General features: G+C 37.7%; 1 protein-coding gene and 1 pseudogene across 2 annotated transcripts; one reads left to right on the top strand and one right to left on the bottom strand.

Moving 5' to 3' along the window:
• Positions 1-18,312: 18,312 nt before the first annotated feature.
• RAB18 (RAB18, member RAS oncogene family) lies at positions 18,313-49,519 on the top strand. 2 transcript variants are annotated; one of them, XM_028505824.2, is made up of 7 exons: positions 18,313-18,535; positions 22,846-22,901; positions 34,499-34,560; positions 43,484-43,556; positions 45,588-45,706; positions 45,780-45,846; positions 47,588-49,519. In XM_028505824.2, the coding sequence occupies exons 1-7, from the start codon at positions 18,468-18,470 to the stop codon at positions 47,761-47,763; spliced, it is 621 nt and encodes a 206-aa protein (XP_028361625.1). In that variant the 5' UTR covers positions 18,313-18,467; the 3' UTR covers positions 47,764-49,519. The 2 variants fall into 2 exon arrangements, with proteins under 2 accessions (XP_028361625.1, XP_028361626.1); XM_028505825.2 differs by lacking the exon at positions 45,780-45,846 and having other exon boundaries at positions 18,328-18,535.
• Positions 44,445-45,202, bottom strand: LOC114491411 (annotated as a pseudogene).
• Positions 49,520-72,089: the final 22,570 nt, after the last annotated feature.

The following is a 72,089-nucleotide window of genomic DNA, read 5'->3' as shown; positions in this document are numbered from 1 at the left end:
AGGATCTGGAGAGCATTATGCTAAGTGAAATAAGCCAGGTGGTGAAAGACAAATACCATATGCTCTCACCTATAAGTGGAACCTGATCAACAAAACAAACAAGCAAGCAAAATATAAACAGGAGACCTAGAAATAAAGAACAGACTGACAGGTAATCAGAGGGGAGGGGGGAGGGGATAACGAGGGAAAGAAGGAGAAAGGTAGTCAAGGAACGCTTATAAAGGACCCATGGACAAGGCCCAAGGGGGGTAGGATTGAGGGTAAGAGGTGGGAGGTGTGGGGGAGGGGATGGGGGAAAAGGGAGACGACTGTACTTGGAAAACAATTTTTTAAAAAGGAAATTCATTATTTGTAGATGTAAAACAGAAAGTTAATGAAGGAAATAAATATAGGCATTCAGGTCATGACATTGCTAATTTGGAACAAGCTGTCTTCAAATATTTAAAATAATCATCCTGAAGAAAAGCACATTAAGTCACAGTAATATGGTTAAATTAGAGTAATGGTGTAAAATTAAGCAAGAACTAAGTTATTTATTATCTTCTTTAAAGGCGAATTTTGAAAAACCCTTCCAGCATGATTGACTATGGTCAGAAAATGACATTTTAGGAAATTAATAATTTTCTGAAAAATGTTTATGTGGTTGGTTCTTTCTAGTTTAGAGAATGACTGTTAGTTAAAATCTCTTTGTTATACTGAAGAATTTCTGCCCCTTCTCTGGAGCCTGCAGACTTGTTTCATGGGGCCAGCGTCTCCAGTTCTCCAACTCCAGTTCTCCTGTGCACTCCTGCAGCTAAGACAAGCGAAGCAGATCAAGAGAACTCAAAGGAAAGGACCCAAAGGTAAGCTTCATGTTTTTGTTCCTTTAGTGTGCAGAACTCTTGGTGAAGAGATGGGAGATATGGATCCTAGACACTGAATAATTTAGAGCAAGACACTCAAATTTCATAGATCTGTTTTGGTTGTTTTTTTTTTTCCATCTATAAGCTAGGAAAATATCACAAAAATGACAAAACTGAAGCTATCCTACTTTGGACACATCATGAGAAGGCAGGGTTCTTTGGAAAAGGCAATAATGGTGGGAAAAACAGAAGGTTGCAGGAAAAGAGGAAAATCAACTATGGGGTGGATTGACTCCGTAAAAGAAGCCACAGGCATGAGTTTACAGGAGGTGAGCAGGGCTGTTGAGGGCAGGACCTGGTAGAATCACTCATTCAAAGGATTGTCGGGAGTTGGAGCTGACTCAATGGCATGTAACTGACACAAAAGCTAGTGATAAAATTACTTATCTTGCTTACTCATTGAGTTATTAAAAGGATCAAATAATGTGTTCTGAAAATACAAAGTAAATTATAGGATCATTGTTACTGTGCTCTAGAACAACTTCATGAGGCTTGTTCCACCCCTACATTCCCAGAGTCCTTTGTTCCTGACTCAGTCATGATCTTGCTGATGAATTTCCAGGCCCTATCGTGGAGACAGCAGTAGGATGGCAATGGTAGTGAGGTGGACAATGGGAGGTGAAGAAGCTGAACAGCAGTACCAATAGCTCAGTTGTTCCAGATTACCAGCTACACCCTCAGTTAAGTTCATAGCTAGGAAGTAACTTTCTGACAATTATTATGCAATAACAGCAGAATTTCTGAACAATTTTTTCTAGCTCTGAGTTATGTTATTCTGATCTCTAAAATTAAGATTTAGGATTGGTATGAAGGAGGGTTCTTACTCTGAAACAGTCACCTCTACTGGGAAGATCTCATCCACATTGTTGAATTATGAAATGAGTTAAGTACAGTGGAATTTCAATGACCAAGTATGGCTTAAGATAAGCAGGACTCTACAGGTTTCACAATGGAATCATTGTATAAAATATACATCTTTTAATGGAAAAGACTGTGTAGTGACAGTGTTTTCTAAACTTTTCTGGGGCTGAACACAGCTTCATATTACTACTACAGGTGCATGATTTATATAGGCCTGAATATATAATCACTTTAGAATGAAAATTTCCCACTTTTAAGAGAGTTCACAGGCTAAGAAAGGAACACTTTGAGATTAAGGAATGTTAATATGTGTGGAGGCACCAACAAAGTTGTAAACCAAGACTAACCAGACTAAATTGTCTTACTACCAGTTTCTCAACAACAGTGCCATTGGCATTTGAACTGGATACTTCTTTACTGTAGGAGACTGTTCTGTGCATCGTGTGATATTTAGCAGCATCTGTGGCTTCTACTCACTAGACGCCAGTAACATTCTCCCATTTGCCAAATGTCCCCTGGAGGGCAAAATCAATCCCAGTCAAAAAATCACTGCACTAAAATCATTAATTTAATTTGCAGCACAAAAATATTTCTTCCGCTACCTGAAATTTGCTCTGATAAAGGACATGCTTTTCAAATAATCAACAAATTTCAATTCACACTAATTTTACAAACAATTATTTTGTGGCTTTGCAATTTACAAAATACTTCTACATGCAATATTATGTGAGAAAAGGAAAGGTGTCAATATTTATTTTTCACTATCTGCTGTCTTCTAAAGGGCATACTTCAAACAGGCCTTCTAGTTAAGTCTCAGCATATCTCTCCTTGGGAGATGTCTCCATTTTATAGATGAAAAAGCAAACTTAGAGATGTTAATGATCTTTCCCAAGAAATGTGGATAATCTTCAGACTTTACTCTTCTTTGTCCCACATCACCACTGTTAGTGAGACACTGATCATTTCTACTTGAAGATGAAAATAGCAATTATAATCTATGTGTCAGAATTAAGCTATCAGGTCAGTCTTTATGCTTTTCCATTTTACAATTTGAGAGACTGGCCCCAAATCACCAGGTTGCAGGCATGTATCATCATTAAAAGAAAATCCAATTCAGTGTCCTGTAACAAGCCAGTTAAAATGCCCAAATCAATCCATGCTCTCTCCAGGTTATTGAGTTCCATTACTCTTTCATCTGGCTGATTGCTAATATATAGCAGCTGGGTAGCAGAGTAGTGCGAGTAGCAGGTGTTACTGGGGATTTGGAGCAATGGAGCAGGTCTTCACTGCAGCCACCTTGGAATTAAATATTTGGAATTAAATATTAAATACCCCTTTGGAATTGAATATTAGATACCCCTTTTCATATAAGTCCTTCCACCATTGCGTCTCCAGAATGCACCCCATTTTTTCCAGGCCCCAACCTCCCATCACACAGCTTAACCACTCCTCCTCCTTAGGTATCCCCTCTTATTCCCTGATTCTCTAGATCCCTTCACCTTTAGCTCTTCTGGGAATTTAATTACCTGTATTTACAGGGCAAAGCAATTAGTTCTCCACTCCCTCCTCAAGTTGAGGTTCACCTCTGCATATTTGAAAATACATTTGTCACTTTGCTAAACAAAAGGTACCTTCTCAGGAGCTCAGCCCTGTGCAATGCTGAAGAACTGGCAGACTTTGCAATTTCTGTTTTTCTCTGGTCCCTACCCCACCTTTATTGTCCTCCTCCCAGCTCCATAAGTGGAAGACTTCAACACTGACATTTATTTTCCCATTGATAAGAATTATCTAGCCACACCTCATGCACATCTTGAAAGGAAGCAGTGGTTAGTCAGTTTTCATTTTCTTAAATAGTTTGTACTGAAATATAAAACACAGACTGAAAAGTGCAAATTGATAAGTGTACATCTCTGTGAACTTTTATAGACTGAACACACCTGTGTAACCAGTATCCAGAACAAGAAAGAACATTACAAGCCTTCCAGAAGCCTCTTTGTTCCCTCTACCAATCACTGTAATACTTTCTAATGACAGAGTTTGCTCTCACAAGAGCAATCCGGTGAGTAACTTTTTATTACTGCGTTGCATTCAATCACAAGGCACACACAATTGTTTATATTACTTGTACACATACCATTGAACATGTAGTGATTATGTTAATGTTGCAGTTTATGGATTTGAAAGGGGAGAGAAAACCTTCCAGATCCTGCTTCTGGAACTCCTCAGAGTCCCATCAGTCTTTCCTAGGTGGGGTTCTCTCCTAGTCACCAAGAGTGACGAAGTGATTACAACTCTCCCAGCAGAGCTCACATTAAGTGCATGTAAAGCTCTGGCTCCCAGAATCATCGACACTACCACTTTATACTGTGACTGTCTCAACATGCATGAGACACCAGACTGGTGTCACTGGGAGAATTCTCTATCCCAGTGAATCTTATTCCTGGCAGCACATGTCAACTCTCTGTAAAATTACAATAAAGAAAGCTCATGCCCACCCTAAACCAATGACCTCAGATTCTCTTGAAGGTCATCCAGCATTGATAGTTTTAAAGTTTTAGGTATTTCTAAAGGGTTGAAGAGCATTGCAGCTTTCAACTTTTTCTTGGAGCTCCCTTCCATTTCTACTGTCAGCATATCAAGCAACTCTAATGACATTCTCAAGGTGACTGAAAATTTGGCCCCAACCTTTATTGCCTCATTACCTTTTAGACATAGGGTAGGGCATTGGGTTTTTGTTTTTTTTCCCCCCAGTGAAGGGACTATCCTTCAGTTGTCATGGACTGGCAAAAAACCTCTATGTTCTCCCAATTTCCCTCCATTGAGCACTGGGCAGTAACAGTGAGATCACCCGAGAGCCCTGTGATGAAGGTATGATCACTAGAGTTCACTGCCAGTGGAAGCCACATCTTCCTCAGCACTGAAGTATGCCTTCACCCAGCTGCACTCGTTTCAGGACACGTGGGCTACCTAAAGAGAGCCGCATACACAAGCGCTCTGTCTCTGAAGTCAGTTTTATTGTCAGCAACCATCCATCAGTCACCAGCTATGTTTTGGTAGCTTGTGAGTTGCAGCTGTGATATGAAGGGGAGAGTGAGGTAAGAAGCCTGGGGCTGCTCAAGGTGGCTGGCAGGGGAAGAGGTATCCCAGAAGTTAGGTCCGGAAGGAGCCTGAAGAGAGGTGGAGGTATTGGCTGGTCTGTGGAGGACTTTTTTTTATGATAAAAATCAGTCCCTGTTTCCTTGCATGTTATCATATGCCCTTTTCTCTGGATTTTTCCACCATTAGGAAGTATTGTATTCCAAGAGATCTTCCTGGGACGTGCTTCCTGCCTTCAGCACCAGAATGATGTGGTACCCAAAGGATGGGCAGTAACTTGAGAAGGCACCCTGGAGGCGACATGTCACCTGGCCTGAGCCTCCTGCCCAGATATGAAATTAGCTCCAAATATATCTGACGCCTGTCATACCCTTCCCACAATTTTCAAATAAAGTAATGGGACATCCCACCTTTTCTTCCTGCCCCTTCTCTTCATGTTATTGTACTTTGAACACCCCCTGACCCCCCAGTCCCCTGCTGCCTCCTTTCAGTTTTTCTTCAAGTTCCTTTTAACCTAATACTTTTCTGTTTTAAAGGCTAGGAGAATGGATGTGAGACTAAATGATTTTCTTCCAAGAGATGCCTTTGCTAGGAAAAAAAGTAACCCCCTGATAAACTTTTCTTAAGTCCCAACTTTGAAACCAGGCCAAAGGCAAACCATTCTCAAGGCATCTTTCCATAGTAAAATCCCTGGGGAATCAACAACATTGATGGCAGTCCTGACTGATGGGATAAGCTGAATTAATAACAACAATAGCCTTCATCATTGAGGAACAGCTGTTCAACAGACACTGTATATTCATCATATTGTATAATATAATTGACCTTTAAAGGCAGGTATTGCTCATCTCATTTTGCAAATGAAGCAGTCAAGGCTCAGAACCTCAAATGGCTTGCCAAGGGTTACAAAAACAGTAAATGAGTGAAGCTTTGAACCAGATCTGTCTGCCTACACCCTGCCTCTCATAAACAAAGTTCATCTAATGCTTCTCAGGTGCCTGGTGCTCTTAGGCCAATACTGGGTTCCTAGAATCTCCCTCATTACAAGCTAGCTCAGGCCAGTTCTCCTTTAAGGTCTTGGATGAAGAAAGGTACCTATTGCCCTCCTCCCAGGGCCCTGTCCCTTTTTAGGAGATAGCTACCCAAAGGATGTGATGAGTCCATCTTTGGCTCTTCCTGAATAATACCTTTGCTCTGTGAGAGACGTCTGAAAGCAATGCCTTACCTAAGACCAACACTGATGGTTGGGATTATAGGCATCTTGAAGAGAGGAAGATACAGATGCTCTTAGAGGTTTCCTGAATGGGTCAACCAGGAGCCTTTGCTCAGCAAGCAAGGGAAACTCAAACTCAACCTGGTTTCAGGGAAAAGAAGATACACTAGTAAAACTGAAACTTTAGAGGCGGAATGATGAATACAAAGCTTTGTTGAAGTTGAATACAGCACTTTAAATGAACTACAGCTATCTCTCACAACATAGTTAAATCTCCAAAACATCACACCGAATAAAAATGTCAAGTTGCAGAAGTGTCTGTGCATTTTGATAAGATTATAAAGTTTAAAAATCAGTAAAAGAAGTTTAAGGATACATAAATAGTAAAAAATACAATGTCAGGTATGGGCATGGTAAATACTGAATTTGACAGTGACCATCTCTGGGGCGAGAGGAGGGGTCAGGCAGGAGCACACAGGTGTCTCAGACCTGTCTTTAATGCTTACTGCTTTATGTTAAAGACACCTAAGGTATGATGTTTAACATATTTGACAAAACTGAGTGTTCATCATATTATTCTCTACTCTGATCTGTATGTTTAAAATATTTCATGGTGCTTTTTCAAAAGAGAATTTATGGGCTCATGGAACATAAAGATCTGAAAGTATGGCCCTACCCAGAGGATCAGTTTGTCAGGAGCCCTTTTTCTCCATATCTTGGCTTGGCTTTCTTCCCTCGGGGTTCTGTTCTTGATCAGGTTTGTATTTATGATGGCCAGAGGGCTCCCAGTAGCTCTAGGCCCATGTGCTAACCTTTCAGCCTCTCTTACAACAAGCACTTCTCCTGACAGTTTTAGTAAGAGCCCTATAGTTTCATCCCATTGAGTAATGTGTGCACCCGTGAATTAAATCATTTTAATGGAGGGAGGGAGCTAATAGATACACCATGGTTATGTGCCATCTCCAGAATTGGTGTGATGAGGTATCAGTTTTTCCTAAATGACATTAAGGAAGGTGTTTCCCAAGGAAATTAGGAGAGTGATAAGAAGAAGAGGAAATACATTTGGAGTCATTAGAAAAAACAGATATCTACCATAATGAGCCTTTCCATACACACAAAAAAATTACCTGTATGCTTTGTCTATGATTATCTTACAGGAAAATACAAATCAATCTCACTTAAGAATATATTTATATATGCAAACTCATAAGTGAAATGCCAGAAAATATAACTGAATAGTATATAAAGGAATATTTTACTGAAATCAATCAAGATGTTTTATAGCTTAGAATATTAGAACAAATGTATTAGCATAATGTTTTGTATTTTTTTAATATATTTTATTGATTATGCTATTACATTTGTCCCATTTCCCCCTTCACTCCCCTCAACACTGTACCCCCTCTCCCACCCACATTCCCCCCTTTAGTCCATGTCCATGTGTCATACTTAGGAGTTCTTTAGCTTCTACATTTCCCATACTATTCTTGCCCTCCCCCTATCTATTTTCAACCTACATTCTATGCTACTTATTCTCTATACCTTTTCCTCCTCTCTCCTCCTCCCCCCCCCACTGCTAGTCCCCCATGTGCCCTCCATTTCTGTGGTTCTGTTCCTATTCTAGTTGTTTACTTAGTTTCTTTTGGTTTTGCTTTAGGTGTGGTTGTTAATAATTGTGAGTTTGCTGTCCTTTTACTATACATGTCTTTTCTTTATCTTCTTTTCTTAGATAAGTCCCTTTAGCATTTCATAAAGTAAGGGCTTGGTGATGATGAACTCCTTTAATTTGACCTTATCTGAAAAGCACTTTATCTTCTCTTCCATTCTAAATGAGAGCTTTGCTGGATAGAGCAATCTGGGATGTAGGTCCTTGTCTTTCATGACTTGGAATATTTCTTTCCAGCCCCTTCTTGTCTGTAAGGTCTCTTTTGAGAAATCAGCTGACAGTCTGATGGGAACTCCTTTGTAGGTGACTGTCCCCTTATCTCTTGCTGCTTCTAGGATTCTCTCCTTCATTTTTACCTTGGCTAATGTAATTATGATGTGCCTTGGTGTGTTTCTTCTTGGGTCCAACTTCTTTGGGGCTCTCTGTGCTCCTTGGATTTCTTGGAAGACTGTTCCCTTTGCCAGTTTGGGGAAGTTCTCCTTTATTATTTGTTCAAATAACTTTTCCACTTGTTGGTCCTCCCCTTCTGGTTCCCCTATAATTCGGATGTTGGAACGTTTAAAGGTGTCCTCGATGGTCTTAAGCTTTTCTTCGATTTTTTTGAATTCTTATTTCATCATGCTTTCCTGCTTGGTTGATTCTATCTTCCTTCTGGTCCACTGTATTGTTTTGAGACTCAGATTCCTTCCTTTCACTATTGGCTCTCCTCCGTATATCTTCCTGCATCTCTTTTATGGTAATCTGCATTTTTTCATGTAATTTGCATCCAAAATCAACCAGTTCCATGAGCTTCCTGATCACCAGTGTTTTGAACTGTGCATCTGATAGATTGGCTATTTCTTGGTCACTCAAAAGGATGAGTCCTGGGGGACTGATCTGTTCTGCTGGAAACATGTCTTATGTCTTTCCCTGTCTCTCCTATTATTTTATTTATTTATTTATTTTTTTCTCCGGTCTGGTCGCTCTTGTTACGGTGGGGGGCGGAGCCTTAGGTGTTCACCGGGGCTGGGCGCCCCAGTCGCTAGATTGTGACATTATATGTGGGGGCAGGGGCGGGAGCAGGGACAGGAGGGATCAATGGCGACAGTTCCGTTCTCCTGGAGTCAGACACTTCCCTGGGCTTCTGGGCTGCGAGCTCTGCCCTGGTCCACAATCGCTGCCCCACTGATTCCCCCAGCCGCTGCTTGCGTACTCAGGGATCACCGCTGCACCGCTGCGCTCTTGCGCCCCGGATTCCTGTCACGCCGATTTTGCGCCAAATTTCCCCCCCAACCTACGCTTGCCGACGACCCGCGCCAGCCCCGCGCCTGCTCGGCTCGTCGTCCCCTACCAGTCTGGATGTACAGATCTACTTCAACTTCTTGGCTGTCCGACTTCCATTTAGATAAATCCTCTGACAGTTCTGGTATTATGACTGCAAATCATTGTTGTAAATTATTGTTGTTCTGTTCTTGGTTGTGCAAGGAGATACGGTGCGTCCACCTATTCCTCCATCTTGCCGGATGTTTTGTATTAATAAGTTATGAGAAATAACAAATAATAGGTAAAGGTATAGCTAGTCCCATTAAAATTAAGAACTAGAAAAAGTGATGCTGATTATTATCATTATTAGTTAATTTTAAAATGCTAGTTAATGCATTAAGGAAGAAAGCAGATATTAAAAGTATCATAAATAGAAAGTGGGAGAATTGTTCTACCAACAGGAGACCAAACCTAGCAAAAGTGGACAGATTCAATATAGTTTATCAACAAGCAGAATCTGTTCTGAAGGACAAGGACACAAACTTGCTTTGGAACAGGGACAGTGGGGGTGTTAGTTACAAAGCCAGGTTGTTCTAAGAATCATCTCAGAATCAGAGGAAAAGAAGAACAGGACCCAGCCCACAGGAAGAGACACTGGTAGGAGTGGAACTGGAAGCATGTTCCAGCCAGCTGGCTTGCTATACTCATAGGACACTGAGTCCTCAAGTGCTCTGGGTAGAAGAGAAACAGGTAGGAGCTCAGACTTGCCATGTATTGTATTTGTCAGCACCTGTTGGTACTGGAACTGTAGACACACCTAAAGTAAGCACACTTAGGTGAGAGCTGCAGGGCAAGAGATTTTGATGTAATGTTGGGCTGGCTGATCATTGGTTCAGGAGTGGGAGAGAGCAGGAAGCTTATTCCTAAATGGATACTTGTTTGACAATACACCTGGGTTGAGAATGGTATGAGACAAACCTTGACAATTCCCTCCATGTATACTGAGGGTTGTGAATGGTATACCATAAAATAAATCACTGTGTTTTAAATACATTAATGAAAGGTATTCTATTGAAGTTTGAATTATTGATATGGTAGATGATCCTTTGTTACTCAATAGATCTAGCTTTGGAAGTAAACTAGAGGGCCAGAAATCCCAATATTTAAAAGCCACTGGTCAAAGGGTCCAGTTCAGGTAAGAGAGAACAAGCATGGTCCACCCCTACTCTCCCACCAAATGAAGCTGTAAAGCCTGGAAAGAATGTATGGAGCAGCAGCTATTTGAAGACTCTGAAAAGTACACAGTAGCATGTGACTTGGGGAAGAAGGCCAGGATTTGAAATACCACAAAGCCCGCAGTGAGTTTACCACTTTCCTCCCATCTCTCCTGGCCTAAGCTCAATGCGCTGGAAGTGGGCAGTGGAGCACAAAAAGACAGCTCTAGAATTCCTCTGGTGGTGACTTGGAGATTGAAAAAGATGTAACATCAAAGTTCAAAGAGAGTTTGGAAATTTAGGTCCCTCTTTTTCTTTTCTTTGTTCTTTTATGCCCCAGCCTCCAAACAATCCTGTGGCAGCCAAAGCAGCCACTGGCAATAGCAGGTAAAACATAGGGAGAAAAGCCTTCCTCTCTGTTTAGTGAAGATAGCAACACATCAGGGCCAACTAACATTGCTTTGTTTTCTCCCTTGGTTCTACCACCATTTGACAACAGACATGAATCAGTTATGAAAGGGCACAGTATACCAGGTTAACTAGAACCCTAACTTTCTGGATGGAGGACTGAGAAGAAGATCTGTGGGGAATCAGGAAGTATTAGGCAGGTTACCAAGAGGAAGGAGCTCAGAGAAACGGCACCATGCATCTGTTTATAAATTTCTGGGCTAACCCCCAGGCTCACATGGTTGGGCCTGATCCTATTCAGCAAACCAACAAGTCTAAGAAATGGACAAAGAGATACATCACTGCCTGTGTACTACATTGGCCACTGAGTGGTATATACACCAGATAGGTCCGAAAAGCTCTTCAAAAGCTCTGAAAACTGAACTTAGATATAAGAACCACAGTTGACAGAAAGTGAGTTGGAAATTTTTCCTGAACCTAGTCAAATAGTCTGCTTGCTAAAACAAAATATCAACATTCTTCATAGGTTTTAAATAAGACTCAATGTCTAATAACATACTATTCAGTATGTCTATAATATAATTCAAAATTATTAAGTTTACAAAGAATCAAGAAAATTTCAACTCAGAAAGTCAATGAAGAGATTCCAATGCTGAGATGACATAGACCCTGAAATTATTTGACAAAGATGTTAAAGCAGTTACTTTAAAATATAATAACAAACACGCTTGTCTGGGAAGCAGACAATATCAGAAAAAAATAATATAAAGAAGCAGACAGAAATTTTAGAACCAAAAAAAAACCACAAGAACAGAAATAAAAAAAACTCACTGGATGGGATTAATAGCAGAATAGATATGTCAGGGGATCAATAGAAATTATGGAATCTGAACAACAGAGAGCAAAAAGATAGAGCATAGCATAGCATAGACTGGGAACAGTAGTGAAATTCTAACACTCATTAGAACCTATCAGGCAATAGTCTAACACGTCATCAAAATCTCAAAAGGAAAGAAGAAAAAGAGGTGTGAAAAAACTACTTGAAAAAATGGCTAAAAATTCTGAAATATGGCAAAAGATGTAAACCTACAGGTTTAAGAAAATCAGCAAACCCTTAGCAACAGGATAAACCCATTTCTAAATATGTTATAACTTGAAAACTTCCATTGCTGTTCATTACCTATAAAGGGACAATGGATTCAAGTGGCTATGAATTGTTTATCAGAAACCAGGGAGCCCAGAGAGAAGTCAGTCAGTTTACAAGTGCTGAAAGAAAAGAACTGTCAAACAAAAATGGTGTATCTGGTTTAAAAAATATATGCAATACATAAATAATATATAAAAATATATTATATATATTTCATATATATGTATATATCCTTCAGGAATAAAGGTGAAAGAAATATAACCTTAGATTAGGAAAACTAAGAGTATTCATTTCCAGGAGACTCGATATGAAGGAATTGCTAAAGGAAGTTTTTCAGACAGAAGAGAAATAGTGTTGTAAGAATACTTGGAATACTATTAAATAAGGAAGAGCAACAGAAAAGATAAATACCTGGGTAAATACAGTAAGTTATTATTTTCTTCTGGAGTTCTTTAAAATATAATGTTTGATTGCAAAAGTTTTAACTATGTCTGATGGGGGCTTCAGTGTGTGCAGATGTGATACATAAGATAAATAGAATATAAGAGGGAGAAATAACAAGGGCCTATACATTTTTAAGGTTTCTACATTTTTCAATGAAGGGGGAAAATACTTATTTCAAGTGCCCTGTGAAAAGTTAAGTATGTATATTGTACCCTTAGAACAACCATTACAAAACTGTGCAACAATATACAGTTTTAAAAATAGGTAAATTAAAATGGCATACTAAAAAGGTTCAATAACACAGAACAAATCAGGAAAGAGGGAACAGAGAAATAAAAACAGAAATTTTAAAAAAACTAACTAATAAAATTGTAGACCTAAATTCAAATATATCAATTTCAATCACCTAAATACACAAATTAAAAAACAGTTTGTCAGCAAGAATTTAAAAATATCTTGAACTAACTCTATGCTGTTTACAATAAACTCACTTTAAATATAATGCTATGTTAAAAAGCACCCTTTAAAAGAGAGCTGGAATAGCTATGAAACTGGAAAAGTCAGTGTTCATTCTGCCTGTCACTGCTAAAACCAATAAGAAGCAACAAGGATTGAATCTTTATAGGCACTTTATTCAGATGCCAGAGATCTGAGAAGACAGCGGGTTCTGTACCCTCAAAAACTCTCTTAACATCTCATCTCAAGCCAACCTTTTTATAAGGAGAGGAAAGGGTAGGTAAGGGGTTTGGGAGAAAGGTTAATTGACAAGAGTTGCAGTCCAGAGGCAATTTTCCTAGTATTTTTTTATCTGTTGATCAGCCAGTCCCTTCCTCCCTTCCTCCCTTCCTCCCTCCCTCCCTCCCTTCTTCCCTTCCTCCCTCCCTTCTTTGCTTTTTAGAGAAAAGGGAAGGGAGAGAGAAAAAGAGGGAGAGAAACATCAAAGTGTGGTTGCCTCTCATACACCCTCAACTGGGGACCTGGCCCACAACCCAGGCATGTGCCCTGACTGGGAATGGAGCTGGTAACCTTTTGATTCACAGACTGGCACTCAATCCACTGAGCCACACCTGCCAAGGCTAACATCTTGAGTTCCCCTGTCAGTTGTAGTTTATCAAAGTAGACTTCAAAGGAAACAAAAGTACCAGGGGTAAACAGAAATAATCTATAACAATAAAAGGGCCAACTCATCTAGAAGACTAAATAGTTTTAAATGATTATGTATCCGTTAACCTAAAAATAAAAGGCTTTTCAAAGTGAGAGGCAACTCTATTTATTTGAGGTCAAAAAGAAGATCTATTCAGGAAGCATTGATTCAGGCAGAAGCCTAATATCCTGATTGGGGAGCAAAGAGAAGGGGTACTTATGAGAAATAGCAGGGGAACAATCATCAATAGATAGAAACATTTCTATAAATGCAGATAACAGTAAACTGAGCCTGCCTTAGGCCATTGCAGTCTATCAGACCAGTTCCTAGTGGGTGGTGAGTGTAGTGATAACACCTATGAAGTCCAAGGGCAGTCAGGAGTTCATTACCACATTACTTTTGTGCAAAATAAATTCTATGTTAGAAAATGAAATTGTATGGGTTATAATGGGTCTGGTCAAATGAAGAATAACAGTACAATTGCCCTTTTCCCAGTCTGAGCTAAAGAGTCCTATTGGCCCTAAAGACAGCACTGCTTGTCTCCAAAACCTCATCAGTCTCTAGACCCTGACCTGCCTCATCCTAGGGCTGAAATCCCACCCCAAGGCCCAAAACAGCACAGGAGTTACCTCTTCCAAGGATTCATCTCTCACCACATCTTCCAAGTCCTCGGAGCTTTATCAAAACAACTAAACAGTGAAGTGAACTCCTCCTTGACAAGCAAAGATCAACAGAGGCAAGGAGAAAGCTGGAAGTTAGGGTGTGGTTTTGGAACCTCTGCTAGAGATGGGTAGGAGGTGCAGAGGAATGCCATAGGATTCTTCCCACCAGTAGCACCTGAACTCCAGCCACAAAGGACTATTATACTTGGACACAGTAGCCCTATACAAACCATGAGTCACAATGCTTATGTTGGTACCTGTTCAGAGCATGTGAGTTCTACAAGCAACATTTCTCTTCTTTACCATTGATGCTGAGAAGAACAGCAGAAAGATGCAGAAAAGTCCATGGATCAGATATGAACTTTTTTCTCCCCTGTAGTCTCTTTTCTGGGACTGTTGCTGTGGGCATGTTGTGAATAACCCCGACTCGGGAGGCTTTCCCTGTCGCAGCTCCATGTGCTTGTTAATTACAACCTCTTCTTCTGTTCTGGGATTGCTCATAGGTCATCCCAAACTTTAGGGTTTCAGAATCTTGGCTTAGATACCCCCTAATTATCTGATAATATCTTTGAATGTCGCAGAAAGAGTTAATACAAGAAGATAGGTACATGTTTCTAAAAACAGGACAATAAGTTATGTCTTAGCCTAAGAAGAGATGACTCCTTTCCCCCCCCGAGGGGTTTAAGAATAATAATGTGTATGGGGAGCAGGGCACCTAGGTCAAATCATTGGTTAGGTATGACTTCTTCCTGATTTTTTCTGTTTTTGTGTCTTGCTGTGTGCCCTGAATTTTAGAACCACTGCTCTAAAAGAGTTCTGAAAAATTTTGCCTCCAAGACCTACCTTCACATAAAATTCAACGTGGTTAAAACCTAACTCATTTTCTTTCCTGTTTCTGTCATGAGTTTTCTTTTGTATCTGTGGCACTGAGTCTTAGAGAAATGCTTGATATTTTCTCTCCCTTTTCTTCTTCTTGTCCTTCACTGGGACAGTTGTATCCTGTGCCTTTTCATAGTCCCTCCATTCTCCAGCTCCCACTGTCGCCACCACATCCAGGTCTTCCTCTAGTTTCCTGTGAGGTCTGTATGCCTGGACTCCTACCCTCTCCCTAATTAAGAGCTATTAAGGGCTTTCTCACCCTAATGTTCAATCTAGAGATTCAATAGACATCCTAATCTATATAAAACACAAATGAACAAGCAGATTACTGTTCCAAACCCCTGAGGTTGACTTAGGGTATTTTAATAATTTCAAGCAACTACTTGAGATTAGGCATCATACTAAATGCTGGAGGCAGAACAATGAACAGGGCATTAATTAATTCCCCTTTCAAAAAAACACACATTCTGGTAGGGGAACATACATACATTTATAATACTGTGGAGTACATACTAAAATAGATACATAGGCCACTATCAGAACACACCACTGGAACATGTAATGTTGACCTGGGAGGCCAGGGAAGTCATCCCAGAGAAAGGATCCAAAAGCTAAATCATGGAGGATGAATAGGAGTTGCCCAAGAAAAAGTGTGTGAGTTTGTGCATGGATTGCGTGGGGGATGGGGTACAGAAGAGTGCATCAGGCAGAAGGAACAACATATGCAAGGTCCTGAAAACAAGCAAAACATGGTTTCTTGAAGGAGTTTAATTTGGCCAGAACACAGAATGCAAGGCATGGGATATAAAGAGATGAGGCTGGAGGGATAATGGTAAAGACTTGTAAGGGCAGTGATCAGCATGGGGAAGGTGTAACCAGGTTTGCATCTTAAGAATACCACTTTTTCTGCTGAGCACTCTGAAGGGGGAGAAAAATGGAGGCAGGAAGGCCAGTTGGGCAGGTGATGTGATAGGTGATCCTACTATAAAAGATGGTGGTGATGACCTGATCATAGCAGTGGAGATAGAGATGGGGAAAAGTGCATAAATGTCAGGGATGCTTAAGTAGTAGAACAGTGAAGACTAAATGGTTTGGGTGTGGTAAGTGAAGGAGAGCAAGTTAAATGGGTGTTAGTCAATCCTTAGAAACAAAGTTGGCAACCCCACCACCACACACCTAGTGTACAGGGGGAAATAATGAGTTCAGTGTCAGTCAAGTTTCACTTGGCATTCTCCACCAGGGCATACCCACCTGGAGATGGCTTGGCAGTTCTATGCTGGCCTGGATGAACATCAGGAGAGAAACCTCCACCAGAAATGTAACTTTGGGATTCCTCAAAGTACATGGGATGAGGAAGCCATAAGTCAAAAAGACAAAGGAGTGTGTGCAAAGTAAGGAAATAAAGCCAAGCTAAAACCCAGAGAACAAAAATGTTTAGAAGAGGATCTCACAAAAAACTGAGAAGTGGCAAAGAAGTAGGAGAAAAATCTAAGAGAATATAGTGTTGCCAAAGTAGTTCGACGATGTTCCATGCGTCATCGATGAATCCAGGCCTGGTTTTTTAAATACAATTTTTATTTTTTAATCTTGTTGTGATTAGTACCAGGCAACAGTTCTCAAACTTTCTGGTTATACAAGTTATTGTACACTCTTACAAATTATTGAGGACTCAAAAAAGCTGAATATGTGGCTACAGCTATTAATATTTACTAGGAAATTAAAATTGAGTTAAATTTAAATATATGTATTGATTCATTTTAAAAATATCCCTATTACTAGTTAATTTATGTGTTTAGGAAAATTATTTCAAAACAAAAAATTAGTGAGAAGAGTAGCATTATTTTATATTTTTGCAAATCTCATGAAGGGTTAATAAAAGTCTCATATCTGGATCTGCCTTCAATTTGTCTTGTTGTCATGATTTGTGGAAAATTCCACTGTAACAGCAGAGAACAAGAGTGAAAAAAGTAAACAGCAATTTGAATAATTACAAAAATAGTTTGTTCATGGAGACACCATGAAAGGGAGTTCTACAAGTCTAGTGACTACACTTTTAGAATTACTGCCCTAGAGTGGAACAACAAGGTGATACCGTGAACCTCATGAGTATGCTCTTGATACTGTAGCCTGGATAGACTTCACGGACATTTCAAGAGCTATTTTATGAGAGGTTGAGGTTGTCTGGTGGACATGACCTTCCAAATTTAGGAACAGACTGCAGAACATTTATTCAGTTAATTCCCTCACAAATATTTATTCAGAACATATTATATGCCAGGAACTACTTTAGACACAGAGGCCATGACAAACAAAAGGGACAAAATTCCTTGATTTCATGAAGCTTCCCTTCTCTTTGGGGAACATAAAACAATGAACAAATAAAGTAGTAAAATATCTAGTATATTGGAGGGTGGTGAGTGCTACGCAGGAAAATAATGTGAAGAGGACTTGCAGATTTCAGTAGTATGGACAGGGAAATACTCATTAAGAAGGCAACATTTGAGCAAAGACCTGGAGGAGGAGAAGGAGCCACTTGGACTTCTGGTGAAAGAACTTTCTCAGGTATTGAAAAAATTAATTTCTTAATTTATTCTAATTCTTATTAATATATATTCTTTCATCAAATATCTATTGTGTCTGCGAGTATAAGAAGATAAAAACCAAGAACAAGTTTTTTATTTAGTGTCTGTCATTTTGCAGGCATTTTGCTAGGTATTATGTATGAGGTTTAGGTACCTTCAGAAGATTTACAACCTAGTGAAGGAGACAAAGCATATACATACAATTCCTGCAGTTGTGGTGTAGTGGTTCTTAGAAGGAGTAATCGTTTGGAAGTTGCACTACCAGAGGTTTGCATGCATCTGATCTATCTGAAGTTTACATCTCCCTTTCGAGATGAACTTAAGTATGACAGGTACTCTTCAATCTAACAGGGTATAAACCACGAAGAGAATAATATCCAATCATACCCTCTATGGAGCGCTTAAGTTTACAGAGTGCTTTCAACGAATTAACTTATTTAATCTTCATAACAATTCTGAGAAGCCGGTATTATTATAAGAGGTATTATTATTGCGTTGACTGAGAGGAAACAAGCTGAGAAGACTAGGTAATATAAAGCTGTTATACGGTGGATTTGGGACCTAAATTTAAAATAGTCTGCCTTTAACCACAAAGCTTTTCCTACTGCAACTTTTCCTATTGCAACTGTTAGGAGCAGGTGCTGAAATTTTAAATAGAGCGTTATACTCTCCCAACTCAGCGCTTTCCCAAGTGCACCACAGAGGCGGGGTTAGGTTAGAGATGGGAAGGTGTAAGAGCCAGTGGGTGAGTCTCACACACGGTGCCCCCGCCTTCCCCCACCCCCCCCCCCCCCCACATCTGCGCTTGCTCAGGAGAGGAAAGACGCCTAGGGTACTACATTTGCGCAGACGCAGAACTACCTCAAGGCGGAAATAGGGCTCCAGCCATCCACCCAAAAAGAAGGTGGCGGCGGCGGAGGAGCAGTGCGCATGCACGGGCAGCTCTTCTTGGTGAGGGTTTGAGAGCGAGACCGTGGAGGCTGCGCTCGGGGCGGACAAGGGTCAGGATGGACGAGGACGTACTGACCACCCTGAAGATCCTCATCATTGGCGAGAGCGGCGTGGGCAAGTCTAGGTGAGGGGGTCTGCGGGCCGCGACGGGGGCGGCGGGGCCTTTTCCGCCTCCGTGGCCGCTGTGTGCTGTGCCGTGACACGAAAGGTAACCGGCGGCGGCCGGGCGCGGGCCGGGGCGGGGCAGGCTTCGCTCGCGCCCTGTGGAGCCTCAGGGCCGCCGAGGCCTTGAGGTCTTTGCGCCCCGCGCTGGCCGGGTTCGGGGCCTCGGCCAGGCCCGAGTTCTCTGGGACGCTTTGCCTCCTGTCGTACCAAGAAACAAATAGGGGAACCGCTTCTCGTCTGGCCGGTTTGCTGCCGAGGAGCACAGGGCGTGGCGGGCTGGTTTAGGCCGGAGTCTGGCCCAGCTGAGGCCTCGTCTAGGCCCCTGGGGTTCGGGCTGCCTGTCACCCCGCGAGCTAAGAGTTGTAACTTTATCACTTAGGCATTTCTGTGGGGCTTTATCTAAATACGTGATGTTCTTCGCAGGAAGTTTCGTGACGCCGTAGGTCACATTCCTGACCTGTTTTGGTGCACCCCATTGCAGCTTCTCTTCTGTTTCTTTTCTGAGTCAGCTGTGAAAGAACTCACTGGCCAATTGCCTTTGGGTTGAGTTGATAAGAGTTTAAGCTGTGGACCACCTTTGAAAATAAAGGGTAATTGTTAGTTTTCATTTTGCCACATTATATAGGGGTAGGAGAACAAATTAGTGCTGTGCTTTTTTTTCTTGACACTTTCTTGGGCAAATAATATTGACAGTTGTTGACGTGGAGGTGGGAAGGTGTTGCAAGAGGGTAGTGATTTCATCTGGGTCTTAGAACAAGTTCTCTGGGTGAACTTGTCCTTGCCAGCTGATTATGAGTAGGTGGTAGTCTAGGGTGCCTTGTACTTTAAACAATTTTCGAGTTCCAGGAGCTGTAAATAGTTTTACATTTTAACTGCACCTCCTTGATAAACGTATTTTTCGAATCGCATTTAAAGTCTTAGTTTTTTAGATACAAAAAGACTTGAAATCTTATTTTGTAATACATTCTGAAGTTGTATATATTTTTAAAATATGACAACACATTTCGTAGTTTTTCCTCATTTAATGTGTACATAGGAGTAAGGGATTTCTACACAAGGAATAAATTAGTGAAACAATATGGGCTAGCCAGATACTGTGATTTTTCTGAATAAAATAATTTTTATAGTCATCATTTGTTTGAAGGTTAAAAAGTTAGTAAATCTATTGAACATTTTCTTAATAGGAACTCCATAGCATTGTGACCTTTCTTTTCTTGAGGTGTGATTCTCATTTAAGTTAAGGCCTTTGAAATTGCTGATTTTCAAGTCAGTAAAGGTCGAATGTCATGTGGTTCAACCCAGTACATGGTTGGTTGGCATTTCTTCTAAATCTATTGGATGGGTAACTAGTTAAGCTATGTTAAAATTTTCTGGAAGGTTAACAGTGTTTACGCAATTGTGGTTCTTTCTCTAGAGAAAAATGTATTGAGTGTAATTACTGGCTTTCTTCGTTCTTATTTTTCCATACAAAAACTTACTTGGATCTAATCTACTCCAAAATTTTTCTTAGTATTTCATGGTGAGTTATGAATTGCTTACTGCAAAATTTTAACACTTTTAACTATCTCTTTAATGGAAAAATTGCATTTAGGGAGAAAGTTGTCTTATTTTTCTAGCTAAATATACATATTATGTATATAATATGTTATGGAAAACAACACCTTTCTGGATAAGATGAGAATAAATGACTCTACTGAAAAAATAGAAGCCTATGCTTTTTAAGGTGAGTTAGTTCAAAAACATATGTCATGGACATGATCCTAAAGGGTTGTTCTAACCAATAATTCATTTCTATTTCTTCTAGAGTTAGTGGAAGTGAGATACCACTGTTATTGAGAAATCATTGCACAACAAAGGATGTCTTAACTCACTGAAATTAGTGGGTTATTTTTCTAGTTTATTTCGGACTCTTAGAGTGTAGTGAGCATGTATGTTAGCAGTCAGGATATCAGGAGTATGAAACTAGTGCTCCCACTTGATGTGATCTTGTATCTGACATTTGAACACTCTAGACTTTCTTTATTTGAAAAATGAGGTTGGAATCGAAATCTCTCAAACCCTATTTCATGTTAAATATATAAGATTCTTTGATTCTATGGCTGGCCAGACAGAAATAAAGAAGTTGCAGAGTGTATTAGAAACTGGAAGTGATTCTAGGGATCTTCTTTTATCTAAGCTGCTGTCCCCACTGTGCCCCTTGTATCTCCATCCTTTATAGCTAATTTCATTTGTTTAAGAGGTGCAAATTAGTTATAAATCACACTGTTTATTATAAATTTGGTCTCCTCTTAGTGGAATGAATGGTGGTAGTTACTTCTTCCATCTTTAGCTCTACATGGAGAGTATTTTCCTCCTCTAACTTTAAAAATATGAAAGCTTAAACACATGTCCATTAGAGCAATGCTGCTTAATCATTTTCAGCTTATGGGTTCCTTTCAAAATCTAATAGAGAAATGGACTCTATGCCTAGAAGAATGCATGCATGCTTAGGTTTTTGGATGCATTTTGAGCTGCCCATGTATCCCTGGCTAAAAGTGGCTGACTTATACCCAAAGCTTGTATTAAAATTTGTTGCTTCGCACCACACCAATTCCCTGCCTTTCCTGACAAAGTGTCACTGGTGACAATAGTTGTAAGCATTAGCAATTCTGTAAGAAAAACCCCTGCCCCAACGCCTGGCACATTATCTATGTTCAATAAACAATAGCCAACACTATTGTTACTATTTATATTATTTAACTTGTTACTATTACTACTACTACTGCTTTATAAGGTTATGCTAACCTATGTTTTTGTAATGTTTTCTGTAGTGACCAAGCATGGATACATACTTTTTCTATTCTTAAATTGTGATGACTGAAATTTTTTGTGAAATTTTCACTTCTTTAATTTAAAGTTTAATGTTGCAGAGGGAAAAATTTTTTGCGAGAGTCTTTTAATATTTTTAATTACTGCTCTCACCTAGCTCATGTTGAAAGTAAGTAAAAATAGTTACAGTCAAGCAGGTTCAATGTTAAGCAGAAAAATCTACAAATTGACTCTTCTGTTTGACTTTGTGGTGCTGGTTTTATGGTAGACACAAGAAGGCAAAACCAGGAAAGGAACTGTTAATCCTTCAAATACAGTCAGTGCTACTGGGTTTGGAAATTCTCAGGAAGCCACTATATTTTGCAGTATGCTCTGTGGCCTCCCAATCCCCCACCCCAAATCTCTAACATCAATAATGACATCCTATAGAAATATTTATCCACAACTCAGACATCTGATATTTATTGCCTTAATTTTATTAGTGCAAACAGGTCAATAGAACAGTTTTGTCCTACTGCAGGAGATAATGTGTGGGAAGATTGATTAATTGATTGGGGCTTTAACAAAAGCTTAGGTTTTATTTTTGGAGAGCTTCTAATAACTGATACTTCTGCTTCATATTAAATACAATAATCCTAGGAGATATAAAATCTTAGAATATTCTTCTACTTTGGTATCTTTTTACTTTCATGTCACCCCTCCCTTTTTAGTTTCTTTACTGTTTTTTAGGTTTAATCCTTTGTTAATCTCTCAATACACCAAACCCTGGCAGTTGTCTTCTGTTGATTTTCCTACTTTTTTTTTTTTGCTAACATAACTTTTCAAAATGTAGAGCAGTTCATGCCATCCCTTTTTCAAAACTGTACAGTAGCTCCCTATTGTGTACATGATTTCATACACCTTGCATATCATTTGCCAGAGTATATGTACTCTGTACATCATGTGATCTGTTTGTCCTCACTATTTATTAGTAAATCTTTTTATCCCACATAGGGAGTACTCATACTGTGTATTACAAAGTATAGATATTCACATCTTTCTGTTTTTAGTTGAATTCACAGTGAATTACACATCAAGTATTTTTTAAGAAAATTAACTTGCTACATTCCAAGAGACTTATTTTTCCCCCTTTGTCCATGTTAGTTAAAGCATGACATGATGTTATACCACTTTCTTGGAAGGACATACCAGTAGAGTTAAAATGAATAAACAAACCTTTTCACACTTGGGGAATTTGTGTAGGGAAGCATGGGGAATATGTTTTCTAGAATACACTACTTTGCTCTTCTTTAATTGCCTTTCAGTAATTTAATTTGTCCTTATATACCTGCACTGAAGCAATATTTGGGGAGGCATATTCTTAGATGCATGTAATTGGTGAGAAAATATAACATCATGAACACATCAAATGATTAGCAGAAAAATCAAATTTCTAATCTGTCTTTTTTACATCTCTTCTAGCCTGCTCTTGAGGTTCACAGATGATACTTTTGATCCAGAACTTGCAGCAACAATAGGTAAGCCTATGTTTAAAAATCCAGTAGACATGCTAAATGTTTTCTTGCCTTCAGGATGTTTTATCTACTCCCCACTCCCCATTTGTCTTTCAGAGCTTAACTTTGTTGTCATTAATTTTCTGAAGGCTTTGTAGATCTCACGAAGCAAAAATAACTTCCTAATCTATTATATCATGGCACTTTAGCACTGTAGATATTATGATTACCTGAAACAGAGTTTCTTTTGTGTACTGTGGATTATCTTTTATTCAGCAGCATCCAATTATCTGAATATTTATTGTATACCAGGCACTGTCCTAAGAGGTGGGGTTATAATGATGAATAATACAGACTTGGTCTCTATCAACATGGACCTAATAGTGTCGCCTTAGTAGCATATGTTAATTTTGTGTTTTTAGCATTTGCTACAGTATCTGGCATGAATTTTGCACTCAATATATTTATCAGTATGTTATTAAACATTTTTAGGAGCAGTGATACCTAAATTCCTTTTTAAAATGAAATTTAGATTACCTGAGAATGGTTTGCCATGCTAGCTTTTTAGAATATATGAGAAGATAGAACTAAATATTTTGGTATCATATGTTTAGGGAGTACACGACAATATTAAGATATCAAGAGATAGCTTGTCAGAGTTCAGAGAGCTGAGTGAGAGCAAGATAGTCTGGGCTGTGCCTTGAACTAGTTGTGATCTTGGGCAAGGCATTTAACTTCATTGCCTTCAACTATAAATTGAGAAGTTTTGCTAATAGAGAGTACATTTCTTCCAGCTCTGACATTTTATAATCTGATGAATAGAATGTAGTAAAGATGATCCTAGCACTGTTGTTGGGGAAAATGGTTTCTTTTACTCTTAATTGGCTTCATTTGTTTTCACTTATTGTGGGTTTGTTTATTTTTGTTTTTAAATAGTTTTATACCTAGAGAAAAGTTGTGAAAATATTTCAAAGAATTCCTCTATATCTTACTCAAATTCCCCAAATGTTAGTATTAATCACATTTGGTTTATCCTTCTCTCTCTGCATTCAAACAGTGGTCTTGTGTTTTTCCCAGTTGTTTGAGAGAAAATTGCCAATCTAATGCCTTTAACTTCTAAATACTTTATTGTGTATTTCCTAAGTTAACATGGATAAAATTCCACTGTATACAGTCAGATTTTATCAATTTTCTTAGTATTGTCTTCTATAGGAAAAGTAAAAGAATTGTTTCTGGTCCAGGATTCAGTGCAAGATCACACATTGAACTTAGTTGTCATTTCTCTTTAATATCTTTTAATCCAGACAGTCTTCAGTCTTTCTTTGTGTTTCATGGTCTTGACATTTTTTAAAAAATAATTTTTTATTTTTCAATTACAGTTGGTATACAATAATTTATTCATTTCAGGTGTACAGCCCAGTAATTAGACATTTATATAGATCATGAAGCGATGACCCCATTAAACCTAGTGCTCACCTGACATCATACATAATTAAGACAATATTATTGACTATATTCCCGATGCTGTACTTTACATCCCAGTTACTATTCCTTAACTACGGATTTGCCCTTCTTAATCCCTTCAGTTTTTCTACCCATACGCCCTACCCTTTTCCTCTCTGGCAACCTTCAAATTGTTCTCTGTATCTATGAACCTGTTTCCATTTGCTTGTTCATTTATTTTGTTTTTTAGATTTCACATTTAAGTGAAATCATATGACATTTGTCTTAACCTGTCTCACTTATTTCACTCAGAACAATATGCTTTTTAGGCCCATCCATGTTGTTGCAGATGGAGAGATTTCATTCATTCTTTTTTATTTATTTCTTAAATGACTTAAGCCATATTCCATTGTATATATGCACTACTTCGTCTTTATTCATCTATTGATGGACACTTAGGTTGCTTCCATATGTTGGCTCTTGTAAATAATGCTGCAGTGAACATATGGCTGTATATCTTTACAATTTAGTGTTTTGGGTTACTTTGGTTATATATCCAGATGTGGAATTGCTGGGTTCTTCTTGGTCTCTTGTTATAGCCTTTGTTTTAAAGTCTATTTTGTCTGTTACAAGTATTGCTTTCCAAGTTAATTTGTTTTGTAATGAAATATATTTTCCATCCCTTTACTTTCAGTGTGTGTGTCTTTTCATCTGAGGTGAGTCTCTTGTACATAGCATGTGTTTGGGTCTTGTTATCTCTTCAGCCACTGTGTATCGTTTGGAACATTTAATCCATTTGAATTTATAGTAGTTGTTGATAAGTATATATTTATTGCCATTTTATTATCCGTAGTTCTATCTTTTTTTCTTCCTAGAGAAGATCCTTTAACATTTCTTGTAATACTGGTTTGGTGATGATGAACTCCTTTAGCTTTTTCTTGTTTTGGAAGCTCTTTATCTATCCTTTGATTCTAAGTGATAGCCTTACTGGGTAGAGTAGTCTTGGTTTCATGTCCTTATTTTTCATCACTTTAAATACTTCTTGCCAGTCCCTTCTGGCCTGAAGTGTTTCTGTTGAGAAATCAGCTGGCATTCTTATGGGAACTCCCTTGCAGGTTAACAACTTCTTTTCTCTTGCTGATTTTAAGATTGTCCCCTTGTCTTTAACCTTTGGCATTTTAATTATGATGTGTCTTGGGGTGGGCCTTGTTGGGTTTATCTTGATTGGGACTCTGTGCTTCCTGGGCTTGTATGTCTATTTCCTTCACGAGGTTAGGGAAGTTTTCCATCATTTTTTTTTTCCACGTAGGTTTTCCATTCCTTGCTGTTTCTCTTCTGGTACCCGCATGATGTGAATGTCTGTGTGTTTGAAGTTGTGCCAGGAGGCTCCTTAAATTATCCTCATTGTTTTTGGTTTATTTTTTTTTTCTTTTTGCTATTCTGTTTGGATGTTTTCTGCTTTCCTATATTCTAAATTACTGATTTGTGTCTGCTTCATCTACTCTACTGTTGATTCCCTGTAATGTGTTCTTTGTTTCAGTTAATGTGTTCATCATTTCTGACTGGTTCTTTTCTATATTTTCTGTCTCCATTTTTATGTTTCTGTAACTTTGTTGAAGTTCTAACAAGTTAATTTACTCTTCCCCTAAGTTTATTGAGTATCCTTATAACCAGTGTTTTGAACTCTGTATCTGAGAGATGTTACAGTTTTGTTTTTGGAGTTTTGTTCTGTTCTTTCACTTGGGACTGTTTCTTTGTTTCCTCTTTTTGGCTGCCTCTCTATGCTTGTTTCTGTGTATTGTGTAGAGCTGCCATATCTTCTGGGCTTGGTAAAGTGGTCTTATACGTAGTAGGTGTCCTGTGTAGCCCAGTGGTGTGGCCTCCCCTGTCACCCAAGTTGGGTGTTCAGGTACATCCCATCACCCCATCCCTCCGTGTGTAGGCTGTGTACACAGTCATATTATAGTTGAGCCTTGATCACTGTTGGGCACCTCAGTAGGAGAGATTGACTGCCCCCAGCCAGTTGGCTATGAGGACCAGCCATGACTATGTCGGATTGGCTGCTATGCAGAGGCCAACCCCACATATGGGACCTGCTTCAGCAGAACCCTGGTGCCTGATAGTCTGCCCCTTGAGTGTATCACTAGTGGAGGTGGTTGGGTGCTACTCAGAGTTGTCTGATGCTATCTACCAAGTGCTTTGGCTCTGGGACCTCCCAGGAATTTCAGGCCAAGGTCAGCCACCACCTGTGCTCTGTGCTGGGCCACCTGGCATTATCTACATAGTGATCCACAGATGGCTGGCCTTGGAGTTCCCAGGAGAGTTTATAGATGTTTGATGCCTTAACATAAGCTTGTTAAAATATTTGGAAATTGGAAATAATTTAAAGGAAAATCTAACTCTTCCATTTCATATAATTTCATTCAGTTAAACATGTTAATTGGAATAAAGCAATAGTTATGACACTAGCATTTCTTTATTTAGAATAATGGCAAATACTTCATCATATTTAGTAGTTAGTTTGTTTTGAGGTTTTTACTTTTACTTTGAGGTTTTATTAGGAAACGTGATTTTTTTCCATTTGTTTTTTCAGCATTGACACATTGTTGATAGACTTTATACTGCAATGTCCTTGCTTTCCTAGATAAGTTTTCACTCATACTATTGACATATTTCTGGATTCTGTTGACTGATATTTAGTTTGATTTTTTACATCTAGCCCTGGCTGGTGTGACTCAGTGGGTTGAGCGCTGCCTTTGAACTGAAAGGTCACTCAGTCGATTCCCAGCCAGGGCATGTGCCTGGGTTGTGGGCCAGGTCCCCAGTTGGGGGTGTGCAGAAGGCAGCCAATTGATGCTTCTCTTGCATATTGATGTTTCTGTCCCTCTCTCTCTCCCTCCCTTCCTATCTCTTTAAAAATAGAAGTAAAGTTTTTAAAAAGAATTTTTACACCTGTTTTTATAGATGATATGCCCCCCCCTTTTTTTATTTTTTAAAAATCAGGATTTGGTATTAGAGTTGTACTGGTTTATAAAATTAAGGAGCTTTTCATCTTTTTCAATTGTCTTTACTAGCTTAAATCTGTTCTTTAAAGGTTGTGTGTCAATCTGATCCTGTTCATTTCCATACCATTCCAACCTCTTTGAGTTTTCTATTTCTTAAGATAGAAATAGAAATAGTTTTGAGAGTGTATCTGGAAAGCCCAGTTACTTCTTAAGTTAGTTGCACATAGTATTCTTTCAAACTCTTCATTATCTGTGTTTAAGTTCCTTTCTCATTTCTAAACTTGTGTATTTTGGTATATTTTTGTTGTCTGTCTTTTTCTAAGGGATATACTCTTTTATTGTTCAAGGGATTGCTTTACTTTTTCCATTCCTTTTGACTTTTTTTTTTGGTTTACTTTGTTAGTTTCTTAAGATGAATATTCTTACCTTATTTTTAATGTTACTTTTTAATAAAGGTGTACTCTTAGAGTAAGTTTTACTGTGTCTCATAGGTTGTGGTGTGGTGTACTTCTTTTTTTATTGTTTTTACGTAGTTTGAATTTTCAGTTTGAACACTTGAAATCTTTGACTTAGGAATGGTCTTCTCAATTTCCAGGCCTTTTTTTGTTGTTGTTCATTTTATTTCTTATTTACTGGATAGTGATCCCCATGTGAAGTAGGACCCCGCAACCCTCTGCCAGCGTCCTGTCCTTCAGCAGCAGTCAGGTTGGAACCTCGCAGTTCATTCTGATAAGACTGATGTCAGTGGAGTTGAAGAGACTTAAATTAGGAAAGGTTGTGAAGATGAAGGAATGAGCCAGGCAAATGCAAACAATCCAAAAGCAGAGGTGGTAATTTAAGTTAGGGTAGAATTTAAGGCTAATGCACTGGACAGAATAAAATAGGGTATTATGTAATGATCAAAGGTCCAGTTAATTAACAAAGCAGCTATATAGTCATAAACAAGTGGGCACCAAACATAGAAGCACTATATATATATATATATATATATGGTGCATTTCATTCATTTATATATATAATTGCTTATGTATATTGTGTGTGTGTGTGTGTGTGTACACACATGCATGTGCAAAATCTGTCCATACATAGAGATGAAGTAAAATTTACTTTTCTGGGGTATACAGTTTTTTGAATTTTAACATGTATTATAATAATTGTATATGGTCATATTTTTACCTTCACAATGGGATGCCCTACAGTAGTATTACCCACCACCCCAACTACCTAGTGCTGGTCCCTTCTTTATTTTTATTTATTTGTTTGTTTGTTATAGAAAGGGAAGGGGGGAAGAAGTGAGAGAGAGAAACATCGATGTGAGAGAAACATCAGTTGGTTTCCTCTCGAATGTGCCCTGACCTGGGACTGAACTGGGAACCCAGGCATGTGCCCTGACCAGGAATCAAACCGGGGACCTTATGCTTTGCAGGTTGACACCCAACCCATGGAGCCTCACTGGTCAGGGCAGTTGCTCTCTTTTATTGCTGAGTTATGTTTCGTTGTATGGATGTTTCAGAGTTGGTTTATCTTTTCTTCCATTGTAAGACATTTAGGTTGTTTCCAGTTTTGGGTAATTATGAATAGACTGGTTTTTAACTTTCAGGTATAGGATTTTATATAAATACTAATTTTTATTTCTCTAGAGTAAATATGTAGTAATGGGATTGCTGGATTACGTGGTAAATGCATGCTTAACTTTGGAAAACAGTTTGGCCATTTTTAAATAAAGTATTTTTACATTATTTCCACTAACATTATATGAAAGTTCCTCCTCTTTCACATCTTCACTCATCATACAGGGATGGACAAAAGTAGGTTTACAGTTCATATGGAAAATAATACAGTAATAGGCAATAATACAAGAACAAACTAGGTATTTCACTTAAAACTGTAAACCTACTTTTGCACACTCCTGTACTTAGTATAAAGTGTCTTTTAAATTTTGTCCATCTAGTAGATGTATATTGGTATCTCGTGGTTTAATTTGCATTCTGTAATGACTAGTGCGGTTGAGCATCTTTTAAAGTACTTACATACCACATACCCCTGTGTGTTGTGTATGTGTGTATACAAAGTGTTCGTTCAGATCTTTCATTCATTTATTAATTGGATCTTTTTTCATTGTTGAGTTTTGAGAGTTCTTTATATATTCTGCATATTAATCCCTTATTAATGGGATTAATTAAGATGATTTATGCTTTGCAAGTATTTTCCTCCACATCTGTGATTCCTCTTGTCATTTTTTTAACAGTGGAAATTTTTTATTTTGATGAAATTTGATTTATCAATTTTTTCTTTTATGGGTGATATCCATGTTGTATCTTTTGCCCAACAGAAGTTGCATGATTTCCTCTATGTTTTCTTTAAAAGTTTTATGCTTTCATGTATTACAGTGGGTCTGTGTATTATTTTGAATCAATTTTAGATCAGTTGGGGAGAATTGCCCTCTTAACAATATTGAGTCTTATGATCACTGAACAAGTTATATCTCTCCATTTGTTTATGTCTTTTAAAATTTCTCTCAAGTGTTTTGTTTCAGGTCTTTTGCATCTTTTGTTAAATTCAGCACTAAGTATTTCATATGTTTTTATGTAAAATTGTATTGAATATTTAAATAATTTTTCAACTTCCCTTTGTTCATGGCTAATGTATAGGAACATATATCTTGATTTTTTAAAATGTTTATTTTATATCCTCCAACCTTGCTAAACTTGTTTATGAGTGCTTGGAGCATTCTGCTTTGTTTTTTATTCTGTAGATTCCATTGGATTTCTATATTCTTCCTTTCCATTCTGGTTGATTTTTATTTCTTGTCTTATTATCCTCACTAAAAATCTTCAGTACAATATTGAATATAAGTGATAAAAGCTGAAATCCTTTTTTGTTTGTTTCTGATATTAAGGAAAAATATTTAATATTTACTTTAGGTATGATGTTAACTGTGGCATTAGGTACATTCACATTGTTTTTGCAACCATCACCACTGTAAGTTTCCCAAACTTTTTCGTTAACTCAAACAGAAACTCTACCAGTTAAACAGTCACTCCTACTGCACTCCTCCTTAGCTTCTGGTAACCTTTATTCCATTTTCAATCTCTATGACTTTGCCTAGTTTAGGCACTTCATACAAACAATCATACAATATTTGTCCTTTTGTGACTGGCTTCTTTCACTTAGCATAATGTCTTCAACATTCTTCCATGCTGTTCATGTGTCAGAATTTCATTCCATTTTATGGCTGAATAATGTTCCAGCCTATCATGTAGCACATTTTGTTTATTGATTTAGTTTTGGTTCCTGGACCCAATTCCAATTTGTGTGGAAGGAGTGTTTTCCATGTCATAAGTTCTTGAGGTGCCAGCTGGCTCAATTTTGATATCTAACCAGAGATAGTGTCAGATCTTAGAGGTTAAGGGTTCAGTCCTATGAGACTGCCCACTTCCTCCTGTCTCCACTTCAGATGCCCTCTCTTCACCACCATTTCTGCTTCAGATGCCAGTCCAAATGCCAGGTTGTCACCTGTGCTCCTGACTGGCTATACATGCGGGTTCTCACAATCTCCTCCTTGGACTTCAGATGTCAGTCACAAATTCAAGTTGTTACCTGTACTTACAACTGATTGGCTGTAAATCAGTTTCCCTGTAGTCTCTCCTCAGGTTCAATTAATTTACTAGAGCAGCTAGAGTTCTCACTAGAGATCTCATAGAAACATTTCACTTACTACATCACTGATAGATTATAAAAGGAACAGACTGATGAAAGAAATGCATAGGGCAAGGTGTATAAGAAGGATTGTAGAGCTTCCGTACACCCCTCATCCCAAAATCAACCTGGAAGCTCTTTGAATCCCCTTGTTTCTGATTTTTATGGAGGCTTCATTATAAAGGCAGGATTGATTACATCATTGGCTATTGGTGATTGATTCAACCTTCAGCCCTTCTCCCCTACTCCACAGAGGTCAGAGATGGGACTGAAAGTTCCAATCCCCTACTCACAAGGTTGGGTCCCCTGGCAACCAGTCTCCATCCTTAGGTGGAGTCTAAAAGCCACTTCATAAACATTTCTGCAAAAAAAGCTGTTGGAATTTTTATACAGGTTGTGTTGATGAATCTGTAGATTTCTGTGTGTAGTGTTGTCATCTTAACAATGCTAAGTCTTTCAACTCATGAACACAGCATCTCTTTCTTCATACTTGGGTCCTCTTTAATTTCTTTCAGCAGTGTTTGTAGGTGTGAGTGTATAAGTCTTAAACCTCCTTAGTCAAATTTATTCTTAAGTAATTTTTTTTTTTTTTGATGTTACAAGTGGAATGGAATGGTTTTTTAAAAATACTCTTTTGGGGTTTTTCATTGTTAGTGTATAAAAATGCAAATGATTTTGTGTTGATTTTATACTCTACAACTTTGCTGAATTCATTTATTCTTGCAGGTTTTTTTGTGTATGCGTGGAATAGAGTCATCAGGATTTTCTATATATTAAGAATGTGTTGTATGAATAGATATAATTTTACTTCTTCCTTTCCACTTTGCATGCCTTTTCTTTCCTAATTGTTCTGGCTAGAACTTCCAGTACTCTGTCGTGAGAGTAGGCCTCCTTGGCCAGTTTTTGATCTTACAGGAAGTGCCTCCATGTTGGTGAACACTTGGAGGTGCTGGGAGGAGGGTGGGCTTGGAGGAGGGCATGAAGCCATGTGCCCCTTCCCACATTCCTTGCCCTTTGCATATCTTCCATCTTACTGTTCCTGGGTTGTACCCTTTTATAACACCTCTCTAATTTATAGCCAGTTGGTCAGAAGCACAGTTAACAACCTGGATTGCAGTTGGCTTCTGTAATGGCGGGTGCAGCAGTCTTGTGGGACTGAACATTTACTCTATGGGGTCTCACTCTAATTCCAGGTTTGTAGTATCAGAGCTGCACTGAATTGTAGGACACCTGGTGTCCCTGGAGAGATGGAGAATTGCTTCTTGTGGGGAAAACCCCTACATATCTGGTCACAGGAATTGTTCAGTTTTGTAGTAGAGGAGAAACATGGGAGCGTTTCTAGACATTCTGCTTCTATTATGAGCTCCTTGTCATCCACATGAGGAGGTTGAAAAGATATTTTAATCAAATCTAGTAGTAAGAATTTGGCAAAATTGATCAAAGAGATTCCCACATTCTGCTGCCAATGAAGTCAAATTAACAGCCACTTGAAAACAGAGCCAGTCTTGGTGAAGAAACAGTTTGAGTATATGAGGGCTAAAGAGCTCATGGCAGTTCATTAGAATCACTAGAAGAGACGAGGGAAGATGAATGGGGACTCAAGGGGTCTCAGTCCAGATGAGATGCCCTGTCAGGCTAACCACGTGTGTTGACTTTGATGGTAGGGTGTTCTCTGTAACTTGGAGACCTGCTATGTTAGAAGAATAACTTGGAAACAATTATCAACATGCAAACTACACATGATGTAGAGAGTCATTAGGCTGTCCAGAAACACACAGAAACAGGAAATTATAAAAGAGAAAGGAAATTGGGGGAAGATAGGGAAACAAACATTCTGGGAACAGTGACTTTCTTTTCTTGGGTAAACTAATTAGCCAGTAACTAGGAAAAAGGCCAGCTTGCCCCTGATCATGCTGTCTGGGGTTATTAAGGAAAAAAAGAGTTTTCCACTCTTTGAAAAACCTTGAGAATTTAACTGTAAAATATGCATGACAGGCTATCTCTATGTAGATCTACCCTACCAATGGCCTTGATTAGTATGTGCACCAAGTGTGTTACCCTCATCTGGAGTTTCTTAGGTTTTCTTTTGTTTTTTAAACTGATATATATATATATTAATCCAGATGCAGTGTATACTAGGTTACTTAACATGGGATTTTGGGGGGAGGTGGGTTGCAAAGAAGCTTTATACTTAGACTTTCCTTGTACTATGTAATTGGCACAATCGTTTAACTTATGGGTTGTATATCATTCTAGGCGTGGATTTAACAACTCCTTTATCACTTTAGCCCAAAACACAAAACTTTTTTTTTAATCTTTGGCACACAGGAAGATCTGGCATAATGCACATTTTGAAATGCATTTTTATACCTAATTTGTATATGTAATGGATTACCAGTAATCATCTCAAGAATTACTAATATATTTCCTTATTGGTGACAGGTGTTCTATTAAGCAGTTAGTATATGAGGGTGCTGTTCATCTTAGTTGTGGCGTTTCTGAATTAATTGTGACAAGCTAATAAGATCTTTTGAAAGTTACTTTCCAAACTTCTTGAGCTAATGTTTTCCCTCTGGCCAGGGGAGTAGACTGAATATTATTTCTGATACTCTTTAAAGACCTGTGGGCAGTTACTTTCATTCAAGCCAGATGGCATGTGTCAACTCCTTTTCCTGAAAAGGGAGATCTTTTAGGGGTTGCTGTAGTAAAACCTTATGTGACTTTTTATGAAGCTCTTTTTCTCTTTATGTAAATTACTACCAATAGAAGAATTTTACAGAACTGTGAGCCCCCCTTCCCCCCACCCCCGTCTTTCACAAGGGTTGGGCACAAATTATTTGTGTGTGTAAATTCTCTTTTTGAAATTGTGCAGTAGCAAGTGATCAGTGATAAGGTTATATAAAACTAATACTGTTTTTAGGATAAAAATAAACAAAACAAAGAATTTATCAGATAAGGAGTGAGTGGCTTCTTTATATTTTTACTAGTCCTCCAGGTTTCCTGCAGTCAGAATCCAAGTTAGGGAGTTGGTTAACTATGAATGACAGACACTTAATAATAGTGTGTAGATGCTTAGGGAGCCTCTGAAAATTGCCTGGATTCATAGCCAGCCATGGATAGTCTTTCATACTCGAACACTCTGAATTCTAACTCTTGGCTTCTAATGTGCATATTCAGTCTCCACCTTACATTGAATTTTATTTTTTCAGTAAAATTTTTATTTTTTCAAGAAGCACAGGTAAGTGAATGTTTGAATTCTATAAACATCTGGTTTTCATTTATCCTGACTAAATCCTAAGGTGCTGAACTTATTTGACACTTTTTCTTTTATTTTCACATCCATAACTCTTAAGAACTTGGGGTATGAATTAGGGCATTTGATAAAGCGACTTTTCTGTTTTCTGGTGTTCTTGGTAATTGATTTTAAAAAATATATTTTACTGGGATTCTTACCAAAATTTTCATTTTTTCAAGGTGTTGACTTTAAGGTGAAAACAATTTCAGTGGATGGAAATAAGGCTAAACTTGCAATATGGGTAAGACTTTTAAAATGTATTTGTATAAATATTAAATTGTACTTTTTCAAGAAGTAGATCTTGGTGTTTGTAGTTGTTTAGAGGTGAAAAAACAATTTGTATTAAATAACTTTTGGGAAATTTGATGTTGATTAAAGGATAAGCAATAAATAGTTCTGTCTTATGGTTGGGTAAGAGACCTGTTTTATTTAAAATTTTCAGATATAACAGTCCATTCAGAATGTTGAAAAACAGAACAAAATACTTAAAAAATCATCTTGCCTGCCAGAGAGAATTATTGTTACTGGATATATTTCTTTAAACTTTTAAAAAGATAACTTAGACTAAACTAACATAACACTAAAGGCAGTTGTTGGGGAAAAGGGAAATGGAGTCATACTTAGAAAAAATATTTTTGTTTTAAGTGTAAATATTTATAAAATTTGAGTTTTCCAATGTTTGGCTTATTTTTTATTTTTTTATTGTTATTCAAATACAGTTGTCTCTATTTCCCCCCACCCCTTTTCCCCTCCATGCCCAGTCTTTATATACTGCCTTTTATTTCACTTGCCTGTCAACCAAATGGTTCTGAGCTACATTGCTCTGCTGATAAGACATCTTCATGGTAATGCTGAATAGGTAGCATAATTTTAAAAACATTTTTATTGAATTTATTGGAGTGACATTGGATAATAAAATTATATAGGCTTCAAGTGTACCATTCTATAATATATCATCTGTATATCATATTGTGTTTACCACCCAACATCAAGTCTCCTTCCATCACCATTTATCCCTCCTTTACTCTCTTCTACCTCGCCTCCCCCTCCCTTTCCCTCTTGTAATCACCACACCATTGTCTGTGTCTGTGAGATTTTTCTTAAACCCTTCAACTTTTTAACCCAGTGCCCCCAACTCTCCTCCCCTCTGACAGCTGCCAGTGTGTACTCTACCTGTGAGTCTGTTTCTCTTTTGTTTATTATTTTATTTTGTTCATCAGATTCCACATTTAACTGAAATCATATGGTACTTGTCTTTCTCTGATTGGTTTATTTCACTTAGCAAAATATTCTCTAGGTCTGCCCATGTTGTTGCAATTGGAAAGATTTCCTTCTTTTTTATGGTCAGGTAATATTCTGTCATGTAAATGTACACAGCTTTTTTATCCATTCACTTACAGCTAGGCACTTGGGCTGCTTCCAAATCTTGGATATTGTAAATAACGCTGCAATGAACATAGGGGTGCATATATTTTTTCAAATTAGTGTTTTGGGTTTCTTTGATTATTTTCCCAGAAGTGGAATTCCTGGGTCATAAGGCAGTTCCATTTTTAATTTTTTGAGGAAACTCCATATTGCTTTCCATATTGGCTGCACCGGTCTGCCACTAACAGTGCACAAGGGTTCCCTTTCCTCTACAACCTCGCCAACATTTGTTTGTTTTATTAATAGGCATTCTGACAGGTGTGAGGTGATAATCTCATTGTGATTTTAATTTGCATTTCTCTGATGATTAGTAAATGTTGAGCATCTTTGCCTGTGTCCATTGGTCATCCATATGTCCTCTTTGGAAAAGTGTCTATTTAGGATCTTTTGCCCATTTTTAAATAAAACTGTTTTTTGGTGTTGAGTTGTATCAGTTGTATATAGATTTTGGATATTAACCCCTTATCAAGTATATTATTCATGAATATGTTCTCCCATTCAGTGGGTTGTCTTTTCATTTTATTGAAGATTTATTTTGCTGTGCAAAAAACATTTTAGTTTAATGTAGTCCCATTTGTTATTTTTTCTTTTTTTTTACCTTGCTTTAGGAGATATATTAGAAAAAATATTACTAAGAAAAATATCCAAGATTTTATTGCCTATGTTTTCTTCTAGGATTTTTGTGGTTTTGAGTCTTAACATATAAGTCGTTAATCCATTTTGAGTTTATTCTTGTGTATGGTATAAGAAGTTGGTCTAGTTTCACTTTTTTGCACTTATCTGTCCAGCTTTCCCAGCACCATCTACTGAAGAGACTGTCTTTACCCCATTGTATGTTCTTGCCTCCTTCTTCAACTATTAATAGACTATAATGGTGTGGGTTTATTTTTGGTTGCTCTGTTCTTTTTTATTTTTCCTTTTATTGACACTAGAGAGAGGGGAAGGGACAAAGAGAGGTAGAGAAACATCAGTGTGAAAGAGAATCCCTGCCTCTTGCACATGCCCTGACTGGGGACCAAACCCACAACCCAGGTATGTTCCCTGACCAAGAATCAAATCACGAGCTTTCAGTTTGCAGGATGATGCTCAACCAGTGGAGTCATACCAGCCAGGGCTTGGCTTTCTTTTCTATTCAGTTGATCTATATGTCTGTTTGTATGCCAGTACCATGCTATTTTGATTACTGTGGCCTTCTAATATAGTCTGATATCAGGTAGTGTGATTCCTCCAACTTTGTTGTTCCTTCTCAAGATTGCTGTGGTTATTCAGGGGTTTTTTTGTTGTTGTTGTTTTTGTTTTTGTGGTTCCACATAAAGGTTTGGAGTATTTTCTAGTTCTCTGAAACATGCCATTGGTAGTTTGATAGGAATTGCATTGAATCTATGGATTGCTTTGGGTAGAATGGACATTTTAATAATGTTAATTCTCCCTATCCATGAATACAGTACATGCTTTTATCTATTTGTATCTTCTTCAGTTTCTTTCTTTGGTGTGTTATAATTTTCCAAGTAGAGGTCTTTTACATCCTTGGTTAAATTTATTCCTTGGTATTTTATTTTAGTTTTTGATGCAGTTGTAAATGGGATTGTTTTATTAGTTTCCCACTCAGTTTATTGTTGGTACATAAAAATGCAACTGATATCTGTATTTATTTTGTGTCCTACTGCATTACTGAATTCATTTATCAGTTCCAGTAGTTTTTTCTTGGAGTTTTTAGGGTTTTCTATATACAGTATCATGTTATCTACAAATAAGACAGTTTTACTTTGTCCTTTTTAATTTGGATGCTTTTTATTTCTTCTTGTCTGGTTGCTGTGTTTAGGACTTCCAGTATTATGTTGAATAAAAGTGGTGAAAGTGGACACTTCTGTCTTGTTATCGATCTTAATGAAACACTATTAGTTTTTGCCCATTGAGTACGATATTGACTATGTGTTTGTTGCCTGTGGTCTTTATTATATTTAGGTGCAATCCCTCTATTCCCACTTTGCTGAGAGTTTTTATCATGAATGTGTGCTGGATTTTATCAAATGTTTTTTCTGTATCTATTGATATGATCATGTGATTTTTATCCTTCATTTTGTTTATGTGATGTATCATGTTTGTTGATTTGCAGATATTGTACCAACCTTGCATCCCTGGAATAAATCCCACTTGATCGTGGTGTATGATCTTTATAATGTATTGTTGGATCTGGTTTGATAATATTTGTTGAGGATTTTAGCATTTATGTTCATCAGGGATATTGGTCTGTAATTTTCTTTCCTTGTAGTTTTTTTATCAGGCCTTGACAGAAGAATTTGGGCTTCTTCCCTCCTCTTGAATTTTTTGGAATAGTTTGAGAAGTATAGGTGTTTGTTCTTGTTTGGATGTTTAGTAAAAATCACCAGTGAAGCCGTTGGATCCAGGACTTTTGTTTGTTGGTAGTCATTAGTTGAAGTTGGTCTGTTCAGATTTTCTATTTTTGTCTTGACTCAGTTTTGGAAGATTGTGTGTTTCTAGGAATTTATGCATTTCTTCCAGATTGTCCAGTTTTTTTGGCATTTAGGTATTACTATTACTATATTACTATTTTCTTAACAATCATTTGTATTGCTTTGGTGTCAGTTGTTACTTCTCCTTTTTCATTTCCAATTTTATTTATTTGAGTCCTCTCTTCCTTGATGAGTCTGGATAAAGGTTTATCACCCTTGCTAATCTTTTCAAAGTACCTACTATTGATTTCATTGATCTTTTGTTTTGAGGTGTGTTTTTCTAGACTTTTTTTCTGTTTATTCTCTGATCTTTATCATTTCCTTTCTCTACCCATTTTGGGCTTTGTTTGTTGCTCTTTTTCTAGTACCTTTAAGTGTTAAAGTTATATTGTTTATTTGAGATTCTTCTTGTTTCTGGATAGTAGGCCTATAATGCTATGAACTTTCCTTTTAGTACTGCTTTTGCTGGGTCCAATAGATTTTTGGTTTTTTGTGTTCTCATTTTCTTTTTTTCTCAAGGTATATTTTGACTTTTTCCTTGATTTCATTCTTAACCCATTCATTGTTTAGTAAAATATTATTTAGCCTCCAAGTGTTTGTGTGTTTTCATTTTTTTTCTTATGAGTTCTAGTTTCTTACCATTCTGGTCAGAGAAGATGCTTGATATGATTTTAGTCTGCTTAAATTTATTGAGGTTTGTTTTTTGTCTTAACATGTGACCTATCCTAGAAAATGTTCATGTGCACTTGGAAAGGATCTGTATTCTGCTGCTTTAGGTGAAATGCTCTGAAGGTATCAATTGATACCATCTCATTAGTGTACCATTTAGGGTGCTGTTTTCTTGTTGATTTTCGTCTGGAAGATCTATCCATTGATGTCAACAGAGTGTTATAATCCCCACTATGACTGATACAGTCAGCCTCTCCATTTACATCCATCAGGATTTGCTTTATATATTTAGGTGCTCCTATGTTAGGTACATAAATGTTTATAAGGGTTATATCCTTTCATTGGATTGATCCCTTTATTGTTATGTAGTATCATTCTTTGTTTTTTATTTAGCCTTTTGTTTAAAGTCTATTTTATATGATATACTACCCCAGCTTATTTCATTTCCAATTGCATGAAATATTTTTTATATTCCTTGACTTACAGTCTGTGTGTATCTTTCATATACCCCGAAGTGGATCTCTTGTAGACAGCATGTATATGGGTATTGTGTTCTTATTCATTCAGCTACTCTATGCCTTTTTAAAAAATTCTTACCCGAGAGAGAGGAAGGGACAGAGGAAGAGAGAGATAGACATTGATGCAAGAGAGAAGCATTTGATTAGTTGCCTGGCATCCACACGCAGACTGGGGAGCATATGTGTCCAGACTAGGGATTAAACCAGCAACTTAGGTATGTGCCTTGGCCAGGAATCAAACCTACAACCCTTTGGTTACAGAACCATGCTCCAACCAGCTGAGCCACACTGGCCAGGGGTGCCCTTACCTTTTGATTGGAGCATTTAAGCCACTTACATTTAAAGTGATTATTGAATAAAGTGATTCTTGATAGGTATGTATTTATTGCCATTTATTTTATTCTTTATAACTGTAACCCTCTGTGGTTTCTTCTTCTTTTTCTTCTTAAAGAAGACCCTTTAACATTTCTTGTAATACTGCTTTGGTGGTAATGAACTCCTTTAGCTTTTTCTTACCTCAGAAGCCCTTTATTTCTCCTTCATCTTTAAATGATAACCTTGCTGGGTAAAGTACTCTTGGTTGTGGAGGTCCTTGTGTTTTATCACTTTAAATGTATTTGTGCCAGTTCCTTTTGGCCTGAAATATTTCTGTTGAGAAATTTGCTGACAGTGTTATGGGAGCTCTCTTTTAGGCAACTAACCATCTTTCTCTTGCTGCTTTTTTTTGCGGAGTAGGGGCATTGAGCTGGGTCCTTTAATGATGGTGCATGACAAAGTAGGGCTCTCTAAGCCTCTCCCCTTCTTCAGGGTGTCTAGGATGGAAACTTTGGAAGTCAGGAGATTCTCAGTGTGCTGGCAGGTTGATACAGGGCAACCACTCTCCAGCAGCTGAAGTCATCTCCTCCTCTGCCTGTGGCTGGTGTTCCAGGGGCCTCTTACTCTTTGGAAGCCATGTGGACCATAAGGTCCACCACTGTGTTGCTACAGCCAAATTCATTGTCATACCAGGAAATGAGCTTGACAAAGTGGTCATTGAGATCAGCCCTAGCCCCAGCATTAAAGGTGGAGGAGTGGATCTCACTTGTTAAATTCGCAGAAGACAACCTGGTCCTCAATATATTCAGTATATGCTTGAGTAGGGGCCCTCTGATGTCTGTTTCATTCCACCTTGGTGTCATCATATTAGACAGGTTTTTCTAGGTGGCAGGTCATATCTACAACTGACACATTGTGGGTGGGGCCATGGAAGGCCATACCAGTTAGCTTCATCTCTTGCTGCTTTTTAAGGTTCTCTCATTGTCCTTAACCTTTGGCATTTGAATTATGATGTGTCTCGGTGTGGGCCTCTTTGGGTTCATCCCGTTTGGGACTCTGCCTGGACTCGTGTGTTTTTTCTTTACCACGTTAGGGAAGCCGTTATTTCTTCAAATAGGTTGTTGCTTGCTCTCTCTTCTTTTGGTACCACTGTTACACTTCATATTGTTCTAAAGGTCCTTTAAACTATCCTCATTTTGAATAGGTAGCTTTAATTTCAGAAACATCCAAGATAATTAGTGTCTTTGTCTGCCTGTCTCTCCCTTGCTGCTGTTTACCTACCTACCTATTCATGTCTGTCTATTTAAATATGATTGCTAGTATGTTAGATATATATTACATATATGTGATAAAAATGTACTATTTTATATATCTAATTTTTCCATATACTATGATAAATACGTAAATATATTTTTATAACATGATATGTAATGTTAGAACTGGTCAGCTACCGTCAAACTGAGGCATACTTCAACATGGTGGTTAAATACTAAGGGCAGTCTAGGCATCAGTTACAGACTGAGACCACAATATTGATGCATTGTGTGATCTCATTCATCATCATGGCATTCTTTGAATGGCACACTATTCCTAGGAAGCATTTTATACCAAATAACAAGTAACTATGTAAGTGTTCTGATGTTTTCTTCTTAATTTTTTTCTAACATACAAGTCACTGAAGTTGATCTCAATGAAGAGCAAAGGGAACAAAATTTTTATTCAAATGTTTTCTGCTAGTTTTGGAAATTAATATATTAAAGTATGAATATTTTCACTATGTAAATAGAATAACTATTTTCCTGTTACACCAAGAAGTTTTGGGACAAGAATATTTCATGCTTCATCCTTTCTCTGACCTATATTATATTGTTAAAATTATAATCTGCTTTAGATAACAAAGTAATTTCACTTTATGCAGCTTTTAATTTGTAGTATTGTTTTGAGTAAACATGCAAATTGAATAGTTTTAAATATCAGAGGCAGGTTTATAAGAGAATTTTTGTAAAAAGAAATCATTTTTTTCTTTTGTACATTTATCTCTTTAGAAAGTTTGACTTTAATTTGCTACTTTTTCACTTCAACATGGTGGGGAGCATCTCTGTAGTGGTGGGAATCGGAAAGCTGAGGACATCCTGAATTCATGTAACCTTATCTGTGGGAGAGCAGAGGGTGTGCAGAGTGGTCTGTGTGAGAGTTCTTTCCCTAAGTGCCTCTTCTGGGGCTTTAAATTACCTCAAACACTCTCTGCCATATTGTTATTTTCTTAAAGCATTATGTACTTTGGCCAGGCTAAGAAACTAGGTATTACTATAGCCTGTCACTGATGGTTTAAAATTTCTCTCCAATATTACAGACCTCTTAGAAGTTATTAACACGTTTTATATATAAAGGATCTTCTATTTGCTCCTTAGCTAAATTCTCATTTACAACAATGGAACTGGTAGCTCAGTTGACATTTAATATACATCTTTACTTTTTTTAGGGTACTTTACATTAGCAGACTATAGACTTGTCCTTTTTTTTAATTTTATTTTTCAGTTATGGTTTAAATTCATTATTATTTTGTTTTAGTGTCAGGTGTACAGCCTAGTGGTTAGACAGTTATAAACTTTATGCAGTGTTCCCCCCAAGATTTCTAGAACCCACCTGATACCATGCATAGTTATCATAATATTATTGATTATATTCCCAGTGCTGTACTTGACATCTCTGTGGCTGTTTTGTGATTACCAACTTTTACTTCTTAATCCCTTAAACTTTTTCACCCAGCCCCCCCAACCCCTGTCACCTCTGGTGCAAACTTTTTTGTAAAAGACTGGATAGTAAATATTTAGTCCAACCCTAAGTTGGGTCATATGGCATTACATAAGTGGATGGGCCTGGCTGCTAAAACGTTATATAATAAAACAGGTAGAGGCCTGAAGCAGCAGATTGCCAACTGCTGTTTTGCATAGTCTTAGATACCTGGAAGCCACAGTCAGTCCAAGGATGGTAGAAAGAAGCCAGAAGGAACCATTCAGGCAGTAGAAACTTCTTAATTAGTTTTTTCACTTTTTTCCCCCTAACAGAAGTTGAGCAGCTATCCTATGCAGGACTTTTCTCTAGGCACTGGGGTTAAACTGGAGACTAAGCAGACGAGGATTCTTTCTCATGAAATCTTAATTTTCTGCTAGTGTACATCTTATGTTTATCACCCTGGCATGAGAAAGAAGAAGTGGTTGGGTTTTATGCATTTTCCTAAAAGAAGATACATAGAAAACACTTTAAAAAATCCAACCAAAAATTGTTTGCCTAAAATAAGACACCTCTGTGACTCTCTTTAAATTAGTGTTTCTCGGCCTTGACTCTATGTTAGAATCACCTGGGAAGATCTTAAAAACTTCCCTCATTTCCTAGACCAATTAAATCAGAATATTTGTGGGTTGGACCCAGGCATTCATGGTTTTTGTTTCCCAGGAAATTTCACTCTGCAGTCAGAGTTGAGAACCATGCCTTCAATGAAGTGGGTTCCATGTGATGAAAATCTTAAAGCCAAAATAGTAGAAAACCTTTACCTAGTTGCATATTTTCTAGAAATAAGTCAGTATTTAATTTTATCTAATGTAACATTTTTCATTAAGAGAACACATCTTATTTAAATTCAATTTTAAATGAGCTCTTGTGCATTGTTATTTTAAATAATGTTTACTTTCTGCTCTTAAATTAGTATGTTGAATGTTATTTATACTTATTTTATTTAATAGTACTTGATTGTCACTTTTAGGATACTGCCGGTCAAGAGAGGTTCAGAACATTAACTCCCAGTTATTATAGAGGTGCACAAGGTGTTATATTAGGTAAGTTTTTACTTTAATATACTGTTTATTATTATCATTTATTATTACTGTTTAATATACTGTTAAAATATTATTGTTTATTACTGGAATTTTTGATTTTTCTTATCTGTAAAGGTCAATACATTTTTGTTTTATTTTTCTATAAATCTTTTATGTAGCTTGAAGTTGTATTAACTTTAATATTAATGAATATTGAAACTTTAAAAATTTATTTTCAACCCTTTTTCTAGCAATTAAAAAATAAAAATCAGACAAATTTATTTCATTTAAAAGCACATATTGATAAGGAAATAATTGGGGATTAGTCCACATATAATTGGTCTTAGAATATTACCAGAAACTGATCTTTAGTTAGCAGCATTTTATCAGTCCTAAAAATATAGTGCAAAGCACTTAACACAGAATTTTTAAAGACAAAATGTGGGTTCTCAATTGAAAAGTGCTTGTCCTTTTTTTGGTCTTACATTCTTTTGTTTATTATATATATGCAGATCTGTTTTATGTACAATACTTGGTTCTATCAAATAATCATACCAAGGCATCCCATTGGTAATCCTCCCTGAAATAGATCTTTGTGCACTTCATGCACAGTCAAAACTTGAGACTTCACTTGATTTCAGTTTTGAGGCCATACATACAACTCACAATATACACAAATTAGGTTAGGGTGATAAAAGTGGGCTGAAAGAAACCATAGGATTCAGAACAATTAAACCGTGTGTTTTGCTTGCATTAGAGCCGCAATGTGAACAGCAAGTGGTGTGGGTATTTCCTAGCTCTTCCACTGCAGTGTGGGAAGGGCTTTTGAAATCTCCAGTGACTGCATGGGGTGACTGCACCGCAAGTGGGCAAGTCCATGATTGTCCTGCTGGAAGCTTCCCCAAGGGCTCATTTCTTTTCCACCTCCCCTTTCTTGGGTTCTTGTTTCAGTTTGTAAATTAGCCAGGGATGCCTTGATGGTGTCTTCAGTCAGCAAGGAGCAGTGCAGGTTCACAGGGGAAGAAGGCAGAGTTCCTTGGTCATATCTGTGTTTTTGATGGTCAAGGCTTCCTCCACTCTCTTCCCTTTTCAGCTGTTCTCCAGGACCTGGAGGCAATTGCAGAACCACAGCCAAATTATTTAAACCTGGCATTCACAATCTTCCCCTTTTAATCCATTTGAATCTGTAATTTCCTGACATCACCATGTGCTGGAGCCCCCACAGATCCACTTCCAGCATTTTTAGATGTGTTGTCAAGAGACCCCCCTCATTTCTGGGACTTGCATAATGATCAGCAACCTCCAGAGCTGACAGCTGCTGCCTAGAGCAGCAGGGCCTACCCCATGCACCTCAGATACGCCCTGGCTGCTGCTGCGGAAAAGTGTGTGTTCTTAGTGCTCTGAGAAAGGGTTTAAAATTAGTATTGATCATTTGTAGGGAGAATTCTTTTATATTATGATTTGTGAGACTTTGGTTATATTTCTTTTAATTTGACAGTGAGTCGTATTGTTTTGGTTTTAGCATCTCCTAAGTTTAGAAAATACTGTAAATTAAGAAACCTCTTTAGTATAGTGCAAAATAATGTAAAAGTGATTAACAGAGGAAAACAGGATTCCATCTTCTAACTTTACATCCTGGTTGTGTAAGAACAAATTAGCAGGGTCATGGATGTTTAAATTCATGTAAAATTTTTGGTATTTTGTCATAGATTTGAACCTAAACTCTTGGTTTTTGGATAAACCTCATTTTTTGTTGTTATGAATGGGGATGGGGGCAGCTGTTTTACTTAAATTAGTTTTCCCGTAATCACACAGGATATAATTTCATTCCTCTTACAGTGTGTGTTAATAAAATTGAAATGTGTGTATATATTTTGTATTTTTAAAATTTCTTTGTTCCTGCCATCTAGATCAGTAGACATTAAAGATTAAACATCGAAGGCTTAAAAATAGACCTATCTATATAGTGTTAGCTCCTATTTACATATCAGAAATATGATGTCATTGCTACTTATTTTTATGCTTATTTAATAAATACTTTTTTTACTTCAGTTTATGATGTCACAAGAAGAGACACCTTTGTTAAACTGGATAACTGGTTAAATGAATTGGAAACATACTGCACAAGAAATGACATAGTAAACATGCTAGTTGGAAATAAAATTGATAAGGTAAGAAGTTAGAGACTTGGCATTTGGCTCTATGTTTTGGTAGCTTTTCTTAGTCTTTGCATCTGTCTTTCAGGAAAATCGTGAAGTCGATAGAAGTGAAGGCCTGAAATTTGCACGAAAGCATTCCATGTTATTTATAGGTAGGTGTGTGAATCCTTTCATTATTAATGAGGAATTTAAAACTAAAATTTCTGTTAATTTTTCTCTTTATAAATTATACATGATGTATATTTAGCTCACAGTTATCTCACAGTATAAAATGTAACTATAGAATCAGGTTCTTTATTTTTCCTTCTGTAAGAAAAAATAGGATCCATTATATGAAGTCAAATGGAGTCATTCCTGTCAGGGTATAATGCCACTCAATAAAGCCAGCCTCCCAGTGCTAAAGTCACACCACCTGGGAACTTGCTAGAAATGCTTTATCTCAAGCTGTAACCAGATTTTCTGAATTAGAATCTTCATTTAAAAAAAATCTTCATGTGATTTGTATGCACACTAATATTTCAGAAGTGTGGTGGAACAGGGTTGGCAAACTACAGCAGGGGCCAGATCTGGCCCCATCATTTCTGTGGAACACAGCCATGCCCAGCCACCTACATGTCATCCATGGCTGCCTCAGGGTTCATGGCAGAGCTGAGTTACAACAGAAACTATACGGCCTACAAAGCCTAACATGTTTCCAATCTGGCCCTTTACAAAAACAGTTTCCTGACCCCTCATCTATAAAAGTGGGCTGCCTTTTAAAAGTACAGGTCCCTGGGACTTATCACACAGGTCTGAAAGAGGACCTAGGAGGCAGTATATAAAAACCACCCTAGTTGATTCTAACGTGAAGCTAGATATAGGAATTACTGACTTACCTATTTCAGTGTTAGAATTGCCTAGGAACCCAGAAATGGATATAGGAGAACATCGTATATAGGCAGAAGCAGGGTGGCACAAGTGGGAGGTGTAGGGAGTTTTAGAAAGGAACTGTACTCTACCTCTACTGCTTACTTACTGGGTATCCTTTTGTTATAATATTTGCTAGTTTACTTAATAAATATTGATTGAACATTGAGGATATAATAGTGAATAGAATGAACAAACTCCCTGCCCTTATGGAGCTTACGTTCAAGTATGAGAAACAGTTAAATAAGTAATGCTATGAAGAAGTAAAGCATTGTAAGGGGACAGAGAATGACTGATGCAGGGACTGATTAGGGGAAGTTCTTCAAGGCGATGCCGTTTGAGCAGGGATCACTCCTATGAAGACCTAGAGGGAAAGCATCTCAGGCTGAGAGGACAGCAAATATTTCCTGACTTTGGAACCAATTTAGTGTATTTAAGAAAAAGGAAGAAAGCTTGTGGGCTGGAGCAATGTGTGTTGGGGGGAAGGATGGTAATAATGGGGGGTAAGGTTTAAAAAAGGTCACGCTGGACCTCACAGGAAATGGTAAGAAATAGATTTCATTCTAAGTGTGGTAGAAAGCAAGGGGATAGTGCTGTGATCTCATATTCTTTAAAAAAAGTTGGGGGGAAAGGGGCCCATTTGTGTTGAAAATGAACCATTAGAAGCAGAAACAAGTGGCTAGTTATTCTCTTATAATAGCCCAGATGACCGAAGCTGGTGGCTTTGACTGCAGGTGGCAGTGGTGAGTGGTGGAAAGTTGGCAGGTCTGGGAGATGCTTTGATGGTACAGCTGACAGCCAGTGAGAGTTGGGGGAGATTCACTAATCTTAAACATATGGGGGGAATTTGTTCATTTGTATTTAAGAAAAATTATATTTATATCTTTATATATTGTTGGCTGATATTTATGCCATGATAGTTTCACAGGAAAATGTAGGAGTGTGACTGGAAAGGAATGTACTATGACACCTTTTCTTGAATTTCAGAGGCAAGTGCAAAAACCTGTGATGGTGTACAGTGTGCCTTTGAGGAACTTGTTGAAAAGATCATTCAGACGCCTGGACTGTGGGAAAGTGAGAACCAGAATAAAGGAGTCAAACTGTCACACAGGGAAGAAGGCCACGGAGGAGGAGCCTGTGGAGGTTATTGTTCTGTGTTATAAACTCTGGGAAACGCCATCTCTTGCATATTTGATCAGATAGTGACATCTTTCTGTATATAAACTCTAACTGCTATTTTAGGGACCTTGCAGTTTGCACATATTTGTTTTGTATCATGGCAGTAAATATTTACAAGAAATCCCACTCATTGGCTTTCCCAGGTAAAATGTTATGGTAAGCATGCACAGTTTGCAGTCTGCAGTTTTTTTATGTAACATAAAACTGGTGTACCTTTATAAGTACACTTGATTTTATGATTTACATTTATCATGTGATTTTTAAAAATCCACCTATAATATGTTGAGAACAAAGTCTACTTTTGGTCTTCTTTTTGCCTAAATACTCCTATCAATTACTGAATTAATTGATATGTAGAATTCCTAGAACCACTGGGAGATTGCAGTATCATCCAATCTGGTGAATTTCTTCAGGAATAAAAAAGAGCATGATTCCACAGCTTTCCTAAGATGTCTGTTGACAGATTCTCTTTTAGAACTAAGCAAAGTTCTTTTTACAGGGTGCAATCCAGGCCAATTTATAATTAAATCTCTGTTCTAATGATGCTTCTAAAATAGCATTGATATGTTAAAGAAGTTTGGTCTTTTTAATTTACTTCAATGAGTAGCTCAGTTGCTTAACTGGAGTTTTAATTCTGTGATATGTGTACATTGGATTCACAACCCTTTGAGCAGGATTTTTAGTTATGTGATGTTTGGCAGAGTGGCAATAAGGTTTTCCCTTACTCTGGTTTCAGAAGGATATGAATAGTGTGTTTATGTAGCTCATGTTAGTACTTAACACTTTTTAAACCAACACGTTTTGCTGTAAATGTTGGTGGTGTTTGTCCAGGTACCTCCATTGTAGCTTGTGTGATATTTATGATAGCTGTGTCTGTGACTTCCATAAATCACTTGTTGATACTCAGAACCTATGCCTGTGTTTTGAGGGTTGGGGGAAAAACACTAAATGACAATTTGCTTCCAGATTTTGATGTGTATGGGAAAATACTGTTGCAACAAAAATCTTGGTAATTTATTGTAACAAGTAGTCAATATTTTATCAAAACCAACTTGTACAGACTAATAAATCTTTGCCACAGTATTCAGGTTTCTAACTTCTAGCTCTTGTACATTATATATATATTTTTAGTCATATGTTATTTAATTCACATTGACGTCTGCTATTTAAGTCCCCAAATAAGTAATTTATCTTTTTGGGCAAGTCACTATAATACAGAAATAATACAAGTTCCTGGGCACTTTGTTGCCTGTATGCAGTTACAAAGAATAAGCATTTTGGTGAATCACCTTTACAATACATGTGATGATAATGGATTTACTTTAAGTTGGATTCTTTCTAAAATGTCCATCTTCACATAAGAAAACCTTACATTCTACTTGGTTCACACTTGTAGACCTCATTACGTGTGATTAAGGGTTTTATACAGTATGTATGTTTTTTACCAAGTTTAAAAACATTTACTGCTTTAATGTTGGAAATAGCCAACACATGTACTTCTGATTTGTTCATGTTATGTTAAAACTATAGATTTGTATATTCATGTAGTGTCTATATTGACAACATGTTTCTGTTTGTTGCTTTTTGCTTCTTGAGCTATATAACCTTTCTGTACATTGGATTATTGCCTTGGTCAGAATTTGGATACATACGAGTCACTTAACTTCTAAAAACTAATTTTGTTTGATTTACACTGTAACCTTTTATAGTTTTGAATAAATATAGCCTGCTTTCCCTAGACACATTTGTGCAGGAAGTATTATACATTTCCCTATTGCTTTCATCAGCTGAGAAACTTCTGAATATAGTGTCATTCAAGTTCTGTTGTATTCTATGGCTTTCACTTTACTACTTTGTTGCAAGCTTATTGTTTCACAGTGGAGGTTTTCTAAGTGAAGTGTTATAGTATCTACAATTATTAGCCACAGGAAGGACTTTGTTAGTTTTTCTTTTCCAATCACTTGAAGTCATTTTAAAGTACTTTTTGCAGATGGTGCAGATTTAGAACAGTTAGGATACAGTGTTTGTGTTCTAGGAGTACTGACATAGACCGAAACAAATAGCTATTCAAATTATATTAAAAGTAATAGCATTAATTGAACGTTTTCTTGCTGTGTGGTGCTAGATTATCTCATGAAACCTCACAGCAACGGGAAGAGACTGGGTGGTACTGTTATTATGCCCATTTTAAAGATGAGGATGATGAAACACAGGTGTGTTGGGTCAGGTCCCAAGATCACACAGCTGATCAGTGATGGAGCTGGATTTCAGTCACAGCCTCTTCACTGCTGAGTCCATGCTCTTTAACCACCGCTCCCTCTGCTCTGACTAGGTACCAGCTCGCTGTCATTAACACAGAGTTCAGAGAGTTCCCTATTATCATTCTTTTTCAGATAGTTTGGTTCTAGAGTAAATCCCTTTGATGTAAGCCAGCCATGTAAGTCATTTAACCAGAAAGTTAAGATAGAGGAGGAGGTTGTATCTTAGTTTTTTTATCTTCTCAGACTGGAATGAAAATCCCTGACTTCAAATAGTACAAAGTCAGGGGACTTATGGCCTTAACTTTCTATTTGTAATTGGATTCGAGAAAAATTAAACCTAGGAACAGCCTTTAGTTTAAATTGGAAATCTGGGGGTATTTTCATTTCAAGTGCTTAATTGTCATCAACAAATTCACCTTGGTGTTGACTTTCAAATTGTGGTCAGTGAAATCGGACTTCATTTTGATGCATACTTAAGAAATATACATGATTCTGTACAAAGCGTGGGGCTGGCCCCAGAGCTCATAAGAGCATCCTTCTTATGCTGCTACTGATTCTACTTGTGGGGTGGCACAGACCTACCTCCTTGCCATAGCATCTTTAAATACAGTTTAGTGTATATTTTTTTCTAATTTTCAAGTGAACTGGAGTAATTGTGTAGGTAGATCTAGATGGTAAGTCTTCTCTGTATTCAGGCATTATGCTTCTATGTCTTGGGGTATATTTCAACTTAGGAAGTTTTTTTGTCCTTCATGTATGTGTGTATTAGGAAGTTTTTTTGCCCTTCATGTATTTTTTTCCTAGTTGGATATGGGGTAAAACATTTAATCAGTTTTCAGAAGACATTTTACTAGTTCTGACCCCAGCCATGCCAACATTAATTAACTACAGACTTCATCCTGTATTTTGTCCAGGAATGTTGAAAGAAGAGAATAGCAAGAAATAGGCCAAGTCAAGACTTGGAGCTAAGGAATATAGATTTACCCAGGAATCTCTGATTTTTTTTTTCCAAAATGGAAACATCTATCAGGTTGGAGGAGGGAAAAAAGTAGTCATCTTCTGTAACATTGTGGGGCTTTAAATTTTACTATTTGTTGCTAGCTTTTTGTTTTATATTTAGCAACCAGTAACATTTCTAATCCAGGTATAAACCTTGCTTAAGTGCCTTTTTGTTAAAACTGTACACAAACACCATTCCAATAGAAGTGTAAGCTCCTCTTCTCAATCCTGCCTCCTCCCCACCTCTCTCACATACACAAACAATATTTCTGTTTTTGTTAACCTGATAAGCAACACATTATGTAATTTTATTTGTATTTCCTTGAATACTAATGAGATTGAGCACTTTTCATATTTTATTGGGTAAGTTTCTTGTTCATGCGTGCTGTGGTTGCCCATCCAGCACCCACTTCCTTCTCTCACAAGACCACCCGCTTTTTCTTTGGATAACTCTCTCCCCATTATCAGGCAAGTGGTTTGGATGGGATTGTCATGCCTCCAGCTTTAGAGTGAGCCCAGTTACTTTTAACAGTGCCACAGTGAATGGTTCAGGGATAGGCAGGAGACGTCAAGCTACTTGGAGACTAGGTGTTTGCTGAGGCTGCCTCAGGAACTGCTGGCAAAGACATCTGCTTGGAACTGTGATGTGAGGCTTCATATCTGACCTTGACACGGCCCAGTTATCTAACACAAAGGAGCCAGCCTGAGGGCAGTACCAAGAAAAAGAGAGGGGTTCGAGCTTGGAGCCCTGAAGCAGTCTGGAACCTCCATCAAATTGGAACCGAAGGCAAATTATTTGTAGACTTTTCTCTTATGAGAGCCAATAAATTCCTTTTTTGTTTAAGCCATTTTGAGTTGGATTTTCTTTTTTCTTATAACCAAATGTATGCTGTGTGAGTGTACATATAGTGGCTCTTTGTACAGCAGGTTCAATATGGGATGACTATCACTTGAAAAGTTACTACTCATAAATAACTTAGTATTTTAGTGAGTTTACTTATATTTCTGTGTGGATATATACATATAAATGAGATAACTTCAGCCGTGGCTGGTGTGGCTCAGTGGATTGAGCACTGGCATGCGAACTGAAGGTCACTGGTTTGATTCCCAGTCAGGGCACATGCCTGGGCTGCAGCCAGGTCCCCGGTTGGAGGTGTGCCTGAGGCAAGCTATTGATGTTTCTCTCACACATCTGTGTTTCTCTCTTTTCCCCTCTCTCTGAAGATAAGTAAAATAAAAACAAATTAAAAAGTAAATGAAAGCCCTGGCTGGCGTAGCTCAGTGGATTGAGCGCGGGCTGCGAACCAAATTGTCCCAGGTTCAATTCCCAGTCAGGGTACATGCCTGCGTTGCAGGCCATGACCCCCAGCAACTGCACATTGATATTTCTCTCTATCTCCCTCCCTTCCCTCTCTAAAAATAAAGAAATAAAATCTTTAAAAAAAAAGTAAATGAGTTAACTTCATACATGAGATTTTAAAGACCCCTATTTTAGGACCAGAGGATGGTCTTTCCTAATAAGGTCCAATATTTTGGAAGGTCCATACACCAAGGCAAGCAAGTTGGAAAGATGGGCAGTGTTGGAAAGATTCTTGACATATTTTGGGAATGGAATAGGTGCTTATGTAGGTGCTTGAGGTGGAGTGGAAGAAAAGGTAGTTAGAAGTGAGGATGCCAAATTGTTAGATGGATCATGGATGTTTCTTCAATCAATGGATAACACAGTTGAATTATTCCTAGATTCTGTTCTGTTCTACCAATGCAGTCTGCCAAAATCACAATCATTTTGGTTTTATGGTGTATTTGTAAATCAAGTTCTTTCAAAATACAGTACTAATTTTATAACAACTTATTTGGCAGTCATTTTATCCAGTTACAAAATAAAGCTTTTTGGAATTGTGACAGGAGCTATATTAAATTTATATAGTATTAGATTATAAACAGACATTTTAAAAAGTCTTCCCATCCAGAAACATGGCTTGTCCTTCCATTTATTCAGTTCTTATTTCATGTCCTTCAATAAAATGATAGACTCTCTTCATAATATACCTTTTAGTTATAATTGTTCATGTATTCCTGGGCGTTTTATCATTTTTGTTACTATGGTGTATCAAGGTTTTAAAAGCTTTGCTATTTATCTTTTTCTGTTACAGAGAAAAATTAGTTACGTATTTTTATTAACAGCATCTTACCAAATTATTAGTGCTAATATCTTTTTAGTGTTTCTTATTTTCTAGGTTCAAAGTAATATCTCTGAGTAAAGGTAATTTTGTCTGATCTGAGTTACAACAGTAGTTTTAGTATTTTCTTTCTAATGTACTATTTTTTTTACTTTAAGAAGTAGTCTTTAATATTTTAGAAAATAGTTTTGTCTTCATTCTTTCAATATTTGACTTCAATCTTCAAGTGTAAGCTGATTTTTTCTGTTTTTTTTCCATGTATTAATATAACCAAATAGTTTTGCTGCTTGGTTTATTAATGTAATGAATTACATTGAAGATTTCCCTTTGCAAAACTATTCTTACATTCTTAGAATAAATCTTGTCTAAAGTGTATTTTTTTCCAATTACAATGTATATTCAGTATTTATATTTGTTTCAGGTGTACAGCACAGTGGTTAAACAATCACATATATTACAAAGTGTTCTGCTTGTTATTTCCTGTACACAACTTGGCACCACACATAGTTATTACAATGTTATGACTGTACAGTGGTTCTTGAACTTCATTCATTCTGGAAAGCTGTTTGGGAAGTGGTTTGTTCAAAAACTGAATCATTTTTTTCCCATTAGAAATAATGTAAATTGAATTATTCCATTCCAGACTCCCAAATGATTCTGTTTAAACCTTTCTTTTTCACATGTCTAATGCACTGCTAAATCCATAAACACTCTAAAAACAAAAAGAACATGAAATGTAAGTGAAAATTTAACAGAAAGGAAATGAAATATACAATAAAAAAATTTACATACACACTTGAACTTACCTTTAGTGCTGAGAGCTGCGATGAGTGCAGATGGAGAGGAGGGTGGAGGGGTGATGTGGTTTGGAAGGGGAGCCCCTTTCATAAAAACATCAGGTCGCTGTTCCTCTGGGGCTCTTCCTCTCTCCTGTCCTTTTCCTCCACTAGACCTTGCCTCGGGCTCACTCGGCCTCTATCTCACTGAAAACCTGTCCAGCGATGTTTGTGCCTGAGTTTTATAGCTTGCTTGAATTGAAACACTGTGTTGTCACTGGACAAGTTTGTCCCATGGTCTGCTACTTTATCAGGGTGATATTTCTCAGTAAAACTTTGCATTTTCCCCACTTCCCAAGCATTTCCTTGATAGTGAAGTAGGAATATCCTCCCTTTCCTCCGCCTCCGAAGAAGGCTCCCCAGCTGCCATTTGTTGCTGCCCCCTCTGAAGGTCTTGGAGTTCCTCTGTGGTCAGCTCAGTGTGGGGTCCTCCACCAACGCCTCCCCGCCATCACCGTCGTGTCAGGGCCCATGGACTTGCCCAGGGACCCAGCGTCCTCCACAGCAGACAGGCTCATCCTTAAAGCCCCCAAGTCTCAGCGACAGACTCAGGCTACAGTTTCTTCCAGGCTGATTGCGTGGTCCTGGAAGACGCTTCCCCCCATGCTTTGTCTGTGTGCCTCAAGCACGGGAGGATAGTAAAATATTCCTTCCAGAACTCCCTGAGGGTTAAAATTGCTTTCAGAAGTCACCTCAAAACACCTCTCCAAGAGTACATTTGTGTAGTTTCTTAAAATTAGAAATGACCTGCTGGTGCAGGGGCTGGCTGAGAGGAGTTGTGTTAAGGGGCACAGTGATGAGGCTCCACTCCTCCACCAACTGGGCCTCCAGGGCTGCAGGGTGGGCAGGAGCATCGTCCATTTACAAGAAGTGCCCTGAATAGGGATTGTTTTTCCTGGAAGTATTTCTTCACACTCGGGGCAAACACTTCCTGAATCCACTCAATAAAAATTGGTTACTCAAGCTTTACTGTTAGCCCCCTACATCACATTCAACTTGTTGGTTTTAATAATAGCTTCCATTTACTTTTTAAAAAGATTTTTATTTTCAGAGTGAGGAAGTGAGGGAGAAGGAGAGGGAGGAAACATTTATCTCATACCCCCAACAGGGGACCTAGCTTGCAACCCAGGCATGTGCCCTGACCAGGAATCAAACCTGCAACCTTTTGGTTCACAGGTGGGTGCTAAATACACAGTACACCAGCTAGGGCTCAACTTGCTTTTTATGACATTTTTTTTTCCTGAAAACTCTTGGGTTTTCAGAATGGTAGACAACTATAGGCTTCAATTTAAAGTTCTCACTCGCATTCCTACTCAATTATGTCAGCCTGTCCTTCATTGGCTTGTGTCCTGGTAAGTAACTGCTCTTCCTGTGTTATCTAGGTTTTCTTTGGCATTTTCCTCCAAGAGACACCTGCCTCATCACAATTGAACACCTGTTAGGGGAGAAAATCCCTCAGCCTCTGCATACTGCAATTCTGTCACAAAATTAGCAACTGCTTTGTTAGAACTGGCAGCTGCTCCACGTCTCACTACACTATGAATGCCACTTCTTAAGTTTAGCAAACCAGCCCCTGCGAGCCTTAACTGAGTCACTTTCAGCACTTGTTCCAGGCGTGTCTGTCTGTCAGGAGGTCAGTGCGCAGCGTCTTCGCCTTTTCACATATTGCCTCCAAGATGCTACCGCCAGCCATCTGCTTTTTTATCTAAATCAACAACACTTTTTCTACCTCTTCAGTGGCCTGTGATCATTGTTTTGTGAGCACTCCCACACTCTTACAAACACCAGCACTACTGATGGCTTCTTTATATTGGAAAATTGTGCTGTTAGTCAATTGCACCATTCCATACTCTAGGCGGATCAACAGGTGAACCCCTCAATCGTACTTGCAATTATTTAAGCTCTATTTTTGTTCTCACAACTTTCCTTTTTGCTGCTGTCACTAACCTCCTTAGGAACCATGATGACTTTCTGTACATATTTCATAATAAGTAGCAACAAAAGCAAAAAAAAAAATGCACAGCACAGTTTCCTGAGATGTTAACAATGCACAGTTTGGCAATAAGCTGACTCATATTCAAGCATTCTGTCCATTGTCACCTGAGAGACATGTGACTGATTATAACAGGTATCAGCATGAAAGGGTTGTGGGATGGAGAACCAAAGTTTTGTTCAACAATCGAGATTTTTTTTCCACGGACAACTTGGTCAGGAACAGAGTTGTTCAAGATGGGAGATGTTGGAGGACAGGTTTGTCGCCTAAGCTATAATTTACATTCCTGTGACTTTTTGTAAATACCTATCTGTAGTTCTCAGCCCCTTTGGCCTTTTCACCCAACCCCCACCCTTGCCCCTCTCAATAATCAGTCTGTTCTGTTCCCCGTATCTACGAATCAGTTTCTGTTTTGTTTCCTCATTTATATTATTTTTAGATTACACATACAAGTGAAGTCATATAATATTTGTCTTTCTCTGACTTATTTCACTTAACCACAATACCCTCTAGGTTCATCCATATGTTGTCATAAAGGGTAAGATTTCATTCTTTTTTATGAGAGTAACATCGCATTGTGTAAATGTACCACAGCGTTTTTATGCACTTGTCTATTGAGTAGCACTCGGGTTGCTTGCATAGCTTGGGTATTATAAATAATTCTGCGATGAACATAGGGGTGCATATATTTTTTTTCCAATTGGAGTTCTGGGTTTCTTTGGCTATATACTCAGATGTAGAATCACTGGGTCTTAAGGCAGTTCCACTTTTAGTTTTTTGGGGGACCACCATAATGTTTTCTATAGTGGCAGCACCAATCTGAACTCACACCAACAGTGCAAAAGTGTTGCCTTTTCTCCACATGCTCACCAGCAGTTGTTTATTGATGACACTATTCTGACACTTGTGATGTGTTATCTCATTGTAGTTTTAATTTGCATTTCTCTGATGATTAGTGATACTGAGCATCTTTTCATACCCTACTAGCTATCTATCTATATGTCCTCTCTGGAGAAGTGTCTATTCATGTCCTCTGCTCATTTTTAAATTGGATTGTTCATGATTTTTTTACTGTTGAGTTTTGTAAGGTTTTCATAAATTTTGTATATTAACCCCTTATCAGATGTATCATTGGTGAATATGTTCTCCTATTCAGTGGGTTGTCTTTTCATTTTGTTGATGGTTTCCCTTGCTGTGTAAAAACTTTTTGGTTTGATGTAGTCCCATTTGTTTTCTTTTTTCTTTTGTTTTTCTTGCCCAAGGAGCTATATCAGAAAATACAGACTCTGGCAGAAGTAATGCCTGTTTGAGCGTGGTTGGTAGGGTAAACATATGGGTGTAGTAGTTTATAGTTTTAGTTTGAACATTTCACCTAAAATGTCATATGGTGTGCTTGAGTGTGATATTGTTATGTTACAGAATTATATGCTTATGATTTTGTAATAAAAGATTTTGTAATAAAAGGGGTGTTATTTGGGCCAGACCCTGTATATTATTAAGATAAATGTTCAAGATTTTACTGTCTGTGTTTTCTTCTTGTAGTGTTATGGTTTGGAGTCTAACATTTAAGTCTTGAATACATTTTGAGTTTATTCTTGTGTGTGGTGTAAGAAGTTGGTCTAGTTTCACTTTTGTACATGTATCTGTCCAATTTTCCAACATAATTTATTGAATAGACCGTCTTTACCCCACTATATTTTGTTGCCTCCTTTGTCTAATATTAATTGAACTACAATTATGGGCTTATTTCTGGGCTCTCCATTCTGTTCCATTGATCTATACATCTGTTTTTATGTCAATACCATGTTGTTTTGATTACTGTGGCTTTGTAGTATAATTTGATATCAGGTAGCATAATACCTCCAGCTTCATTCTTCTTCCTCAAGATTTCTGTTACTATTTGGGGTCTTTGTGGTATCATACAAATTTTTGGTTTATTTATTCTACTTCTATAAAATATGTCATTGGTATTTTGATAGTAGTTGCATTGAGTCTGTAGATTGCTGTGGGTAGCATAGGCATTTTAAAGATGTTAATTCTTAACTATTCCATGAGCATGATATATGCTTCTATTTATTTGTATCTTCTTCCATTCTTTTTTCAGTGTCTTATAAATTTTTCAAGTATGAGTCTTTTATGTCCTTGGTTAAATTTAATCCTAGATATTTTATTTTTGGTGCAGTGGTAAATGGGATTGTTTTCTTAGTTTCCCTTTATGATAATTCATTATTGGTGTAAAAAAATGCGATCTATCTCTGGATATTTATTTTTTTATCCTGCTTCTTTACTGAATTTATCAGTTATAGTTGGTTTTGTTGGAATATTTAGGGTTTTCTATACACAGTATAATGTCATCTATAAATAATGATAGTTTTACTTCTTCCTTTCCAGATTGGATACCTTTTATTTTTTTCTTGTGTGATTGCTCTAACAAGGACTTCCAGTGTTATATGGCATAGGAGTGGTGAATGAAAGCACACATCACTGTCTTGTTACCAATCTTAAGGGAAGCGCTTTTAGATTTTGCCTATTGAGTGTCATGTTGGCTGTGTGTTTGTCACATATGGCCTTTGTTACATTGATGTATGTGTCCTCTATTCCCATTTTGCTGAGAGGTTTTATCATAAATGGGTGCTGGATTTCATCAAATGCTTTTTCTGTATCTATTGATGTGACCATGTGATTTTATTCTTTATTTTGTTTATGTGGTATATTACATTTATTGCTTTGTGGATATTGTACCAGCCTTGCCTCCCCAGAAAAAAATTCCACTTGATCATGCTGAATGATCTTTTTAATGTACTGCTGGATTTGATTTCTAGTATTTTGTTGAGGATTTTAGCATTTATGTTGATTAGGGATATTGGCCTATTATTTGTTTTTGTGATGTCTTTATCTGGTTTTGAAATCAGCATAATGCTGTCCACTTAAAATGAGCTTGGGAGTCTTTCCTCCTCTTGAATGTTTTTGGAATAATTTGAGAAGTAGAGGTATTAGTTCTTCTTTGAATGCTTTGTAAAATTCACTGATACAGCTGCCCAGTCCAGTTTTTTGTTGTTGTTGTTGTTGGTAGTTTTTTAAATTGCTGCTTCAGTTTTATTAATTGAAATGGGTATGTTCACATTTTGTTTTTTCATGATTCAGTTTTGCAAGATTGTATGATTGTAGGAATTTATCCATTTCTTCCAGATTGTCCAATTTGTTCACATATAGTTCATATTTTTAAATAATCCTTTGTATTTCTTTGGTGTCAGTTGTTACTTCTCTTTCATTTCTGATTTTATTTATTTGGGTTTTCTTTCTCTCTCTCTTTTTGTGATGAGTGTGGTTAAAGTCAATCTTGTTTATCTTTTCAAAGAACCAGCTCTTGGATTCATTGGTCTTCTGTGTTGCTTTTTTAGGCTCTATTTTATTTCCACTGTGAGCTTTATTATGTCCTTACTTTTACTTATTCATCTTTGTTGTTTTTTAAGTTCCTTAAAGTGTGAAGTTAGATTGTTTAATTGAGCTTTTTTTCTTATTTCTTGAGATAGGCCTGTAATGCTATGAATTTCCCTGTTATGACTGATTTCTCTGTGTCTTACAGATTTTGGGTTGTTGTGTTCTCATCTTCATTCATTTGAAGGTATCTTTTGATTTCTTTTTTGATATCAGTTTTCACCCATTTGTTGTAACATGTTATTTATGTTATATGTCTTTGTGTGTTTTACACATTTTTTCCTTATAATTGGTTTCTAGTTTCATACCATTGTGGTAAGAGAAGATGCTTGATATGATTTAAATCTTCTTAAATTTATTGCGACTTTTTGGTGTTCCAACATGTGGTATATCCTAGAAAATGTTCCATATGTACCTGAAAAGAATGTATATTCTGCTGTTTTGGGGTGCAGTGTTCTTATAATAATACTTAAATCCCTTTGACTCAGTGTGTCATTTAAGGCTGCTGTTTTCTTGTTGATTTTCTCTCTGGAAGATCTATCCATTGATGTTGTGTGTTGTTAAAATCCCCTACTATGACTGTATTACTGTTGATCTCTCCCTTATGTCTTTCAGGATTTGCCTTATATATTTTGGTGCACCAGTGATGGGTGCACAATGTTAAAAGTGTTAATATTCTTTTCATTGATTCATCCCCTTTATCACTATATAGAGTCCTTCATTGCCTCTTGTAATAGATTTTTGTTTTAAGGTCTGTTTTGTTTGATATAAGTGTTGCTACCCTAGAGATTTTTTTATTTTGATTTGCATGAAATATTTTTCCCATCCCTGTACTTTTAGTCTATATGGGTCTTCTGCTCTAAGGTATATGGTTCTCTTGTAGACAGCATGTATATGTATATGTATGCATATATGTATATGTATATATATATGTATATGGGTTTTGTTTTGTCACCCATTCAGCTACCTTATACCTTTGACTGAAGCATTTAAGCCATTTGCATTTAAAATGATTATTGATAGATATATATTTATTATCATTTTTTCTTTATAACCATTTACCTCTTCCTTATTTTTTCCCTTTTTCCTTTTAGAGAAAACCCTCTAACATTTCTTGTAATGTTGGTGTGCTATTAGTGAACTTCTTTAGCTTTTTCGTGTTTGGGAAGCTTTTTATTTCTCTTTCAACTTTAAATGATAGCCTTGTGGGGTGAAGTAGTCTTGGTTGTAGGTCCTTGTTTTTCATTGCTTTGAATATTTTGTGCCAATCCTTTTTGGCCTGAAATGTTTCCGTTGAGAAATCAGCTGAGAATCTTATGGGAGCTCCCTTGTAGGTAAGTAACTATCTTTTCTGTGTTGCTTTTAAGATTCTTTGTTTTCATCTTTGCCACTTTAATTATGTTCTGCCTTGGTGTGGACCTCTTTGGGTTCATCTTGTTTGGGACTCTCTGCACTTCTTGGACTTGTATGTCATTTTCTTTTACTAAGGTAGAAAGTTTTTAGTAATTATTTTTTCAATTACGTTCTCATTCCCTTGTTCTCTTTCTTCTTATTCTGGTACTCCTATGGTACAGATGTTGTTAAACTTCTTGTTGTCCCCAATGTTTCTTAAACTAAAGTCATTTTTTTAAGCTTCCTTTTTCTTGCTGTTGCTGATTGTGTGCTGCTGCTCCCTTGTCTTCCAAATCATTGATTTGATCATCTACTCATCTAACCTACTGTTTATTCCTTCTGTTGCATTTTCATTTGAGATACTGTGTTTTTCATTTTTTACTGGTGCTTTTTATGGTTTCTGTTTTTTTTTTTTTCATGCTGTTGATGTTATCTAAGTTGCTTGAGCATCCTTATAACCATTATTTTAAACTCTATAACTGGTAGAGTGCTTGCCTCCATTTCATTTTATTATTTTTCTAGGCATTCCTCCTGTTCTTCCATTTGGGGCATGTTCTGTATCTCCTTGCATTGGCTTCCTTTATGTAGGTTTATTTGTATCAACTAGCCCTCCTATTAATCCTGGTCTTGGTAGGGTGCCCTTACGTAGTAGGCGTTCTTTGGGACTTAGTGGCACAGTCTTCCTGATCACCTGACAGGTCCTCCAGGAGTGTCCCTTGTGTTGGTTATTTTAGTCTTCCTGTTGTAGTTGAATTTTGATTTTGTTGGCCATCTGTTTATGTATTTGACCCTCATGATGGCTGAGTATGAGGATTGACCCTATTCATAGTACAAGCTGCTATGTGTGTTTACCATACAAAAATTCATGTCAACAGGGCCTGGAGCTTGCATAGATCTCCCTTTAATATGCCACTTGTGGAGCCAACTGGATCATGCTCTGAAGCATGTTGTCAGAAGTCTTTACCTGGGTATATTTTTTGTGCGGCCTCTTGGGAGGGACTGTGGTGCAGGTCACTGTCAGATGCTGCCTGTGAATGACCTTGACAGCTTGTGGGGGCTGCAAAGCAAAGCAGTCTACAGTTTGTGGCTGCCTCTCCTGGGGCTTGGTGTTCATGGGAAGGTGCATGCTGTGCACCAAGGCTCGCTCCTACCAGCATTAAGCCTGGGGACAGGTCAGCAAAATCCCAAGGGACTGAGAAATCAGCCTCTGTCTGTCCTCACCTACCAGCTGCCTGCTAGGCCCTCACCTACCAGCTGCCTGCTAGGCCTTGACTATCACTGAGTGAGTTTCTGAACGTACTTGAGTTGTGTGAGCTAGGTTCTCAGTGAGTCACCAGGTAGGAGCATTAGTGTTCGCCAAATTGATAGAGATTTAAACTCAGTGCCAATGCTGGGTGAGGATACTCAGCAAGTCTCAAGATATACCACAGCCAGCTGCCAGACTTGGTGGTGGGATGGAGTCTCAGGGTGTTGTCAAGGGGAGGCCAGCAGAGTTGGTCTCTCAAACAGACCAGGATTTGGCTATGTGAAGGGAGGGGTACGCACTGGTCTAGACTGTGAGGGAAATATGGCCCCCTGTCCTAGAGCCACACAACTGAGTCTGCCCTGGATTCTTCGGGACCTCATGGGGAACATGAGCTGGGCAGGATGGGGCCACTGGGAATCAGGAGGGTGAGTTAATGGGTCTCCCATGAAGGGGTGGCTCAGGTCAGGCTCGAGAAGAGGTGGGGGATGGCCCTACCCCAGAGCCACACAAATCAGTCTCTGACACCCCCTGAGTCCACCTGGATCTATATACTGCACGCCCAGGCAGTTGACCACTCTGCAGGGTGCTGGCTCCTCAGGGTGGGTGACAGCCAGGAAAGTAGAACCATTGCATTCTTCCAGGGTGATGGTGTGTGGTGAGGAGTGCTCCATCCAAGAAAGACGGCATCTGTGGGTGGTATGGGAGTGTAACTCAGCACAGGGCCCCTGGCAGCTGTTCTTTCAGCTCTCTCCCCAGCGCCACACAACCAATTTTCTCCTTACACAACTATGTTCTTTTAGGGTGAGCCCCGGGTGAGTGGCTGCAAATGAGATTTTGTGGCCTGGCCCTTTAAGACTGGGCCTGGGCTTCTAGTTGAGTCTTATCTCTCCCTGACTGAAACTCTGCTGATTATCACAGCTCTTCCCGTCTCTGTTGCTCTGGGCTGGGGAGCTCAGCTGCACTGAGACCCATGTTCCTCAGGGGAAACCTTTGTAGCTGAGATATTTCTCCACTTCTCAACTGCCTCCCATGGGCACAGAGCCAGCCCTTTTCACATCTCCGCTCTTCTACCAGTCTCAATTTGGCTTTTTCTCTAAATCTTTGTAGAAGTCCTAGGCAGCAAGTCTTAGATTGGCTGTTCAGGTTGATTGTTCTATATATATGTTAGCTGTAATTCTACTTTGTCCCTGGAGGAGGTGAGTGTAACATCCACCTACTCGGCCGCCATCTTGAATCTCCTAAAGTGTACTAAAAAAAAAATGCTACTGGATTCACCTTATGTGTGTATAACTTCTACACATATAAGCTACATGCAGTCACACTCATGCATACAATTGTGCTCCCCACCAGAGCTGTAGGGGTTCTGTTGTGTTTTATGGAATGGATTCAGTGAGCACAAACTGTGTGGCCATCAAAGGAAGTCCTACCTTTAAAAGTAGCCCATACTAGTACAGTTCATTTACCTTAAAAATTTCAAAGTTATTGTCATTGAGTGTATGAGGTCTTCTAATTTCTTCTGTAGCTGGGGTAATGCCTTACTTCTCATTAACTGTGCTCTTTCATTTTCTCTCCTTTATTCCCCTTAGTCAGACTTATTGGGGATTTAATTTGTTTTATTTGTATTTTTTAAAAACAAGATTTTATCTTATTTTTCCCTCCATTTAAAAATTTCATCCTTTATTCTTTTTAAAAACTTTTTATTTACTTATTTATTTTTAGAGAGGGAAGGGAGGGAGATAGAGAGAGAAAGAGAAACATCAATGTACGGTTGCTGGGGGTCATGGCCTGCAACCCAGGATGTACCCTGACTGGGAATCGAACCTGCGACACTTTGGTTCGCAGCCTGTGCTCAATCCATTGAGCTACTCCAGCCAGGGATTAAAAACTTTTTATTTTGGAATAATTACAGATTTGCAGGAAATTACAAAGACAATACAGAGAAGTCCTGTGTCCCCTTCACCACTGGTTACCTCCTGTATAACTGTAGTGCAAACCACAGGCAGGAGATTGACACTAGTCCAATGCATGTGTATTTCTGTGCTATTTCATCGCATGTAGATTAGTGTAACCTCCACAGTATAGAAGATACAGAGCACTTCCATCACCACAAATATTGTTCGTTTTCTGTCCTGTTATAGTCATGTCTTCCTGTTTCCCCACTTTCAGCAACCAGTTTGTTCTCTACCTATATAATTGTGTTACTTGAAGAATGTTATATAAATGGAATAATAATAGTACAGTATGTAATCTTTTAAGATTAGCATAGCTTTTTTTTTTCATTCAGCATAGTGCTCTTCAGATGCATCTGAATTGTTGTATTGTTCTTTTGTTTTTTTGCTGAGTAGTAATGATATGGATGTACATATTTTGTTTACTCATTCACCTGTTGTAGGGCATTTTAATTATTTACAGTTTGGGTCTGTTGTAAATAAAGCTGCTATGAATAACTGTGTGCAGGTTTTGTGTACACAAAGGTATCAAGGAGTGGGGTGCTGCTGGGTCATCAGTCTTGATTCCTAATTTTCTTTCTTTTGATTTATTATAATTTTATTTATTTATTTATTTATTTATTTTTAAAGATTTTATTTATTTATTTTTAGAGAGGGAAGGGAAGGAGATAGAGAGAGAGAGAGAGAAACATCAGTGTGTGGTTGCTGGGGGTTATGGCCTGCAACCCAGGAATGTACCCTGGCTGGGAATCGAACCTGGGACACTTTGGTTCCCAGCCCGCGCTCAATCCACTGAGCTACGCCAGCCAGGGTGATTTATTATAATTTTAAAACATGTTTTTTAGTTGTGTACTTAGTTTACTGTCAGTCTTTTTTTTTTTGTTTTTAGTAATGGAAGCATTTAAACTATTTCCTACTGCATATAGTTTAGCTATGTCCAGATATTTTGATATCAAGTATTCTTATTATTTGAAATATGTTTTAATTATGTTTTTGGGTAGCTACTATTTTGATGACTGGGTCTTAATTTTTTATTGTAAGGACTTTGTTTTTTTCCACTTGTTTTTCTGCTTGTAAACTTCTGGTTTACAACTCAGTTATAGTTACAGAATGTGGAACAAAAAACAATTTGTATTATTTTGGAGTTCATTAAGGTTTTCTTGGTGGCCAAGAATTTGATTTTTTTTCCTGCTTGGTTTATGTTTTATCATTACTTATTTTACTTTTAAATGGTTTTATTTATTTATTTTTAGAGAGAAGGGAAGGGAAGGGAAGGAGAGAGAGACACACACACATATCAATGTGCAGTTGCCTCTTGTGTACCCCCTACTCAGGACCTGGCCTGCAACCCAGGCATGTGCCCTGACTGGGAATCAAACCAGTCACTCTTTGGTTCACAGGCCAGCAGTCAATCCACTGAGCCACACCAGCCAGAGCTATCATTACTTGTTTTAGATTTACATTCAGATAGCCCAGGGCAGCCAAGGTAAGAGAAACTCATCTGGTGTGTTGTATTGAAGTATGTTGGGGTTTCCTAGATTGAATCACCTAAAATTTTTCCAAGTAGAAGAGAGCTGTGATATAAAGATGGACTAAAAAGTACTTTGTACTCAAGACAGGGAAAATGGAAACAATGAAGAAATATAATAACAATAAGAAAAAGTACTTATTCTTTCCTCTCTCATAAGTGCCAGGTCCTGTGTTTGGCTCTCACTTGTATTAATCATTAAACCTTCAAATGCATTCCTCACTCTGTACTGCATGGAATACAGTATTTAAAGGCACATGTGTTGGAGATGTTTCTCTGACTGCTAGAAAAAAAAATTATCAAGCTGTCACAACACTCTAGGGAGTAAGTGTAACAGTTTTTATTATACAGAGAAGTAAATAGAAGCTTGGAAATATTAAGAAACTTTTCCAAGGTTTCAAAGATGATGAATAGTAGAGTTGAGGTTTTGATTATTTATAAAACTACTTCATGGATATAGAATTTTAATATATATTTGTAGAAAACAAAAGTTTGTACAGATGCATCTATTAAGTAAAGCCAATATCATTCACACCTTCTATAATACTGTTATTTTGCCTACTTAATCTGTCAAACTCTGAAACAGTTTTATTAAGAGTATTATTATGGTATATGATTTTATCAAGTTCCTATAGCTCCTGAAGTTTTAGCTTTATGTTTAGTCCATAAAGAAACACATTGCATATATTCTTTATGATTATAGCTTTTATTATTACATAATATTCCTTTTCATCTTATTTAGTGTGGGCATTGAATCTTGCTTCATCTGATGATAAGGTTGCCACCATGTATTCTGTTGTTTTTGTTTGATTAATGTTTTTCATCTTTTTAAAAGAACATAGATAATGTAGGTATGTTATAAAGAATGATATGACGAACACCCATTAAAGTTCTGTTGTGCACGTGTGTAAGTTTGTTGTTAAAGATTTATTTAATTTCTATATGAACCAGGCTTGGTGATCAAATTAAAAGAATTATCTTTCAATTTTCTGTTCCAGCTTTGGAAAAAGTTGAAAAATATGCAAACTACAGGAATTCAGTTTTGTTTTCAAATTGAATTAAGGTCTGGTTGAGGGCTGGAGTGGGGTCCATAGAAGGTAAACACAAAACACAAATTCGATGGAGAAGAGGGCCTGGTTGAAGCATTCAGAGGGACGGCTGTGGAAATGTCAGAATTTACTCACATCACTGCAAGTGATTTAAATGGAAATCCCATTTCAAGCTCCAGTGATAAATGCCATTGTATAAATTACATCTTACATGTGTCAGTTAACTAAATGGAAGGAATTCTTTCACAATGTATGTGCACACAATGTTCACTTTAGATATCTTACAATTTTATTTGTCAGTTATACCCCAATAAAGCTAGGGGGAAAAGCTGTTCTTCCAAAAATGGGTCTTGACTCATAAAGGATAAGTATTGCAGTTGCTAGATTAGTATTTGAAAACAGAGATTGGAGTAAATTCAGCAGTTTCTAAAACTTTATTGAACTTTAGATCTTCTCTGATTTAAATTTAAAAGAAAACCAATCTTATTTTGTTGATGGTTGGCATCACATGTTTTCATAAACGTGGAAATGCAATGAAGATACAGCTGCTAGTGGTTATCGCTGTGTAAACCAATGTTAATTTTCTCATTCACAAAAGAAATATTTTCAATTGTCTACAACCTAGAACCAGATAGCCAAGTTCCCTACTTCATAGAATTCATATTCTAGTAGGACAAGACAGACAATAAAAGAAATTACGTTTAAACTTTGAGGTTATTTTTTTTCTGGATCAAAATCCACGCTATTGAATATTTGCCTTCTGCAGAGAGCGGCACACTGTTTCGTTTGCCATTAAGATATGAACACTCCTTGGAAGTGAATTCATTATTGTGTTTCAGCTTTTGTGCTTGCCCGTTTCTGTTGCTAGGATCACACTGCTTGAGTAGGAGCAGAAATTGGAAAGGCAGTAGTATAAAAAGTAAAAGATTTTTTATTTTCAGTCAGAACGTTGCAGGAATGGTAGACATGGAGCATCAAGATCAACTTCAATTTTGCTATTCTTAACTTTGACATTGAGCTATTACATTTGTAAAGTGTATGCTCAGGGTAGAGTAGCCTGTCATGTTAGACTATGTCTCTGCAGTCGTGTTTGGGGAACAGAATTTGAGTGATGGTGTATCTAACTCTCAGTAATAATAAAGTAAGACTGTATTTCATCCTTTCATATGCATGTGCTATATAATGTTATAGGAATCAAAACTGAATTAGTTATTTTTAAAGGGAAATTATATACCAAGAAGAATGGACATTTTCTATAAGAAATATTTGTGGTTATTTTCTTTGTAGTAGTTCAATAGAAGAGAAAAGGCAGGTAAGTGTAAATGTGTGATTGCAGAATAATATTTCTAAATGACATCCTTGCTTTCTCCATGAGGTGGCAGCAGCTCTTCGTTATCTGAGAAATTCTGCAGCGAAGGTCCAGTTCAGAGCCTTAGAAACTGTACGTTTGGGAATTTTTACAGACCATGCTTGTGTGTGCGCCAGTGCACACGCCTCGTATCTGTTCCCCTCTCCCCCTCCTTGTTCCTCTCCCCCTCCCTCTCTGTCTCTCTCTTTGTTTTTCTTTTTGGAGACAAAGTTCAGCCATGGATCACCTTTTTATTAGATCCAAGTCTTTCTGTTCTGAAACGGCCTACTTATGCTGAAGTCAACAGACTGCACGACAGTCCTCAGGGCCAAACTGCAGTTCAGCCGAAGGTGGAGATAATGGATGCTGAGAGATCTTGCATTTTAGAAGAGAAGATTGCTTCCTTCCTATAGTATGCCTTTATCTTTTGAAAGAGACTTTTCAGGGGGTTGAAAAGAAGCATTACAAATGAAATGAGGGTGCCACCAGTATTTTTGTAAAATGAGTTAATTTAAGGCTTTACAATGATTATTTATATTTTTGCTTTAAAATCATTTTAGAGCTTAAAGATGAGATTTTATTAGGGTTCTTTTGTGAGGAGAGAGAAATGTTTTCTGGAAACAGTTAAAGAATTTAAAATTGCACTTCATTTTCCACAAAACTTGTAAAATTAAATCGTTCGGTGATTTTGACTGCAGTATATTGAATACATTATATTCTAACAGGCTTTCTTATCCAAGTGTTTCAAATTATAAGACAATTCTGTCATTGTATTCTTTATCAGAATCTGGCACTACCTCTGTTTCTTTGCTTAAATGACACTATTTCTGGATTAATGACAGACATGCTTGGTATAAATATGTATTTATAATGTTAGAGTCATTTTTAGAAGGTCTTTTTTAGAAAGTCTTTTCAGCTGATGTTCTTGATAACATCAAGGACACCTGACACTTTAAAAATATTGGTTTTATTGTAACATCTACATTTTCATTGGTAATGTTTCTATTTCTTTAATTTTTGCTTCTATACTGATTTATTTCTTCCTCTACTTTTTAAATTGGTTTTAGAGAGAGGGAAACTTCGTTGTTCTACTTATTTATGCACTCATTGGTTGAGTCTTGTATGTGCCCTGGCCAAGGATCAAGCCTGCAGCCTTGGTGTATCCGGTCCACGCTCTAACCCACTGAGGTACCTGGCCAGCACCTCTTCCTTTACTTTTTAAATTTTATTTTTTATAGCAGTTTTAGGTTCACAGCAAAATTGAGCAAAAAGAACAGAGAGTTCCTATACACCCCTCCCCCGCATATGCACAGCCTCCCGCAATGTCCACATCCCACACCAGCTATTTTTCCTGCTCGTTTTCTGTTGTCTGACAGCATGGAGGATTTTCATTCTTTCAAATTTGTTATGTTTCATGGCCTGGAATGTGGTCTGTCTTGGTGAATAATCCTGGTGAGTTTGAGAAGAATGATGTTTGGCTATTATTGGATGAAGTAGTCTAAGGATGTCGATTATAACCAGTTGATTGATGGTGCTGTTGAGTTCAACTATGTCCTTACTGATTTTCTGGCTGCTGTGTCTGTTCGTTTCTGACTATAAGGATGTCGAAATCTCCAACTGCAATAGTGGCTTCATCTATTTCTCCTTGCAGTTCTATCAGTTTTTGCCTTAACCCATTTTGATGTTATTAAGGGTTGTTGTATCTTCTTAGAGAATTCATCCATTTGTCATGGTCTAATGCCCCTGTTTGTCCGTGATAACTCCTTGCTCTGAAGTCTGCTCTGCCTGGGGTTAATGTAGCTACTCTTGCTTTTTATTAATGCTAGCATGGTTTATCTTGTTCCATTTGTTTACTTTTAATTTATATGTGTCTTTATAATTAAAGATTACTTGTAGACATCCTATAGTTGGGTCTTTTTTTGATCAATTCTGAAAACCTCTGTTTATTAATTGGTGCATTTAGATAATTGATGTTCAAAGTGATAATTCATATAGTTTGACTAATATCTACCATATTTGTTACTGTTTTCTGTTTGTTGTCCTTGTTCTTTATTCTTATTTCTGTCCTCCACCCTTTTTTTGTCTTTTGTGAGTTTAATTGAGCATTTAAAATTCAATTTACTTTTCTTTCTTAACTTACCAATTATACTTCTTTTTTAAGTGTAGTTTATTGATTATGCTATTACAATTGTCCCATTTTCCCCCCCTGCACTCTCGTCCACCCTGCACACCCTCTCCCACCCACATTCCCTGCCTTTAGTTCATGTCCATGTGTCATACTTATAAGTTCTTTAGCTTCTACATTTCCCATACTATTCTTGCCTTCCCCCTGTCTATTTTCTACCTACCAGCTTATTCTCCATATCTTTTCCCTTGTGGTTCCTCCCCCTCCCCTGTTGCTAACCCTCCATGTGATCTCCATTTCTGTGGTTCTGTTCCTGTTCTAGTTGTTTGCTTAGTTTGTTTTTGTTTTAGGTGTGGTTGTTAATAATTGTGAGTTTGCTGTCATTTTACTATACATGTTTTTTTTTTATCTTCTTTTTCTTAGATAAATCCCTTTAACATTCCATAAAATAAGGGCTTGGTGATGATGAACTCCTTTCACTTGACCTTATCTGGGAAGCACTTTATCTGCCCTTCCATTCTAAATGAAAGCTTTGCTGGATAGAGCAATCTTGGATGTAGGTCCTTGCCTTTTGTGACTTGGAATACTTCTTTCCAGCCCCTTCTTGCCTGCAAGGTCTCTTTTGAGAAATCAGCTGACAGTCTGATGGGAACTCCTTTATAGGTAACTGCCTCCTTATTTCTTGCTGCTTCTAGGATTCTCTCCTTCATTTTTACCTTGGCTAATGTAATTGTGATGTGCCTTGGTGTGTTCCTTCTTGGGTCCAACTTCTTTGGGACTCTTTGAGCTTCCTGGACTTCTTGGAAGTCTATTTCCTTTGCCAAATTGGGAAAGTTCTCCTTTATTATTTGTTCAAATAACTATTCCAATTGTTACTCTTCCTCTTTCCCTTCTGGTACCCTTATAATTTGGATGTTGGAATGTTTAAAGATGTCCTGGAGGTTCCTGAGCCTCTCCTCATTTTTTTGAATTTTTGTTTCTTCATTCTTTTCTGTTTGGTTGTCTCTTTCTTCCTTCTGGTCTACTCCATTGATTTGAGTCCCAGTTTCCTTCCCATCACTATTGGTTCCCTGCACATTTTCCTTTATTTCACTTAGAGTAGCCTTCATTTTTTCATCTAATTTGCAACCAAATTCAACCAATTCTGTGAGCATCCTGATCACCAGTGCTTTGAACTGTGCATCTGATTGGTTGGCTATCTCTTTGTTGCTTAGTTGTATTTTCCTGGAGCTTTGATCTGTTCTTTTGTTTGGGCCATTTTTTTTTTTTTTTGTCTTGATGTGCCTGTTACATAATGAGGAGTGGATCCTTAGGTGTTTACCAGGGCAGGGCAACCCAGTTGCTGCCTTGTGACGCTGTATGTGGAGGCGGGGTCCGAGAGGGAACAAGGGCGCTTGCTCCAATCTCTGCCAGATTTCAGTCATTTCCCCACTTCCCCAAGCAAACTGGGCCCTTCTGGTGCTGATTCCCAGGTGAGTGGGTTTGTGTACGTTCTAGGACCTGTGTGTCTCTTCAACAAACTCTCCTGTGTGGCTGGGAGTCTCTCCCAGCACCTCAACCCCTACAGGTGTTTTGAGGCTTTTTTTTCCCCACGCTGGGGCTCTGGGTTGTGCAGTCTGTCTCACTCCCCAGTTTCGCCTGATTTATCTGTGCACGAATGCGGGACCACTTGGTCTGCCAGTCACCTTGTGTGCCACGCCCGACCACAATCTGCCACCTCCCTGGGTCCACCTGCTGCCACCCTGCACCCAGGGTCTGCCAGCCGCCGCCTGCACACCTGGGGTCCCCAGCGACTGCTTTTTTTGCCAAGACCCCTCTCTGCCTGGCCACCTGACTTTGCGTCTTCTACTGGTCTGGACGAATGTGTCTATTTTAACTCCTTGGTTGTCAGACTTCCATACAGTTCAGTTTTCTGTCAGTACCGGTTGTATTTTTGTTTCTAAATTTTTGTCGTCCTTATTTTGGT

Source organism: Phyllostomus discolor, chromosome 1 (assembly GCF_004126475.2).
Source record: "Phyllostomus discolor isolate MPI-MPIP mPhyDis1 chromosome 1, mPhyDis1.pri.v3, whole genome shotgun sequence".
NCBI classification, from domain to species: Eukaryota; Metazoa; Chordata; class Mammalia; order Chiroptera; family Phyllostomidae; genus Phyllostomus; species Phyllostomus discolor.
This window is presented reverse-complemented; position numbering and strand designations above follow the sequence as displayed.

What these genes read in the sequence shown, in the direction of transcription:
- RAB18 (XM_028505824.2), top strand. Translation starts at nt 18,468, where the DNA reads ATGGACGAGGACGTACTGACCACCCTGAAGATCCTCATCATTGGCGAG. An exon ending in AGAACTTGCAGCAACAATAG is followed by an intron (nt 22,902 to 34,498) that starts GTAAGCCTATGT and finishes CATTTTTTCAAG; the next exon opens with GTGTTGACTTTAAGGTGAAA. An exon ending in TGCACAAGGTGTTATATTAG is followed by an intron (nt 43,557 to 45,587) that starts GTAAGTTTTTAC and finishes TTTTTACTTCAG; the next exon opens with TTTATGATGTCACAAGAAGA.